General features: G+C 46.9%; 1 protein-coding gene and 2 long non-coding RNA genes across 8 annotated transcripts in view; 2 read left to right on the forward strand and 1 right to left on the reverse strand.

Annotated features, from left to right (window-relative positions):
* The first annotated feature begins 16,218 nt into the window (after positions 1-16,218).
* LOC129150704 (uncharacterized) lies at positions 16,219-34,965 on the forward strand. The gene is made up of 3 exons (XR_008557427.1): positions 16,219-16,282; positions 32,940-33,016; positions 34,916-34,965. It is a non-coding gene; the product is annotated as an uncharacterized LOC129150704 (long non-coding RNA).
* Positions 25,212-26,399, forward strand: LOC129150703 (uncharacterized). The gene is made up of 2 exons (XR_008557426.1): positions 25,212-25,354; positions 26,144-26,399. It is a non-coding gene; the product is annotated as an uncharacterized LOC129150703 (long non-coding RNA).
* Positions 34,966-68,739: 33,774 nt separating the features above from the next.
* OLA1 (Obg like ATPase 1) overlaps positions 68,740-69,175 on the reverse strand; it is a 153,413-nt gene continuing 152,977 nt past the window's right edge. For all 6 annotated transcript variants that reach the window (XM_054723051.1, XM_008138543.3, XM_028140940.2 and 3 more), the window contains one exon: positions 68,740-69,175. This exon is cut by the window's right edge and continues 76 nt beyond it. In XM_054723051.1, coding sequence (XP_054579026.1) covers positions 69,150-69,175 — 26 coding nt within the window. In that variant the 3' untranslated portion in view covers positions 68,740-69,149.

Consider the following 69,175-nt stretch of genomic DNA (forward strand, 5'->3'; position numbering starts at 1 on the left):
TGCTTCCACTCACTCTAAAAAAAAAAAAGAACAACTCAACTTTCAGGCAACAATCCCCAGGTCACATCCCTGATTCTAAAAGGCGCCAACCTAGCACTTACTCAATGAAGCTGTGTATAGAAATATTTTCTTGAACACTTGTAAACTACCTGCTTTATAGAGTTTCCTTATTGGTGACCTTATTTTGCCATCCAGCTTCAATATTAATTCAGCATGGAAGGGGGGTGGAGAGATGTCCCAGCCTGAGCCTAAGCTGGGCTCAGAGCCAGGATTCAGATTCGTCTGGGCATGTCTGATGGGCTTGCCAGGAGTCTCTCAGCACGAGGGATTCGGGAGGCACATAGGAAATAACATCCTAAGGCAGTGAGTGTCAGGGGACGCATCACAGATACCAGAATCTCAAGGGAAACTTAAAAAATATGTACACTATGTACAAATCTATCCCCCATCTGTGTGTGTGTGTGTGTGTGTGTGTGTGTGTGTGTGTGTGTGGTGCACACTACCAAGGAGCACTACTTTGGCACCAAAACTGGCCCTCAGAGTTATGCCTGCTCTGGGGACCCAGGGGACTCCAGACAGAGCACAGAGGGTGGCTTCTGTACGTGAGAGTCCCCAAGGCTCTGGCAGTGTGGCCCTGCTATGTAGTTCTGAACACCAGTGGCTTCTGCATTTCAGGGGCTGTTTGCATCAGGAATTCTTAAACTAAGTACCATTTGCCCTAGCTGGTTTGGCTCAATGGACAGAGCGTCGGCCTGTGAACTGAAGGGTCCCAGGTTCGATTCTGAGCCCACATGCCCAGGTTGTGGGCTCAATCCCTAGTGGGGGGCGGGTGGGAGGCAGCCGATCGGTGATTCTCTCTCATCATTGATGTTTCTATCTCTCTTTCCCTCTCCCTTCCTCTCTGAAATCAATAAAAAATATATTTAAAAAACAACAACTAGGTACCGTGAGTCCTGGGAGTCTAAGAATAGGCTACTCCTGAAAACTGCATGCGACTTACTTTGTGTGTATGTTTATTTTTCTGGAAATAGGTCCTATAAGTTTCTCAGATCCTGAAAAGAGGATGTGATCCTCAAAAGTTAAGAACTGGCAACTGCCAAAAATAATATTGGGGTGAGCAGATTTTGTAAGATTCTGAGAAAGCCACTATGGCAGACATGGGGCAAAGCCAGAAAAATACGACTGCTTTTTCCGTTAATGTGACATATTTACCTCATGCCACCAGTGGCCTGCTGAAACAATGGTTGTGTGAAAATATGAAATCCCACCTGTGCTTCAAGCCCACCTCAAATGCTCCCACCTCCTCCCCAGCCAAAAATGGTTGTTCCCTTGCCTAAGCCTTGTGTGTCTCTCGTAACACAACACCTTGTACCTTGTATTTTAGATATGTGTACACACAATCATGTCTCTTCTGCAAACTATGAGCTTGGAGAGGAGGAACCATGCCCTGCTTACGTTCTTTCTTACCGTGTCCAGCAGAGCATATTTACTTGGTTATCACTGGATGAAGGAATGAACAAATCATAAATCCATCCTATCTGCCAGGCCTTCTAACAGCAGCTAGCCCTATTTCTTTGCAAACTGTGTGTTTTAAATGTATTCCTTATAATTTGTGTTGTTGTGGTCAACTGATTTACTTCTTTATACATCACCCGATATTCACCTGTCTTATCTGTTTACTTGGTCGTAAACCACTTAGAGGGCAAAGATCACACAGAATCCAAACCCTGTAAACCTACATGCCTCTTGGGAGGAACAGACGGCGCTAACCAATGTGTTCAGTGCCCGGACCAGCACCCCCGGGAGGAACTCTGTCCTAAGAAGACACAGACCTGAATACACAGAGGTTGGTAGAAAAGAAAAAAGCAAAAGAAAACTATTAAAAAAAACAACTACTAGTATTAGCAGGAGTTAAGTAGAAGAGCAAACTCAACAGGTTCTGGAACTGAATTCTGAAGAGGAGATAACGCAGAGCGAGCAGCCTGAACCTGCCCGAAGGAGAGTGCAAACAAGAAACAGCCCGGCCGCCGAGAGGGTGGGGCTGGGCGCCCGTGCAGAACGCTGGTGTCGGGCTCCGGGCAGGTTTTGCAAGAGCTGCGAGGGTTTTTTCTAGCCCCAGTGCCCTATCTGGTTTGTTTCCTGTCTGTGTGAGGCTTTCCTCATGCCCAAAAAACCCTGACTGCACTGTTATATGTAAAATGATGTTCATGGAATCATTTTACTTAGTCTGCTTCTCACAGGCAAAGCAGAGTGTTTTTAAACAGATCTGAGCATATCCCTGGTTATCCCTGCACGGAGACCTGGCAGCTTTCTCCCCGTTTTCTTCGTTTCCTCTCAGTTTAATATTTACTTGCATATTCACTTACACATTAACACGCCCTTAGTTCTCCGCAATCAGAGTCTCTAGAGTCTAGAGGATTGCATTACCTTGCTGACCATTTCAGCTTAATGACTGAATGGTTACATTATGGTTATCCCGGGGATGGATGTTTATTAACAGATGACGTGCAGGGTCACAAATGTCAGACCAAACATCCATGGGCAAGGGTCAAACTAGGGAACGTGCATAGTAGGAGGAAAGGCCAAGCCAATGAGTGACTGGCTACATGGCTAATAGTTTAGCTAGTGATTCTAAACGAGCCCCTACTACCCTGAGGCTGGCCCTAGGACACAGGGGTAATTTGAGGGTGAATGCAGTTAGATAAATTGGATAACCTCACAGCGCTCATTTAGCTTATCACATGTTTAAAGTATTCACTGCTCATTCAACAGCATGTATCGAGTGCCGATATGAGGGACCCATTCCCAAACAGAATAAAAATCCCTGCCCTGGTGCAGTTTACATCCTAGCAATAAAGAGCCCCATCTGGGCATCATCTGTCAGTCCTTGTGGTAGTTTTGCACCTACTCTTGGTCTGAACTCCTGGAGGTCATTATCTTGCTTGCCTCAGTGACTTCCATCCCTGGGCCCCAGATGAGTTTGTTTTCAGCTCCCCAAGTCTTTGGAGAAGCTGGGTCTCTGCATTTCCAGGTCCTGTGTCCAATCTGAACTTCTCCCCTATGTGCACATGCACGGGTTAACCAGGGCATTTCCCCCACCACCTCAGCCTGTATCTTCTTAGGTTCTGGCCCTTGGGAGTCTGTGACTATAGAGAGAGACTTCTAGGACAGAGGTTGGGGAAAAGATGAGATCATCTGGTTTAATCCACTCACCTCCCAGACCGAGACTCAGAAAAGCAAAGCGCTTTGCCAGCGTCACACAGCGGGGCCTGGGCTTATCCCGGCCACTTCCTCCAGGCTAGTGCTCTTCCATCACAGCGTAAGTGACACACCCTGTGGGGTCTAACAGGCCCAAAGAGCTAGAAGTGGCTACAGAACGGAGGTGCCGCGGGACACATGGTCAGGGAGCTCACACTTGAAAATAATACCGGGGAGAACTGAGTATCTTGTTAGACCTGAAATCCACTCTAGGCGAGGTGTCTGAGCACGTTCTGTCACATCCTCTCGGTCACCCGAACAGGATAGGGCATAGGAACTGGAGCTGGCTGTCCCGAAAGCTACTGTGGCCATAGGCCAGGCTAAAGTTAGAATTTAAAAACCCATTTATATAGTTTTTTTTTTTAAATAATTGTTTTCTGTTTACCAGGATGAGCCAATTTTGAAAGGGTCCAATGTTGTCACAGCTGGGCTGGACTACGCTAAGAGGAAAACAGAATTTTTCTAGATCTTATTCAATATTGGGATTAGAAACACAAGTTTCCGAGCCAACAAGGCTGATGAATCTAGGACAGAGAGAGTGAAATCACAGAAAACTCAAGCGTGCTTTCCATCTTAAAGTACTCCCACAGCCCTGGCCAGTGTTGCTCAGTGGTTGGAGCATCAGCCTGTGCATTTGGGGGGTTTACATATTACAACATCAATCTTTTAAAATTCAAAGAAACAAAACAATGTGTTTCTCTCACATTAATGTTTTTCTCTCTCTCTCTCTCTCCCTTCCACTTTCTCTCTCTAAAAAAAAAAAAAAAAGCAATGGAAGAAAAATATGGGTGAGGATTAAAAAAAAAAAGAACTTCCACAACTTTAATAAGAAACCATATGATTCTTTAGTTTTCAACAATCCTTACCACCTCATCAATTACCAGTTAAGTAAGAGCATGGGTTTGGGGTCAGAAGACTTAGATTCTCCACATACCAGTTTCATGACTTGGAGTGAGAGCCTTAACTTTTTGAGCTTTGGCCTCTCCACTCATAAAATGGAGATAAAATCTGCCTCATCTTCCTCTCTACATTGTGAAAATTAAATGTGAACACTCTTTATAAACTACAAAGCACTGTAACATTTGAATTATCTTTATTAATAAACATTCAACTTGAAGACTTTCTTAATTAAACTCAATCTTAAATTTAGTAACAATATGAACCTGAAACTCTGCTTTGGGGGTTTTATATGTTGCAACATCCATCTCCTAAAATTCAAAGAAAGAAAACAAATTCCTACAGGTATAATCATATGTATAAACATACTTTTTCTTTTTTAAACAAAAAACAAATTTCTCTCCTTTATCAAGGAAAAGCTTAAAAAGAAAGAGCCACGGGGGTGAGGTTTTGAATACGCACTTCATGGAGCAGACGAACATAGTTTCCGCAACTGCTGAGTGCTGGGCCCAAGAATCAGCATTAGCCGCTCGCCCTTCACATGGGCCCACACTGTGGACTGCTGGGAAAACCTGTTCCTTCTGAGCCTCTGCTTTCATTTTCCACCGTGGGAATGCCTGTGACTTGGTCCCAAGATGCATGAAGACCTTCTTTGCTGAGATAAGCAAAGCTTTCCCACTTTTGTATCTTTGATCCCAAGCTGACTCTACAGATTTGGCCGGCCCCACAAGCTGACTGATGGGCAGACACTTATGAGTACGCACAGAACTGAGGGACGCTCTTACAATGTAGCAATTCTGAAGTCCACATCTGCTGACCTCCAGGGCATAATTATTTTGTTTTATTTTTAAAATGACACTGTGCTCAGCACAGCCCCTGGGTGCCTGTAGAGACAATGAGCACATTTGTAACAAATAAAATGTCACAGAACAACAACCAATAGCTTGAAGTAATTGGTTAAGAACCCATAAAATAGTCTATTGCTGGGTCCCTGGGGAGGAGCCAAGTCCTTTAACCACTAAGACAGGGACACCTTAGTAAGAAGAGACTTTTCCTCGACAGTGCGGTGGGAGCAGGAGCTGGTGGAGGAAGAGCTGGAGGGGAACAGCGGGCTTCATGAGTTGATTAGAAATGCATTTTTCCCAGCAGGCCCACAGACGGTCCCCGAGTTACGGGAACGGGCCAGTACTGTCCTGAGGACCAGCGATGACAGGGGCATGTTTGAGATGACCCTTTCCTGAGATGTCTGAGTCACTCACTGAAGTCTTCTCTGCCTCACTTTCCCATCAGACGTAGGCCTGTTGTCATCTGCCTTATTTCCCAAATAGGAAGAGTTCTGTATTACTCTAAAACCGAAAGGGTAGCCGTAACCGGTTTGGCTCAGCGGACAGAGCGTCGGCCTGTGGACTGAAAGATCCCAGGTTCAATTCCGGTCAAGGGCATGTAACCTTGGTTGCGGGCACATCCCCAGTAGGAGGTGTGCAGGAGGCAGCTGATCGATGTGTCTCTCATCAATGTTTCTAACTCTCTATTCCTCTCCCTTCTTCTCTGTAAAAAAATCAATAAAATATATTTAAATAAATAAATTAAATAAAATAAAACCGAAAGGATACTTACCTATTCCATATGTACTAATCCTAACACTAAGTAAAAATTTATAAATAAGCATACACATGCATGCACATACCCACAATGCACTCCGACATGTCTGTCTTTACAGGCCCTTCCACAGATGACGACACAGGATCATGTAATTAATCTACCAACCAAATACAAAGCCAGTCCACTAGGCATCCCTAAAGTAAAAGCGTACTTTAATTTTTCTTCAAGCCTCCGCAAAGTTTTGCATTGCTATCAAAATACTTTTGGAAATTCTGTGATGTTTCTGCTTTTCCCTTAGCTTCTCATTTCTGGCTAGGACTAAGCCCCAAAATATCTTTCCTCTGGGACAGTGAAATAACTGTCCCAAAGCAGCTGCCAGACCTACAGCTATTCACAGGTTGGGGATAGATTTCGGAGGGAGGCCACTTGCAGTCTGAGTTGTTTGAGTCAAAAGCCCCACCTTCTGAGATTCTCTCAGAACAGGTGTGCAGGAGGGGTTAATCTTCCTGGATTCTCTCATTTTCGTTCATGCCTCGATCTGCTGTTTCACTTCTGTTTCTTCCCTCCTTTTGTCTTGGCCCCACCCCTCCTCTGGGTTCTATTTTAGATGTAAAGAAAAAAAATCAACCAACCACCACCCCCCCATCCCCCCAGTGCTCTGAAGTTGCATTTCTCCTCTGCTGACTACAATGGTGCCCCAGAACTGGGATCCTTCTACCCAAGACCACCTCCCTCCGGTTCAGAACGGGTTGGAGGGTGAAGTTGGCGGAGAAGGAGAGGAGGAAAGAGGTCTCCAGCGCCGCTGGCTGACAGGCACAAGCTGAGCGGCTTCCTGCAGGCGGATGGAAATGAGGTGGGGACCCACGGTGTAGCCCAGACAGCCCACCTCTGCATCAGTCCTTCTCAACCCTGCTTGCCTCTCAGAATCTCCTGGGAATGGTTCCCCAAAATACATTTGTCACAAAACAAGAGGACTTTTGTCCAGGCCCATGGAACTGACTCTCAGGGCCTGGGCATCACAGTTTTTTTTACAGCTCTCAGATGATTCTGTTGTGCCGCGGGGTTCAGAAGCCCTGCTTTAGATTCTGCCTGTGGATGTTATCCAACCCTGAGCTTACTCCCTTCCTTCCAAGTGCTCCCCAGGAGATTCCTCTGCCTGTTCTCACACCAAAGATTCCTGGGAGCCAGGAAGTTGGGTACAGTGGCCTAGGGAATACAGTTTAGTTTTGGAAGGGAAGGCGGTTGAAAGGAGAGGCGGTGCCGAGGCATGCAGGAGGCTGGCCTTGCTGGTCACACCCCTTACCCTCCTCCCCCAGCCCCCCGGGGGTGATGGCACACAGCTTGTGGACAGGAGACCACTTCCACTCCCGAGGGCCTAGTCCTCCTAGGACTTGGTGGGTGAGATACTTTAAGCATCATGATGCCCAGTTTCTCTCTTGCTGGGATGGGAGAAGGGAAGGACTCGGTAGTGGAGGACACTAGAGACTTGGGAACTGTGATGCAGCCTCTGGGGAGATGCAGACGATTCGCAGCCAGCAAAGGACAATTTAAACGTTCAGTCACATCTCTGCTGAAGGGTTAGGCAACAGTAACAAGGATGACTGTACATGCAGATCGTGGTGGAGAGACTCACAGCGGCTGCCAAGGACTCCACTGGGGGGGAAGGGGGGAGGGGCTCCTGAAGCTGCAACCCTCCACAGTCCCGTCACACCCCCAGCTGCTAATCCCGCAGCTCGGAAAGAAGGGGGAGGCCCTTCCTTGGAGCCAGAGTTCTAGCCAACCCACAGGGGTTTCCAACACCCCCTGGTTGCTTAGGCAACTTGTGGTCACCACCTAACTCTTCTAGGCCCGTGACTGCGGGGAGAGGGGCCGGCCTGCTGCTCAGCTCTTGCTCAGAGGTTCTTGGCCGGCTGCCTGCCTCCCTCTGGCCCGCTGGCCGCTGCTGTTGAGCTCTTGGCTTATTTTCTGCAGGAAAGGCCTCCCTGCCTCCACCCATCTCCCTTCCAATCTCTCTCTCCCCAGATGTCTCCGAGTTCACGTGGGAAAGCATGTCCTGACAGACTATTAAAGAGGCTTTCAAAGCCCTGCCCTCCCAGGCAGCCTTCGGGGTCCCCTGTCTCCATGCGGTGTGTGAAGGGACGCAGAGGGAGCACGTGACTAGTTTGCATTCTCTGGGCAGAGCTGCTACCGTGTCTGGGTTCCCCGGCGCGGTTCCGACTGGTGAGCACGGGCCGGGCCGCAGGACTCATGCAGAGGAGCCGCCCCGGTGGGTGCCCGCTCCCGAGGAGCAAGGGTTTTACACTTTCTCTCGTTTAACGAACACCCTCCCTCTTCACTCAGCCTTCGTGCTTCCAACTTAGTGAAGTCCGCTTCCTTGGAATTTGGGATGTGTTTCTTTTTTTTATTTTCTCAAGAGAAGTTCAAGCAAAGACCCAATGAGAGTAAATGATCCGTCTTTCAGCTAATGATCCACCAGAGCCTCGGCTTGAGCTGTGCCCCCGCAACAAACCAGTACGAGTCAGCCACATGCAAGCCATCCAGCCAGACCCCAACTCCTCAGGGACCGGGGACAGTCCCTTCTTAAAGAGTCAGCATCGTGTTAATACATACATGTGCCTTCCAACTTCAAGAACGGTGTTTTAAATGAAATGAAAACCTCCGGTGACCTCCGGTATTTGCATTCTAACCCAGTAGTCAGGTCTGGACACTGAATGTGCTTCGTCTTTAAACCTTGTCAGAGTGATCACATACCACGGCGGGGAGATAGGAATGCCCAAAGGTAGATCCTCCAACAGCAGGCGACTGGCAGGGAACACCCTGCCTGAAACGGTCCTGCTGCAGGGGTTTCTCGCCCTGTTTCATCTTCAGGAACCAGAAAAACACGAAATGTAAAAAAAGGGCTCCAGTTCTCACCAACCCTCTCTACCGAGCTCCAGGCAAAACTAGAAAATGGGCCAGGCAGGCCAGGCCCCCTCTGCTCCTGTGAACGTTAAGGACCCCGTCAGGGACACCCCACTCCCCAGCCCAGGGTGGATGGGAGCAGCTCAGGGGTACATGCATCCTAGAAATTTCTGTGTAGGGGACAGAAGAGCAGGAAAATCAGAGACGTGTGTCAGGGAGTTACTATGATAATTATCACGATAATCATAAAAATAATTATGGCTACTAGGATTCTTATCCTAGTTCTGCGTAGAGGTTTTGTGGCCTTGGGCAAGTCATTTAGCCTCTCTTTCTTCACCTGTAAAGTGGTGATAATTATCTACCCTGCCCTTGTCCCAGGGTTGGCATCAGAACCAGAAGAGATTATGTTTTTTGGAAACTATAAAGTTGATTTTTAACCTGTTTAGATGGTTCATTCTTTTTAAGGCTACTTAATGTCTATAGACATTCAATACCAGATACCACACCTAAATATACCTAGTAAATAATATCTCAGTTATCTATGGATAGCTAAATATGCAAGATTTGATGGGCACATCTGCTATATTGTATGTTTCTTATAATATTCCAAACTGTTACTGGGGATATGTAAACAGCCTCACTGCATACAACCAGATTTCATGGCATTTGCTAAAGTGGCTTCCACCTAGTGGTGTGGTGTAGTTCCCAGGGTCCCAAGCGGGTGCTGTGCACAACTCTGAGTGGGTGGTGCAGGCCCTTAACTAGACCACGTAAAAATTATGTCTGCCCTCGTTGAATGCAGCTATCTCCATGATTTGTGAACAGGCTGCTCCATGAGTTCAAAAAAACATTTCCCTCCAGCTCCAGCTGGCAAGATGTCAAGATTGAAAAACACATTTCCCGGTTCTCCTCTTGCCCCAATTGGGATGGATGACCCTAATTCTCACCACCCCATTTCCTTAAGCCATTAGCAGTGATTGAATCTCTGCCCATCCCAATGAGCCCCACACAGACGACTTTAATGCACAGCAGCACCCGTAATAGAGAGAACTATGTTGTGAAACTTCAAATTTACTTTTAATTTCATCTCTGACAGACCAAATAGAAGCCATGGCTCATACTTTGCTATAGCCACTTAGCACGAGCTGGAAATCCAGGCATCGCCCAGCCTGTAGAAGCTGCCCCTTCTCATTAGCCCCTGGCCAGGCTGCCCGATCTCCCGTCCTATCGTGGTGGTTTTCAGTCCATAGGAAGGGTTCACCTTGACAGGAGTTGGTTTAGAAAGGACAGCTGGAGGCCTGCGTCCCGGAGGCACTGGGGATCCAATAGGAGAGAAACAATAAGACAGCCACGTATCCTCTTACTGCACATCCATCCTCTACACAGCTAAGTCATGCTGAGTGAGGAAGGAGTGTCATGAAACACACATAAGCGTTACAAGCAATATTCAACTTCTTAAGTGACCAGGCATCGTGGACCTGCTATACGGTTTCAGAGTAGGAAAAGATAATAACAGCAACATCACCATTGACTATTACCCCTCTTTATCCTCACAATAAACCCATGAGGTACCATAATCCCCATTTTATAGAAGAGGTAATAGGAGGCTTAGAAAGGCTGAGTAACTTGATTAACAATCCAGAGCAAAAATTTCAACCCAGATTCATCTGATCCCCAAGCCTTTGCTTTTTACCACCGTGCTCAGCTGCCTTCCATCGTCCTGGGAGTCAGCTGGGAAACCGTCAGGAAGGTGGGGTGGAACTGGCCCTTGTGGGCAGTGCATGGTTTGGACTGCCTTGGGCTGAGGGGGAAGGTGAGAGGGCATGTTCCAAATAACTGAGTTTATATCCCTCTGGCTTAAAACACCGCCTCGTGCAGTTGGCCCTTGAGCAACACAGATTCGAACTGCACAGGTCCACTTACATGCACATTTTTTTTCAATAAGCACATACAATACTGTCAATGTATTTTCTTTCCTTATGATTTTCTTAATAACATTTTCTTTTCTCTAGCTTACTTTATTATAAGAATACAGTATATAATACTTATAACATACTAAGTAAGTGTTCATCGACTGTTTATGTTATCAGTAAGGCTTCTTTCTGGTCAACAGTAAGCTATTAGTAGTTAAGTTGGGAGAGAGTCAAAAGTTACACATGGATTTTTTACTGCATGGAGCATTGGCATGTTTTTCAAGGGTCAACTGTATAGGACAGAAGCTCAATACCAACTTCATGAATGAATGAGAAACTGTACAAAGGCAAGGAGATGGGTATAAGGATGGAGAGCAAGAGCTGGGAAAGGGAAAATGAGAAAGGGGAAGAGGAAAGGAGAGCAAAGAGACCAGATCGGAGCACAGCGCTCATTGTGGCAAAGCGTAGGATATGAGCTTACCTCCACCAGATGGAACAACTTAATGGGGGGCTAACCTTCTAGGGTGAGGAATTCAGATTTAGTTCTATGCATTGTCATAAAATAAATCGCTAAAGAGGGGCCCGACAAGGTGAAAGCCATAATTTAGAAGGATTAATCTCACCTAGTGAGCAGGAGGGGCTGGAGGTGGAGGGACCAGAGACAGGGAGACCAGCAGATGACGGCTTCTGTCACGTGAGAACACTGGGGAACGCGCTGTGGAGGGGGTGAGTGTGAGCTAGAGGAAGAGCCAGGCACACACCTGTGTCTTAATTAAACAGACCAGAGAGTTAGGCATCCTATCATGACTGAACTGTTTACAAGTAGAAGACAGTAAGGAAACGTACAAACTCTCTTCATGCACAGCACACTCGGATGGGGAGGTATTTTGAAACTATCCAGCACAGCTTCCCTGCACAAAGAGTTACTTTTTAAAATCTTTGGTCACCAGGTCAAAGGAATTGGCTACTGGTCTGAGTAAGTGGTTGTAAGTGCTTTTAATGATCTTCATTGACTTGAGGTGTTGTTTTTGTTTTGTTTTGTTTTGTTTTAAATCAGTTCCTTTGTCAAACTTAGGTGGACCCTCTTGCTAATAAGAGTCATGAGTCATAGGTACCCATTGCTATCGAAACTTCCCCAGCCAAAGGGCCAACTTGTTGAGAACAAGGCCAGGTCTTCTCCTTTTGAGGGACCCTCACAGGAGGTTCAGCACTGGAGACACAGAAATGGAGGCTTCGCCAAGATGTGAGCCTTGACTTCCTAGGAACTGGGAGAGCTTTCCCTCTAAGTTCTGTACAGAGTTGGCACTTAGCTGCTCCTAAGAAATGCTCCAAGAGCTACTGAAGCTCCAGTGTGTGCCCAACCTCAGTTCTCTGACTATACTTTGATCACATACACCCATAGGGGTTTTGCCTTTAAGAAATGCACCTGAGTGTTGGGAAAATTGAACAGAAACATGCCAAAAAAAGAAACTAGACCACCAACTTACACCATACACAAAAATAAACTCAAAATTGAAAAAGGACTTAAACATAAGACGGGAAACCATAAAAATACTAGAGGAATCCACAGGCAGCAAAATCTCAGACATATACCGAAGGAACTCCTTCACTGATACTGCTCCTAGGGCAATGGAAAATAAAGAGAAAAATAAATAAATGGGACTACATCAAAATAAAAAGCTTATGCACAGCAAAAGAAACCATCAACAAAACTACAAGAAAGACCACTACATGGGAGAACATATTTGCCAATGTTATCACTGATAAGGGTTTAATCTCCAACATTTACAGGGAACTCATACAACTTAACAAAAGGAAGATAAATAATCCAATCAAGAAATGGGCAACGGACCTAAATAGAAACTTTTCGAAAGAAGACAGAAGGAAGGCCAAGAGACATATGAAAACGTGATCAAAGTCACTAATTATCCGAGAGATGCAAATCAAAATGACAGTGCGGTACCATCTCACACCTGTCAGAATGGCTATCATCAACAAATCAACAAACGACAAATGTTGGCGAGGATGCAGAGAAAAAGGAACCCTCGTGCACTGCTGGTGGGAATGCAGACTGGTGCAGCCACTGTGGAGAACAGTATGGAGTTTCCTCAAAAAACTGAAAATGGAACTCCCATTTGACCCAGTAATACCACTTCTAGGAATATATCCCAAGAAGCTAGAAACATCAATCAGAAAGGATATATGCACCCCTATGTTCATAGCAGCACAATTCACCATAGCTAAGATTTGGAAACAGCCTAAGTGCCCATCAGCAGATGAGTGGATTAAAAAACTGTGGTACATCTATACAATGGAATACTACGCTGCACTAAAAAAGAAGGAATTCCTACCATTTACAACAACATGGATGGAGAGCATTATGCTAAGTGAAATAAGCCAGTCAGAGAAAGATAAATACCACATGATCTCACTCATCTATAGGAAATAATGAACAACAGATCCAAAGACAGGGAAGCATCGGTCAGACTGTCAAACATCAGAGGGAAGGTAGGGGAGGGTGGGGGTAAGGGGGAGAGATCAACCAAAGGACTTGTATGCATGCATATAAGCCTAACCGGTGGACACAGACAACAGGGGGGTGAGGGCAGCAGTGGGGGTGGGGGTGGGAAGGTAACGGGGGGATGGGGACAAACATGTAATACCTTAACCAATAAAGAAATTAAAATAAAATAAAATAAAAAGAAATGCACCTGAGGGCTCTTAGATATTGGTAGTACTCTGGGAACAGAAAAGGATTTGGAAGTGCAGATCTACGGATGCCCATTCAATCATTCAACAAGGTATTTGCTGTCTACTGTATACCGGGCCCTGTTTATGCCACTAAAAACGTATCTGTGAACAATACAGGCAATCCTGCCTTCGTGAAGGTTACCTTCTAATAGAAGGAGGCAGATAACAAACAACAAATAGAGCAAATAACTACAATAGTAGGTTGGAAAGTGGTAAGTGTTATGGAGAAAATAAGGAGTGTGGGGAGGGGGAGCAGTATCACAATTTTAATTAAGCTAGAGTAGGCCTCACTGAGATTGTGGCTTTGATCAGAGACCGGCAGGACATCTGTCTGTGTTGTCCCTTAATTAGAATACTTAAATTTAAAGTCTGCCTTAGAACACCAAACTTAAGGTAAACATAAAGCATCAGCCTCTCTCAGGTATAAGCCAATTTGGAGACAGGTCCTCTCCTTATGAAGCTAATCAGACACATGTTTTCTACACTTCCATTTTCACAACAAAAGCAATCAGAAAACTTCATTTTCTGAGGCAGAACGTGTTAAAATACCATCTCCATAGCCCTGTTTGTGTAAAAAAGCTCCCCTTGTTAAAAATCTGGTCTTCCCCGGCAGTGCCATTCTTTCTCTGAAAACTACAATAACATCTACCCCCTTATCAAGACTCAAAACAGAAACCAAAATCTGCAGGAGATAATTAACTAGCCAACAGCAAGTCTTAGCATTAATTCGGTGGTGTGTGAAGTTAGGGAAATTCCCTCTGCCGGAGAAACCATCAGCTGTCTCCCCGCTCACCCACCCACCTTTACTGCCCACTTCGTACCACACTCTGGCTTTTAGGGGGCAAGAAGAGAGAGGCAGGGAATGATGTGTTCTATAAATTTGGTATCTGTCCAACCAAAGATCACAAATCATGTTTAAGTGCATGTTGTTAAAATGTAACCTCTCTTCCAGATTGAAAGCAATTGTAATGCGGATGCTTATTTTCAAGACTTTCGAATTCCAAATGGCTCCCAAATCTAGGGATTTGGTCTTGAACAGAACCAACTTAGAGAAAGTTCCCGTGGGAAGCGTTCACGATTCCTGAAACACAATGCGTGCCCGAGAAATTAGAAAGTCCATAACGTGAGTGTGTGTTACATGTTTGAACTGAGTTTGTGAGTGGTGGTCATGGCTACTAAGGGGCTCTGTTCACGGATTCATCCGTCAGAGCCAATACCGCCACCTCCACATGTCTCCCTCCTGCCCGCCTTCCTCTGGCAGCTCGTATATCTCACTTCTGACTTTGCTCCCCACAGCTCAGGCCTTCCCCAATTCTGAGCTGCCAACACAGAGCGCTTGGCTGGGGCACTTTTAAATATTCATGTGAAAGGAAGGAACTCAACTTCTGCTTTTGGGTCATTTAGTAACAGTTGGCTCTATTTCTTTTTCTTCTATTAAGCAATCTATTTGCACAGAAAAATATAACCACCAAGTGATTTTTTTAAACCAAGTATTAAAAGTAATGATAATAAATTAAAATATGCCAGGCATTTACATAACCTGCCATGCTCACTGGGCACATCTAGCAATGTGTTGTGAGCCCTTTCAGAGGGGAAATAACAAAGAACTTAAATGACCAAAATTTTTTTTATCAAATAAAGAAAAAAAAAGAGGAGGAGGAGGAATAGGGGGGAGGAAGGGAGGGAGGGGAGGAGGAAGAGGAGGGAGGGGGAGAAGGAGGAGGGAGAGGGGAGGAGGAGGAGAAAAGCATGGCTTAATTGTGATTTGACCTGAGAAGGAACACTTCCTGCTCGAAGCAAAACTACTTCAGACCATTGGGCACATCGTCAGGTTGATGTTGACAATGTGCCCTGTTTATTTTCTCCATCTTTGCCAGACACTCAATTGCAAGGCTTGATGTGGAACCAATAAATATATCTGTGAAAGCACGGGAAGAAAATGGATGTTTTCTTCCTCAGGGAGGCTCAATATATAAACATTTTCCCTTTGATCTATCCATTCTCCAGGCTCCACTCAGGACTTTCCACATCCACAGGGCAAACTTGATCTCACTATAACCTCACCCACCCCCAACTGTGGGAAGGAGTTAACTATGAGGAGATGAAGCAATACGCCCAGGATCCAAGCGCAGTGACCGAGCCAGCATTGGAGCTCAGGTCTGCTGACGCCGGAACAGGCCAGCGCTCTTTGCCCAAGGCTATGCATGTAACTAGCAGAAGGTAAAACCAGTCCCTGCTTTCTAGCTTCCAGCAACACCCAGCTTCCCGCCCTCTCCCACTCCCCTCAACACATCTCCCTTCTGTAAACAGGCCATTGTATCCAGTGTCTCTTCTAAGTCTTCTTGGTTGAGTGCTGCCTGTCTTAGCTGCAGGGCTGATATTCAAAATATTTAACAACTGGTATGACCCAAGCACTGACCAGTCAGAAGGAGCACTGGCCTACTGAAGGGTCAGGGACCTGGGGGCCCCCTCGCTGCAGTGGGCCACTGTAGCCCGAGGGGGGGCGGGTGGACTCAGAGGGATCCCAGGAAAGCTCTGCGTTAGGGCAGCTTCGGAAGGGAAACTTGTAAGGGAGGATCCAGTCTTCTGTCGTTTGTATACCGTGTGTACAGTGCTTTTATCATTCATTCAACAAATATTAAATCCCTACAATGTGCAGGATCTCATGGGGAAAACAAAGGCAGTCAGACATGCCCTCACGGCTTAGCTTATTTCCGGATAGACTACATGAGAAATGTACCTCAGTAGCTGCACTAGATACCAGAAAGCGGCCTGTGTTTTAAGATAGGTCCAGGGAAATGGGTGTGGCAGACAAAAAAAGGAGGGATCTGTCTGCTTGTTGATCAGAGAAGGCTTTCCGGAGCGCTCATTTCAGCTGCGGCGTTTAAAGGGTGGGGAAGATTTCGTGAGGAAGAGCTAAAAGGGACAGGCTTCGGGAAGAAGAGAAGCAGCACACGCAGGTAAGAAATGGTAAAGAAGGGAGGGAGGGAGGGAGGGAGGGAGGAAGGGAAGGAAAAGGAAGGAAGGAAGGAAGGAAGGAAGGAAGGAAGGAAGGAAGGAAGGAAGGAAGGAAGGAAGGAGGAAATGGTCAGGTAAGTAAAGGCAACAAACAGCTGTAGTCAGCACTCAGTGGAGGTGGCAGACAGGTAAGGGGGGTGGGAGTGGTCCCTGGAGTTCAAGGCAAGTTCCCTGGGAGCCCTCTCATTTCTAAATTGGCCAGGCACTGCCTCCCTCAGTTCTTACCAAACTAAAGAGCAAGCCGGCATCTGCCAAGTGGCCTGAGGAAATTCACACTCCTGCCCGCTCTGAGGAGGCAGGGAGCGTTGGCCATTGAATGCTGCCCCTGGAACCGCTGCCTGGGAACAGGATGCATTCTCCCAGCAGCTTGGAGGCAGCCCAGCGCTCTAACCCCATCTGGTCCTGAAGCCAGAAGGGGGTGCTTGGCCCTGGGCGGTGGGTGCTCCCTAGTTCCTAGCACAAACTCAATGTAGGCGGGAGGTGGGGAAGGGGAGGGCTGGTAAAAGACGGACCTGAAGTAGGAGTAGGCAGAGAACCCGGGAGAGGGCATTTGAGAAGGATGGCTGATTCTCAGAGTCGGATGCAGACACCATTGGGAGAGATTAGAAAGTTGTTTCACCATCCTCTAGGGTAGATGAGTCCCTCATAATTTCAGTTGAATGACAGAAACTAGTAACGTACTAAATGTAAGAGCATGGGCTCCAGGGTCCCACCAGTCTGGTCCAGTCCTTTCCTTGTCAGGAGAGCACAGTTCCTATTGCCCTAGAGTGATGCATTGGCAGCGAGGGCATGGATGCAAGGTGAAGTTAGGAAAAGGGAAATCAGTGAGTAAGTTTGTCAGTGCTTCTCCACCATAATGCAGGAAGACGGTGCTCTGTTCTCCAGGACCGTAGAGTCCTAACCAGAAATACCTTAGAGCCGTGGTCGGCAAACTGCGGCTCTCGAGCCACATGCGGCTCTTTGGCCCCTTGAGTGTGGCTCTTCCACAAAATATCACGGCCTGGGCGAGTCTATTTTGAAGAAGTGGCGTTAGAAGAAGTTTAAGTTTAAAAAATTTGGCTCTCAAAAGAAATTTCAGTCGTTGTACTGTTGATATTTGGCTCTGTTGACTGATGAGTTTGCCGACCACTGCTAGAGCAAATGCACCTGGGATAACTGGCTACCCTGCCTGAGGGCTGTGCTCCCTGAGAACAGCCCACGCCCTCTGCCCTTCATCTGCCTTCTGACCTGCAGCCCAGTCTCCCGAGGGGACTTGTGTTAGAGCCTCCTGTATACATAGCCAGCACAGTTTTCTCCTGTTGCCTTGTTTTTCAGATTGGAGTCTTTAATCACATTCACAGAGGTCCATGAATTCTTTAGAATAACTTTAAATTTAGTGTTTTCATTTTCAACATAAATAAAAATTTCAACATAAGCATTACCTGGATCGACACCTTTTTTATAGAGTAACGCCATGTAATAGCAATGCCCAGTCTGGATTTGCCGTTATGGCTGTCTTTAAAGTCTCATAATGTAAGTGTGAATTTAATGTTACCCAAACTGGGATATAGTCAAGAGTCTGCAAGTTTTCAATTTTGAGAAAGAGTCGCTATTATAAAGAATCTAGCAGGCTGGTTTATGCATCCGTCTCATAAGTTTGGCTATGATGACTCGGTCCTTTCCAGCTTACTCACTCAGAGGGAAGAGGCCCAGAAGTTACTGACTCTGTAAAGGTGAGGATCAGATCTGTCGTATTTGTACCAATATATTGCCAATCAGTAAAGCAGCCAGATGGCCTCCGGAAAAGCTCTGCTCTCTTTAGTGGGACAGATGGATTGGGATTGGTTAATCGGAGAAACCAATCGTAGATTTGAAATAAAAGACTTTTGGTCCTAAATCCCTTAATCGCTGCTCTGAAACTTAGGCAATAAAATATAGGCAATACTACTACTACTGCTACTACCATCACTGCCCCACAGGGATGCTGTGCTAATAATTTCTGGCTTTCTGTCACGCTGGGTCTGTGTAGCCCCACTCCTGACACAGCACTCTAGAGCCTTACAATTTGATGAGATGAGAACAGAGAGGCATGGGGAAGAACAGTGTTTGGGAGAGTCATCCCTGAAGTCTGGAGACTAGCTCAGGTGGAGCTAGCCAAGTTTCTTTAGGCAAATAGTGCATCTGGGGGTTGCAATAAACACTTGGGGTGCAAGTTACAAAGTAACGGAGGGGACTCATTGGCTCCTATAACTAGGAGTGCAGGGTGGGTCAGGCTTCAGGGGTGGAGGCCGAGGCTCTGCACTGCCCTCAGGACAATCTGCCCCTCTGCCCTGCCAAACACAGCATTTGCCCCTCCCTCAGGCTGGCTCTCCTCAGGGGCGCAGGATGGCTGTGGGCAATGTGCAGGCTACATGCTTCTTCATCTGGGGTTGCTGCTTAGGCTCAGCTTTCCAAGCAAGAATTCCAAGATGTACCCTGAGTAGAGTCCTCCTTGACATCTCTCTTCTCCAACGTTCCCCATCCAATCTATCCGAAAATTGTTGGGTCTGCCTTCAAAATATATCTAGCATCCAACCAGCCCTCACCACTGCCGCTGTTACCAGCCTGTTGCCAGCCATTGGCATGTCACCTGGATTATCGGAGTCAGTTCCTAACTGGCCTCCCTGCTTCTGCTCCTGTCCTCAGTACAGCAGCCCGAGTGGTACTTTACAAATGCAAGTCAGACCATGTCACTGCCCAGAATCCTCCTATGGCTTCCCACCTCACCAAGTGAAAGCCAACAACCTGTAAGGGCGTGATCTGGCTCCCCAGTAACCTTTCTGACCTCAGGGCCTGCCACCCGCCCTCCCCCCGCCCCCACTCCACTCCGGCCACACTGACCTCTTGTTTCTATTAACATGCCAGGTGCGCTCAGCTAATGACTGGGGACTCTATCGGCTGTCCCCTCTGCAGGGGGGGCTCTTCTTCCAGAGAGCCACAGGGCCCACTTTCAAGTCACGTTGTCAGTGACACCTACCCAAGCACCCATTGAAAATCGCCAGGCCCACAGACCCCCTGCACTCAGGATCCCCGCCCTTAATTATCTTTTCCCACAGTACTGCGCACCTAGTATATTTATTGCTTTTTTGACCATTTCCTCCCAGCTAGGATGGAAGGTATTCTTGTCTATTTGTTTTACTGATGTTTCCTCAGACCCCAGACTAGTATTTAGTTGATAGCAGGTGGTAAAAAATTTTTGTGAAATGAACAAATGCATTGGACTGACCTGGACACCCAGTCTACTTCTGAAGTCTTGGGCAGGAAGGTGACTAAATCCTTAAAGCTGGGAATAGGACCTACCAAATTGGACTAAACTGGGTGTCACCAGAGCTTAGAGTTTAGATTATGCTCCAAGAAAGAAACTGGTAAGAATCGACAGACAATGAGGTTAACAGCACCTGTAGTGTTTATATTGAATATAATTATTCCTGGGTCAAATCGCAAAACTACAAATCAAAATTTTGAGGGGCAGGGTAATCAATCTGCTTTTGAAAATATTGCTTTCTTTCTTGTTCTTTTTTATTTTTATCTTTTTAATCAGCAGCCCTGGATGATTCTTCTAATCACTAAAACTGAGAATAGTTTGCAGAATGTGTAAATGCTTGGCAGGCTCAACACAGGTGTACTATGAAACACGACTATGCTACGACAAAGAGAACTGAGATATAATGAGTGGTATTAAGCGAACAGAAGAGAGAATGTGTAGATAGAAGAGGAAAGACGTTCTTGCATTTAGAAAAAGGAAACACAAAGACCAACATTTGGGGGGTGTTTTTCCACCACTGGCCAAGGGACGAAGACTAGGCCTCGGGATGACAGATAAGCTGGCCCCTCGCCAGGGTTGTGAGGTAATTTGTCAAGCTCTGCAATGTGAAATGGTCTACAATACTATTGGTATTCGTTTGTTAGGGCTGCCATAAAAAGCTAAACCAACCAGCTGGTTTAAACTTATTGTCTCAAAGTGCTGGAGTTAGATGTCTGAGATCGAGGTACTGGTAGGATTGATTCCTTCTGGGTGCGGGCTGTGAGGGGGAATTCATTCTGTGTTCCTCTTCTGGCTTCTGGTGGGTTGCTGGCAATCTTTGGGGTTCCTTGGCTTATAGATGCATCATGCCGATCTCTGCCTTCATCCTCACATGACGTCCTCCCTCTATGTGTGCATCTGTGTACACATTTTCCCTTTTTTACAAGGACACCAGTCATATTGGATCAGGAGCCACTCTACTCTTCATCTAACAAATTACATCTGCAATGAATCTGTTTCCAAATAGGTCACATCCTGAGGTATTAGGAGTTAGGACTTCTACATGTGAATTGGGAGGGGACACAATTCAACCCATAACACCATCCCTTTCTCTGTTGTGATTATGAGATCTCACCAAACAACTTTCTGGTTACTAGGAGTGTTCCCAGGTGCCCAGGATTGAGCAGTGAGGGTCCTGGAGAACATATTGGTCACTGGAGAGGAATGTCCCCATTGTGAGTGGTCATTCTGTTCACTTCAGAGTCTTCCGTGAGTCTGGCTAGCATGAATTAGTTCCTGAGAGCCTGGTCACTGTAGTTGCACTGACAATGTGAGTTTTGGGGACTACACAGCTGTCAAACCCAATCTATAAAAAATGATGGATGTCATTACGAAGGGGATAGATACCTGAGTCGAAGGCGGGGATTCCCAGATATTCGGCCACAGACAGTCCATCCTTTCACTGGTCCATCTTCCCCGAACAACAGGCATTTTGAAAAGTGGTAAACGTCTGAGAGCTCGTCCTAGGACCAGAGTAAATAAAGCTGTCAGCCCAGGAAAATGCCCACCTGCCTTTACTAAGCTCTCTGACAAGACGGCCAAGTACCTTTTGTATCTGGGAGCCTCCGCCAAGGAGAAGAAAGGTCTTGATTTCAACTTCAATATTCTTGCTTGTCAGTATCCTTTTCTGGCTTCATCAACTGTCTTTCAGGTCTCGTGTCCCTAAAAAGAATACAGGGCTAATCTGTGTGGGGAGTATGGGAAGAGACTGGACAAAAATCATACACCTATGGATAAGGACAGCGGGGGGGGGGGGGAAGGTAAGGGCAGGGGGGGTGGAAACTGGGTGGTGGGGAGATATGGGGGGAAAAAGGAGAAACAGTTGTAATCTGAACAATAAAGATTCATTAAAATAAAAAAAATAAAAAATAAAAAATAAAAAAATAAAATAAAAGAAACAAATAAAAGAATACAGGGCTAAGACTTAGTGGAAGATCTCAGAAGGCCCAGACATTGTCATAATCTAGGAAAAATGTTCTCTTCGATTAGCTTAGACATTTTATCAATTAATCTCCTTATCTATCCATAGAAAAGGACATAATCAAATGGCCTTTAAATGGCCTTTATGGTTGGTTACATATGTAACATGAACTCTCTGGGCCATTAACACTAATTCTAAGCTGGAGAGTTTTAGATCCAGGCTAGGTTTTTATTTAAAACTCAGATTACAACAGCCAAAACTTGAGTACAATTAGATTTCCAAACCCTAGTCGTTGACCCAGAATTTCATCCAATGAAATTTTAATACAGTTAGAAGCCCTCTTAACAGAACACTGCTTAACCAACTCACTGGCTTAACCGTCACTCTCTATCCCTCTCAAACCCCCACTGACGCCAGGTGTACTGAATGCTAGGAGGCTACTGTTTAACACAGTATTTTCCAAACTGTCAGTCTTCATATCAACTTACTGGGTTGAAATAAATTCACTGGGCCCTAACCGGTTTGGCTCAGTGGATAGAGCATTAGCCTGTGGACTGAAGGGTCCCAGGTTCGATTCCAGTCAAGGGCATGTACCTTGGCTGCGGGCACATCCCCAGTAGGTGGTGTGCAGGAGGCAGCTGATCAATGTTTCTCTCTCATCTATGTTTCTAACTCTCTATCCCTCTCCCTTCCTCTCTGTTAAAAAAATCAATAAAATATATTTTTTAAAAAGAAATAAATTCACTGGGTTATGACTAGCATTTTAAAAATGAAACAGAATGGTTGAATAGTATGCTTAAAATCACTTATTTCTTCTAAAACGTGTTTACTGCCTCATAAAACAGTGAAATATAAGTGGGGAAAAACCCCAAACAAATAAAAAGAGACATGAAAAATGATATAAAAATAAAGTTGAATGCTTTAAAAAGACTCTATAAAGGCAGGTCACTTAAAAATAAGTAATAAAAACTGATGTTAAATTAGTTTTGAGCTAGAAAACTGTAAGAGATGAGGAAGAAATTGTAAAGCCTAAAAGAACTCCACATGGATACTGTGCTATGTGTCCTTAGCTCTTTCCCCACGGTAGAGAAACAAAGGCTAGAAGTCCTAAACCCAATCTATCAAGAGTGGGGTTAACGCAAGGAAGAAAATGAGTAATTTCAATCAGATCACCCACACAGTGAGCCCAACACCTAAAGACTGGGGAATAAGTGTACAATTAGGTACTTTAAGTACCGGTAAAAATAAAAAGTTTAAAGTTCAATAGTTTTGTAATTTCAATGACACCTGGTAAAAGGACATACATATATTTTTAAATTTGGGCCAGATCTTAAAATATGATGTAATAGGATTTGAATGCTATAAACTCATTGCACCTATCAATGAAGATAGAAATCACAAAGCAACTACCTTGGCCAGTGTGTTCAGTGGTTAGAGCCTCACCCCTCAAGCTGAAGGGTCTCCTGTTAAGAGTCCCGGTCAAGGGCATGCAGATTTGATCCCCAGCCCTGGTCCCCTGGTCCCCTGGTCCCCTGGTCCCCTGGTCCGGGCGCATGCAAGAAGCAACCAATCGATGTGTCTCTCTCACATCAATGTCCCCCCCCCCTCCCTCTCCCTTCCTACCTTCCTCTTTCTCTAAAAAATCAATGGAAAAAAATATCCTTGGGTGAGGGTTAACAACAAAAGGAAATCACAAAGCAACCCCTTAATGTGTCAAAGAATGACATGATTAGGGCAAAGGAAAGGGAAAAAAACAAAACAAAACAAAAACAAACAAAAAAACAGTTTCACACCAGGAAGGACTACTCACTTACAAGCTAAAGATTCATGACCAGCCCAGATAACTAATTTTCTGCAAATCTTTTCCTTTCTCCTTGGCACTGTCCTCTTGCCCCACTAGAATTGGCCGCTCCTTCGTGTCCCACTGGCTGCTGTAAGTCTGTCTACTGAGGGACCTACCAGAGCCCCTGAAATAATTCTCTGTACCTCACTGTTTATATATGCATGCCCATCAGTCAGACCCAAAGCTCCTGAAAGATAAGGACCAGGTCTTGCCTGGTATCCTTAGCACCAGCCTGGGGCCTGGCACGTGGTAGGTGCTTACTAAATATTCGTTAAATGAATGACTCTGTGCAAAGATAAAGTATTGTCCTAATTTTCAACAAAATGGAACGTGACTGAAGTAATTTGGAAAAAAATTTAAAGTGTTTAGTAATAAAGGCGGGAGGCACTGGAGTGGCACAGAAAGATCAACGTGCACTGGACTGTCACAGCTCGGGTGAAATAACCATCGAGACCATTCCCCTCACTTTGCCTTCACTGTGGACTGACTATGGAGCCTTCTGTGATTTTGTTTCGCTGCCTGGGATCTTGAAACTGCAAAAGTAGGCCCCTAAGTAAGAAAGACAAAAGGAGATGTCTTTCCACTTCAATCTGATGAGTTGATTTTCTAGCACAAGTCAGGAAAGGTGGGCTGGTCTGGGAAAAATAAACAGCAAAACTACTGCTTTATCCTCAGGATTTTCTCCCCTCTATCTCTAACTATCCAAAATATGATCATTTCTATCAGCTAAATCATATTCACAGTATTTTTCCTGAGTTACAGAGTAATGCACACTAACTGTGAAAGGAGTTGGAGAGAACTAATAATTATAAAGCAGCAGGAGGGAACCCGCTCATAACCCAACGACACCAGGGCATCAGCTCGAACCCCTGGCGTCTGGCATGTTCACATGGAACCTGGGCCTGCGAGCAGAGAACCCCAGGCAAGAGGGAGAACAGATGCAATATGGTCACGAGCAGGACAGGGCCCTATTTGAGATTCTCAGAGTTTGGGGTCATAGTGGAAGCCGGGGCTCCCCTGGGCACCTCCAGCCCTTTGGGGCTGGGGCAAGTTGCTTGGCCTCCAGGGAACCCTAACCTTTCTCCCCACCACTTGCTAGGGGTTTGGGGAGGGTGGTTGCTGGAACGCAGGCCCTCATCCTTCAGGGACGCTCGCTGCTGCTCACATCCCTCCCACCGTCATACCCCTTCCGCCTGGAAGGGACTGCCACCCGGGCCCCTGCAGGTTTCCAACGCGGGGCACCCGGCATCGGCCTCGTTTCCAGAACCAGAGCCCTGGGCGGGGCTGGCTGTGGGCTGGGGCGTGAGAGGCACTGCCGCCCCGACACCCAGACCCGAGCCCCAGGAGCCAGGCACCCGCGGCCGGCCGGCGGGGCGGCGGGAGCAGGGTCCGCGCGGGAAGCGGGCGGCCACGCTCCCTTCGACGTTAGGCTGCCGCCTCCTCCCAGGACGTGGGGGGCCCGGCCCCTGCGGGCGGCGCGCCAGCTGGACCACGACCCACGGCCCCCCGCGGCCTCGGCCCCGCAATCTCCGCGGGCTTCTCCGCCCCCCTCCACCCCCCTCCCTCTCCTCCGCCCCCTTCCTGTCTCCCATCCCCCTCTCTGCCGCCTAACCTCTTCCCGCCCTTCTCCTCCCGCTCCCTTCTTCCCCTCCCCTCCCCGCTCCGCCCCGTGCCGGGTCCCTATCGCCTCCCTCCTCCCTCCCCGCCTCCCTCCGGCTCGGGTGCGCCCGCAGAGCAGAGGGCGGCGGGCCGAGGCGGAGACCCCTCCCCTCCCCTCCCCGCCCCGCCCCGGGGAGCTGGAAGCTGAGAACTTCAGCCCCGCCGCCCGGTCCCGGCGCGCCCGGACCCAGGTCTGCAGACGCCGAGCCAACGACAGCCAAGCGGGTTAAGGGCGCGCACGTGGGCTTCCCGGGAGGCTCTTCAGGCCAGTGAGGCTTTTCGCACACACGGCCCCTTCCTTTGGGCAGGGGAATAAGAGGCAAGATTGCAGCTCCGCGGAGGAAGCGTCTGGACGCCGCTGGGGCCCCCAGGCGCGGTGGGGAGTGGGGAAGGGTTCAGGTCCCGCAGCCGAAGGCCCGGGGCAGGCCCAGCTCGCTGGAGCCCGGGGCCTCCTCCGGGGGCTCCGCGTCCCTCCTGTGCGCCCTCGAGCTGCGAGAACCCTGGGGAGCGCCTTCCCCTGGTGTCCTGGGGCTTCGTGGGAGACCAGAGAGCCAGTGTTCTAGGTTAGGGGAGGGCGGTACAGCCCTGAGCCTGAGGCATTTAGAGCCAACATGATGAGCTGGCCGAAAAGCAAAACCATGTGCTCCAGGGAAAAAATCGGTTTAGGACTGTGGTCGGCAAACTGCAGCTCACGAGCCACCTGAGGCTCTTTGGCCCCTTGAATGTGGCTCTTCCACAAAATACCACGGCCTGGGCGAGTCTATTTTGAAGAAGCGGCGTTAGGAGAAGTTTAAGCTTAAAAAATTTGGCTCTCCAAAGAAATTTCAGTCGTTGTACTGTTGATATTTGGCTCTGCTGACTAACGAGTTTCCAGAGTAAAAAGATTCGCTTACATCTCGGCACTGCCTCTGGCTAGATGTAGGGCTTCCATCAGTCACTGAAGCTTTCTGAGACCATTTCTTCATCCATCAAATGGAACCGTGACCCCTGCCCTGGGGTGGTGGGGAGGAGAAACTGTGAGGACGCGTGTGATACTGTACACGCTTCTGTCTTCGCAGATTCATGACCGGGTCCATCTAAGGAGAAGAACAGAGTAGCTTAACCCTGCCTTCCAAGGAGACCACAGTGGAAGCCCTATTTCCCAACACTGTGAGCAATGGCTTGAAGGAAACCCCAGGGGCCTGTGTGGCTATTACAAAACTCTTGCACAATCGTCTTAACCAGGGTAGTCGTATTTCACCATCGTTAAAAAATGGCTGGTTATGTAGTGCATCTGAGAGGAGGGAATGTTATGAATTAAAGATTCTATCAAAATAGTGAGAAGATGGATGGAGATTACGAAGCGTTCAGTTAAACCAAATGGAACAGTTTGTGGTGTTCCCACAGAATTCCTCAGAGCCCTCGGTAAGTGTACGGTGACTCGGAGAGCCTCCCGGGAGTCGGCATGTCAGGGCTGACGGCTCTGTCAAGAAACGCACTTGAACACCAAGCCTAGCCTTCCTCACAGCCTCACAGGCAGGTTGTCCTAATCTCACACTTGAATTTCTAAGCTTTCGGACTTGAGACCAAGTCGTGGGCATTTCTCCTTCCTCATCTGTAGCCAAAGGCTTGCAAAGAATTAAACCTCTCAGGTTCTTACGTCAACTTATTGCATGCCTCTGTGCCAGACATGGCATGGGGCTACAGGTACAGAAGCATATAGAACAAGCAATACTCCAGGTCTCAGGAGAAGACAAACACAAATATTGACAATGACACTGAGATCGGCTTCTCGCTTTGAGCAGCTGTCAGTGGGCTTAGGGCAGGGTCTGGTCTCAAACTCCGATGCCTACCAGGGAAGAGAGGGGAAGTGTATGGGTGGGAGGCTGGACCTGCAGGACCAGGAAGAAGGGGAGTCACCATGGAGCATGTCACTGACATCCAGGCCAGGCTACTACTGATCTTTCAAGAGAAGCCAGATGTCTGAGTTTTTTAAAATATATTTTTAATTGATTTCTTACAGAGAGGGATAGAGAGTTAGAAACATCGATGAGAGAGAAACATCGATCAGCTGCCTCCTGCACACCTCCCACTGGGGATGTGCCCGCAACCAAGGTACATGCCCTTGACTGGAATCGAACCTGGGACCTTTCAGTCCGCAGGCCGACGCTCTATCCACTGAGCCAAACCGGTTAGGGCTGAATTTTTATGTGAAATCACCTGATTTCTAAATGTCAGCAGTTCACACGTTTCCTAGTAGAAGAACACGTGCTGGACCTCAAAACTCTTTCTGTGGGCCTGCAACGAACTACTCATGTCACCAAAAACTACTCAGAAGTATGATGATAATGCAAGAAGGTTGAGAAACATTGCTTTATAGCTACAAAAGTGTAAGTGCCAGGTAAATAATATTTAATCTTCCTAAGTATCCAGAAATAGTTATTATGGGCACCATATGTGCCAGGCCTTATTGTTTTGACTGTAATAACCTATGTGAATAAGTCATCAGGCTACTGTACTTCAGTTTATCCATTAAAAAACAAAAACAAAAAAACTTGGCTCTGCCTGAGTAGCAAACACAAACACACACACAACACACACACACACAACAAAAACCTAAATTTTCCCAAGCAAAGCAAATGAGGGGAACTGACATAACTGTGGAATTCAAAATATTATTTTATGATCCCATCCCCTTTAGGTTCTCAGAATACTTGAGTTTGGGGAGGAATCCCAGTGTACACACATAGTATATTTGTGCAATTGCCAATTGTGTTTTAAAACTGCTGCCCAATACAGTTTGCATTCATTTTGCCAGACATGTCACCCAACTGTAGTTTTTTTGTTTGCTTTTTTAAGGGATGGAGTTTTGATAAAGATGCTCTAGGGTCCCTGAAGAGGGGCCCAAATACCACCCAGCCAGTTTACTTCAAGGAGAAATAAACAGGCAGATGATTAATTTGGTCAAGAGCAAAAATTAACTTATTTTAATTTTCTAATTGTTGGGAGGGGTGCTAGATTGGTGAGGCACACACAAAAAAAAAAATGTAAGAAAAGGAAGGAGAGTGAGAACTAACAGCCCTTACTATGTGCAGGCTGTGAGGAAGTGTTACCAGTTTCACAGACACAAGAGAGTAAAATAGGCATGAGATTTACCCCACCCCTATCTCTCAGCAGATAACCGAGCTCTCTGCCCACTTCAGGGACAAAGTGCATGCGAAGTCAGCTTTTGCCTTTACCTTGCCTTCATTACAAAAGTAGAGCCTTCCTACCCCGAGCCACATCTCCCATTCGTGGTCCAGCTCCGCCTCGCCTCTCTATAGAAAGAGCTCCTATTAAAGTCACCAATACCTTTTCTTTGGCCAGACCCTCAATGATTAATTTTCAGTATTTTTCTGAAGCGTTTGACACTGCCTCTCCATGCTTCCTTTTCTGAAACCATCCTGTCTTCAGTTTTGTGTGTTTCTCCTCTATTTCTCTGGCTACCCTTTCTCCGGCTCCTCCGTGGGCGCCTCGCTCTCCTTCCTTGTATCATTAAATGTTCACTCTTTTCCTTCTGCTCTTCCTGGATGAGTTATCCATGCCCACCGTTTCTATTATCACATGAACACCAGGACCCAGATCTGTTTCTCAAGCCCATCCCTCTGTCCTGATTCTAGGTCAGCGTGTCCACAATATGTCCTAAGACAAGACATATCTCCAAAAGGGATCCTGCAGATTCCTCACACTCAACCTGTGAATAACTGAGTGCATCCCCTTTACCCCAAATCCTGCTTGTCCTCGCCTATTTCTGCCCTTGGTTATGATGGTTGTTACCTACACGAGAAACCCAGGGGTCATCATCATAAGCTCCTCTTCTTCCTCCACCCCCCCCCACCCCAAGCGGGTCAGCCATCAAGTTGGATCTCAGTAGTTTATCTCCTCTTCACTTCACATAGCTTTGGTTTAGTTCGTCTCTCATCTGGACCAGGCATTCAGTAGTAGCATCACTTACCATCCTAACATTGCTTACTCCGCCTCCGGTCTTCTGACGGCTGCAACAGTATCACCAGAATGACTGGAGACACACAACCGTTCACATCACTGTCTGCTTAAACTCCTATAGGGCCTCCCACCATCATTAGGATCAAGTCGAAACTACTAACTACTTCGCCTTGCAAGCAAGGTCCTCTCCAGCCTTACTTCTCACTGCCTCGCTCTCTGCACGTTATGCCCCCGCAAGAACTAGGACTGTGTACTCATGTGGTGGCATCTAAATGTTTGCAGCTCAGCATCTTTGTCCGCATTAAGCCTTATCTAGAAAGACTCCTATCTTCCTCACGCTCAGGGGCCCCTCCTGGTATAGTGAGCTGCCTGTACCACAGTATCCGTGAGATGGCTTTGCAGGTCCCACTGCCTGCCTCCACCCTGCAGACTCTTGATCATTTAACAGCCTCCCCCTCACTGTTGCCAGCCACCTTGCCTTTCATCCTCTTGGGCCCCGGGGAACCCTGATGTTTGTCAATAGTGAACAGGCGTGTGTCAGTGTCGGAAGGGCTTGCAGCCAGTGCCATCTTATTTTGGAGAAAACTGCCTTCGTGAAGAGAGCCTGGTTTCTCTTACAGGCCCTTGTCCTTTCTGCTTCGGTTCCCAGCCAGGCTGCAGTGGATTTTTCCGCATAGAGAGGGCAGACCCCACCTAGCCATCCGCTGAGATCGAATGACCTCGCCATCATCAGAGCCCTGTGGCTCCACGGATATTGTTGGTGAGGATGAAGCTAGCTTGAGCCTCCATGTTTCTCAAACGGGAGCTTATCAGAAGAAAAACATTAGCCCTGACAGAGTGGCTCAGTTGGTTGAGTGCTGTCTGTGCACCAAAAGGTTGCCAGTTCAATTCCCAGTCGGAGAACATACCAGGGTTTCAGATTTGATCCCCAATTGGGGAGCATATGGAAGGCAACTGATCGATGTTTCTTTCTCTCTCTCTCTCTCTCTCTCTCTCTCTCTCTCTCTCCCTCTCTCCACACACACACACACATACTTCTTTCTAAGCACATCCTCCGATGAGAGTTAAAAAATAAAAATAAAATATTAAAGAAATGATCACTCATATGGTTTGTGGATAAGGCAAAATCATGAAGGCTGTTCACAAATGTCTGTAGTTGGGAAACATCTGTGCAGTGAATAACGTAGGCCTGCATCAAGGAGTGCACTGAGCCGGGGTCTGAGATGAGTGAGAGAAAGGGGAAGGGGACCCTGGAGGACTGGCCTGAGCCAGGTGGGCCTTCCCTCACGTCACCACACCCCCACACTCTTCCCGGAGTGTAGCTTTGGCTGCACTGTAACACAATAGTAAGAAAGCCCTAACATTCTGGACAAGAAGACTCACTGGAGTTTTCAGTGGGAGGGAAGGAGTTTCATGACACACTGTCCTACAGTGAAGACAGGGCAGGCATTGCTTTGGATGCGTGACCCCGTGCGCATGGAGGAGAGGGGCACAACTCTCACTCTGCAGCAATAAATTGCCAATTTAATTATCTAGTGATGTCCTGCAAACTGAGTTATTTGATATTTTCTGCAAGAAAACATCCCTAAATTGTCAGCAGTCTCCCCTGCGTCCTAATTATTGTGTCACTAACTGTGTTGGTTCCACTTTTTTTCCCCTACAAAATGGGTGCCTCGGCATGGGCTGATCATAGTTATCACTTTTTAATGGCCAAATCTGATGGTTTATTGAGAGTTTCCCCAGCGCTGCCGGCCATCGGGGCCTCATGCATCAGTGCCAGACAAATGTGAGTTGAGGAATCCTGTCCCAACTATTTGTCAACACCTCAGAAAAGAAAATGTCAGGAGCACATGACAGTGGTCAAACTAGTTACGAATTTGAATTTAGCTGTTCTCCTTCTAAGGATTTTAACTATATGATGTTAACCATCTATTCTCTTTAAATTTCATATTAACAAGACTAGATAGTTTAATTTTTCTCCCATAATTCTTGCTCTACCAACCATGGGTAGGTTAACACCAAAGGAACCTGAGATTGAGTCTACAACAATCCTAGCTAATAAAAAGGTAATATGCAAATTGACCATCACTCCAACACACAAGATGGCCACCCCATGTGGACACAAGATGGCTGCCACAAGATGGCCTGCAGGGGAGGGCAGTTGTGGGCGACCAGGCTGGCAAGGGAGGGCAGTTAGGGGTGACTGGGCCAGCAGGGGAGGGCAGTTAGGGACAATCGGGCTGGCAGGGAGCAGTTAGGCGTCGATCAGGCTGGCAGGGGAGTGGTTAGGGGGTGATCAGGTTGGCAGGCAGAAGCGGTTAGGGGCAGTCAGGCAGGCAGGCAGGCGAATGGTTGGGAGCCAGGAGTCCTGGATTGTGAGAGGGATGTCCGACTGCCCACCAGGATCGGGCCTAAACGGGCAGTTGGACATCCCTCAAGGGGTCCCAGATAGGAGAGGGTGCAGGCTGGGCTGAGGGACAACCCCCCCTCCCGTGCACGAATTTTGTGCACCAGGCCTCTAGTAATTACATAAACAATAATAGCTAACAGTTAACAAATGCTCCTACATACTAAGCCCTATTCTGAGTGCTTTGTGTGTATTGACTCATTAAATCCAACAAAAACTCTGTAAGACAGTTGGTGTTATTATTCCCATTTTACAGATGAGACATTGAGGCACTTTATGAAGGTTACGTAGCCAGGCAGTCTGCCTTGAACCCACACCCTTAAGACCACTTGCCCCCTCCAACAGAAGCAGCAGCATTTCACGATCATCAAAAACTATTTATTGAATACGTACGGCAGGCATGCGAACTGTTCACAGTCATCCTCACATACCCCAGGAGGAAGTGTGATTAGTCCCATTTTACGGAAGAGAACACTGAGTGACATGACTGGTAAGTGCCAGGGCAGGGACGACGGGTCTGTCAGACTCTGCCACTGTGGAAGGTGCCTGTAAGGAAAGGATCCTGATCCTGGCAGAGCAGCAGGCCCTAAACAAAGTCGTCAGCGGGGAAATTTAAAGTGCCCTGGAAGGCCCACTGGGGAAATGGCAGATTCTAGGACGGGGGCAGCTGAGGTTGAACATACAAGGTGAGCTTGGGGCATTCCATGGTGACAGTAAAGTGGTGCCCCAACAAAGCAAAACACAAACAGGATGGACACGTCGAACGGAAACGGGCGCTCCCCGAAAGAGCTCCCAGTGTCCAAACTGGAACCATCAGAGCAACCAAACGAATAATCATGTGCGATTATTACTCGAAGAAGAACTAAAGAGCCACGACTCCATATTGGTATAAATAAATGTTTGAATACATAGATAAATAAGCAGAAGAACAAACTGTGCTTACAGAAGGGTTCCAGATTGTAAATGTAGAAGGAACGAGGTAAGCAGACAATCATTCCAGCCTCACAGTAATAACTGCTGCAAGCGAGATCCACTGAGGAATGCGAAAAGTAGTGGGTGAAACGTTAAGGAGAAGCAGGATCTTAGTATTGCCTCAAAGCATCTACCCCAAAATATTAATTAATTACACTGGTGGTTTTAACATATACCCCCAAATTCTTTGATGCTCCTTCCTCCAGAGAAGGAGCTTAATCCCTTATCCTCTGAGTGTGGGCTGAACACAGTGACTTGCTGGTAACAAACAGAGTATGGAAAAAGAAAGTGAGCGCCCGGCCAGTGTTGCTCAGTGGTTGAGCGTCGACCTATGAACCAGGAGGTCACAGTTCAGTTCTGATCGGGGCACACGCCTGGGTTGTGGGCTCGATCCCCAGTGGGGGGGCGTGTGGGAGGTGGCCTATCCGTGATTCTCTCTCATCATTAATGTTTCTATGTCTCTCTCCCTCTCCCTTCCTCTTTGAAATCAATAAAAATAATTTTTTTTTTAGAAAAAGAAGAAGAAAAGAAAGGTAGCAACTCTACAGTGGCGAAACCTGGCAGATACCACCTCAACCAAGTGGTTAAGGTTAGCATCATTTGGAAAGTCATGCTCATATGTGAACCCCTGATACGATGCCATGAGAAAGGCACTTCCCCTCTGGGGTATTTTCCCCCAAACCCCAGTCCAGCCATGAGAAAACATCAGGCCCAAACCCAACTTGAGGGGCATTCTACAAAATACATGACCAATGCTCTTCACAAGTGTCAAGGTCAGGAAAGAAGGCAAGCCTGAGAAACTGGCACAGATCGGAGAAGACGATGGAGACATGACAAGTAAGGCCCACGTGGAGTCCTGGCCTGGATTCTAGAACAGAAAAAGGACATCGGTCGGGAAATCTGAAGGAAGTCTGAAGTTGAGTTAATAGCCTCGTGTCCATGTTGGTTTCTCAGTTTGGTAACTGGGCCATGGCATGGTATTCCCAGTAGGGGCAGCTGGAGGAAGGGTCTGAGGGAACGCTAGCGATGGCTTTGAAGAGGGGAGTGGTAAGAAGTTGAGGGGCTGGGCAGGAGGCTGTGGTTAATATCTTCAATGCGTGGACTGCTTTGTACCCAGTGCTTCTGTGTGCTCTCACCAAAACTCGTCTTATGTTTGATGGTTTTTCTCTACTAGTTTTTGAAAGCCTGGAAGGGGATTTGGGAAAAATAGGTAGCCGGATTTGGGAGTGGCAGAGTGGGCATGGAGACACCTCCAGTGGACGGAAAAACTGAGAGAATCAGAATACAACAATAATATATCATTGTTGGCTCATTAACTGTAACAAGCATACCATGCTAGTCAGGAAGCTGAGTGGGAAGTATATGGAAACTCTCTGTGCTACTTTCTTTTTTTTTCTTCTTTTTTAAAATATATTTTATTGATTTTTTACAGAGAGGAAGGAAGAGGGACAGAGAGTTAGAAACATCGATGAGAGAGAAACATCGATCAGCTGCCTCCTGCACACCCCCCACTGGGGATGTGCCCGCAACCAAGGTACATGCCCTTGACCGGAATCGAACCCGGGACCCTTCAGTCCGCAGGCCGATGCTCTATCCACTGAGCCAAACCGGTTTCGGCTCTGTGCTACTTTCTCAACTTTTCTGTAAAATTAAAACTATTCTAAAAAAAAATAAAGTCTATTTAAAATTTGAAATAAACCATCGCCCCGCCAGGCTCCGGAAGTAAGCCGAGCACAGAGACTTACCGAAGGTCCGGCAGAGCCACCCTGGTTTGGCTCCCAGGGACTTGGGAGGCTGCCCAGTGGGACAAGTGGCAGGAGCAGGGAGACGATGGCAGGGCCCGGAGGAGAGGGCACAATTAGCCACCAGAGCACAGGAAAAGGAGGGAGGTGGGGAGCAAACGGAGGCCAGCACGGCAGGCCATTTGTTTTACGTGGCTGCCTGCCCCACCTCCATCCCTCCCACCTGCTCCTCTTCCTCCTGCGCCTCTTGCCTTCTAACAGACCAGATGCTGGGTATCCTGTCTGTCCTGCGGATTCCTCCTCCACTCTTTTCCACCCTGCCCTGGGCCCCCAGGGACTTCCCGCCGTTGGCTTCCCTGGGACCGGCCCGTGGGAGGCATGCGCAGTGCTCCGAGAAGGGAGGAGAGCGGGGCTGGCATCCTTCGGCTCCTTGCCCGCCTGTGTGCCTCACCTGGCCGGGTCCCTCTCGCCGAGGCCACAGGTCCCCTCGCTGGGTGCCGGTGACTGCCCCTCCGCCTGGCCCGTCAGGCCTGGGCGTGGGTGGTGGTTCCACAGTGGATAATTCTTGGGTGCTACGCCATTCCTTGTCGGCTTCCCTGAAGTCTGCCCAGGTCTTGGTAAACCCTCCGTCATTCAGCTCCTCTCCATGACCCGCTGGAATGCGCCATCCCTTTCCTGCGGGGACCACAACTGACAGAAAAAGTGACTCATTATGTTTATCGTCTATGGCTTGTCTTTCCTTTCAGAACATCAACTCCATGAGGGCAGAGATTGTGTATGCTTCCTTCACTGCCGTGGCACCTAGCACATATGTGCTGAGTAGAGAAGTGAATGCGCATTTGATCCGGACTCTCTCATGTGGTGCATGTGGCTGAGGCTGCAGGGCCGTCTAAGACAGTGGTCGGCACACTCATCAGTCAACAGAGCCAAATATCAACAGTACAACGACTGAAATTTCTTTTGAGAGTCAAATTTTTTAAACTTAAACTTCTTCTAACGCCACTTCTTCAACATAGACTCGCCCAGGCCGTGGTATTTTGTGGAAGAGCCACACTCAAGGGGCCCAAGAGCCGCATGTGGCTCGCGAGCCGCGGTTTGCCGACCACTGGTCTAAGAGATTCCCGAGTGCCAGGCGCATTCTCGAGCTACTGAAGCCCACTCTGCCCCAGTAAGAGCAACTCCATGGCCCCGGCTGCTTCCCTTGTCCTGGGGAATTAATTGCACGGCGGGGCTTTCTGGCATTCTCTCTCTTGCACACAAACTTGGCCATGTGTGCCTTGCTTTTATACATGTACATGTTCATGTCCCTGCAAACTTTCTGTCTCTGGGATCAGAGAGTTACAGTGTTCCCACCAGGCCCTTACAAACCTGCCGTTTACAAAAGAGCTCTGGCCCTGAGCCGGGGAGCCTCCAGCTGCGGGCTGACCCCGCCTGCAAAGTCAACTTGCAAGATGCGCCAATGTCCTAATCCTCTTCCAAACCACGCTAAGTAGGTTTTATCCGGTGACCTGTAAAACCAAATTAGTAAAGGGACACTTCATTCCAGCTCGCTGGAGAGCTTCTAAAACCTCCGAGAAAGCCAACACAGCACATTTCTGTGCTGGGGGGCCGAGAAACACATCCCATTTTCCAAAGCAAAATGTCCTTCCTTTGTCCTGGCTTGTCTCACATCATTCGGCACACGGGAGGTATTTCCCGAGGCCTTCACAGGGATCCCCAGCGAAGGTGGGATGCAGTTCTTGAGAGGGAGAAAAATACGGTGGCCAGGGAGGTCAAGTGATTTTCCCTACGTCCTGCCAAGTCCAGTCCCAGCTCTGGTCTCCTGACTCCAGCACCGGGAACATTTGCTCTGTTATTATTACCCCAGGAGCTGGCTGATTGCACAATATCAGGAAATAGTCCATATGAAATCCTGGCCCACAGAGCGTACATGTTCTGCTTTTTATTCTGCAGCTTTTTAATAAAGTGTGTTTTCCTTTCCCATAATGTCATCTGGAAGCAATCCCTCCCAACAGCTGGATCTGCTTTCACAATTGGTAAACACGTGAAAGGGAAGGCAGGGAAGATGCCGAGTGTCACCAGAGAGCCTCTGCCCCACCCGCTTGGCTCACGTTCTGAGGCTGATCTGGGGTCTCTGCACAAGCCTCATCAAAACCGAGGCTGTCTTCAAACAAGCGGCCCACACGGCCATCCCTCCTCCAGAGGGTCAGCGTGTTCCCTGGGGGAGAAGTTTTCCGAGTGCTTCGCAGATAAGATTGATCAGATGCAGACCAGACTGCCAGCTGCCAAGCTCTCCGGGCCGCCCGTGGAGGCCAGCCAGCGCGCCTCCCCGCTTCCCACCGCCCGGTGCGGGCCGGGCTCCTGCGGGTCCCCCGGGGAGCCTCTCTGAGAGCAAAGCCTGCCCTGCCCGTGTCGCTGCCACCGACGCCAATAGAGAGACAAGAGCCCGAGGAGCACTCGCTGGGTCACCAGCGGGGATGAAGGTCCCCCGGGGGGGCGTGCTCCTGGGGCAGTCCTCACACAGACCCGATGGAAAAGCGCCCCGCTCGGAAGGGCGGGCCCAGGCCCAGCGCACAGCTGTCTCTGGGTGTTGGCTCACACCCGCTCCGCTCTGTCCACCAACGCGCTGAGCTCTGGGCCAGGAGGCCCAGGGCCCAGTTTCAGCTGGAATCGGTACGAGGGGACAACGCTCAGGCTGCAGGCGCTCCCCGCTCCCATGTGAAAAATGCTGTCCTTTCGGTCCAAGTTTCAAATTTGGGGGAAATCGGCGGCTGAACGCTCAGAGGGAGCACCAGAGCATGCCAGTGACCAGGCAGCCCTCGGAAGAGGCAGGAGAGGGCCCGTGTCACCGGCCCAGCGGTGTGGAGGGCCTCGGCAGGTGCTGGCCAGGTTAGGGGGGAGGTAGAGGCTGGGCAGGGCTCCCTTCCAAGCAGAGTCTCCAGGTAGCCAGGGCCGCACTCCGCACGAAGGGGCGTCCCCGTGCTGTGGGCCTCTGACTGCCGAGTTCTCCCAGCAGAAACGGGCGGCCGGCCGGCCCTCTGCTCAGACGGAAGGGCCTGCCAGGGCTGTGCTCTCCAGGCGAGGAGCGGCGGCCCAGCTCCTCAGCACAAGCCACAGAGGAGCCGCTTGGCTGAGGCCAAGGGTGTGCGGAGGGCTCTCCCTCTCAGTTCTGCTTCCACCCTGGGACTCTGCTCTCTCCCTCCTCCAGGTGCAAAAAGTATCCTGTGCGGAGTCAGAGGTCAGAAACTGCAGAAACTGCATCGTTTTATCACAGAAACTCACAGAGAGGAACCAAACCCACCTGTTTACCCACCTTGATGGTGACTGAATTCTGTACTGAGGTAGCGAGGTTCTTGTTTTTTTTTTTTTAATCCTCACTCGGGGACATGTTCATTGATTTTAGAGAGAGAGAGAGAGAGAGAGAGAGAGAGAGAGAAACATCAATGCCAGAGATGCTCCAACCAACTGAGCCACACTGGCCCATACAGAGGCTCTTTTTCTAAAATATATTTTTATTGATTTCAGAGAGGAAGGGAGAGGGGGAGAGAGAGAAACATCAATGATGAGAGAGAATCATTGATCAGCTGCCTCCTGCACGTCCCCTACTGGGGATTGAGCCCGAAACCCGGCCATGTGCCCTGACTGGAAATCAACCATGACTTTCTGGTTCATGGTTCGATGCTCAACCACTGAGCCACACCAGCCAGGCTGTACAGAGGTTCTTAATCCTGATGTTTAGACATGGGAGTCATCTCTCCAGTACAATAAGGAAGTGATGAGAGAGGGAGGGGCAAAGATAGCTCCTATAAGCTTTGACCAGGGGTTACAGTACCACCCTCAGCTCCTCTGCCCGACAAGAAGCGGGAAGGAGCCTCTGGGCCAGAGCAGACGCAGCCATCCTCTCCCCGCGCTCCCTGGCCGGCAGGGCTGTGGTTTCCTCCTGTGCGCGCCACCCACGTGGCTGCATGAGCAGTTCAGGGGCCTGTGTGACACAGACCGTATGCCACTGAGTAACTACCACGCAGAGTTCCTGTTATTACAGCTTCCGGTTGCTCTTGCTGCCCTCACCCCCCAACATGCGACCCTGCCCCGTTGGCGTGCTGGCTGACACGCTGTCCTGACTCTCACAGGCTTGCTCCAGGAATAATGCTATGCCAGGCACCTTGCGAGGCTCGGGGCGGGGTCAAGACTGTCTTCAGAGACCATGGAGGAGGCCTCTCATCAGAAAAGGCAGGGCAGGCCAGACACTTACTCTCTTCTTGGGGCTGGCCCTCGGCCCTCCCATTCTAGGTCAGTCTACAGTCTTGAGCCTGAGCCTTAACTAATCTGGAGAAGGAGGATTCTTTGCTGTTTTCTTATCACCTCTTTGTGGCTGAAACAAAGGCTTTTCCAGAAAACCATTCCCCGCCCCCCACCCCCTCTGCTTTGAATTAGGCTGGGTAGCCCAGTTGGGTAGCTCAGATGCTTAGAGCATTGTCCCAGTACACTGAGGTTGCAGGTTCGATCCCCAGTCAGGGCATATACAAGAAACAATCCACGAATGCATAGTAAGTGGAACAAAAATCAATGTTTCTCTCTCAAATCAATAAATTAAAATTAAAATAAAAAAGAAAGAAATACACTGGTTATTCTATTACTGGTGCTGGGCTGGGCCCCCCAGCTCCCAACCCACTAGCGTGGAAAAAGGCTGTTGCTGAACAGCCTGCCTGAGCTATTGCCAGCCCATGTTATAAGAAAGACCACTCTCACAGAAACAAGAAATCAATTTTTAAAATCCTAACTATACTTTATCAAGCTCAATATTTGATACCTTTCTACAGCATTTTAAATAGCTTCTCTTGTTTCCTTCCTAATGGTTTCCATCTTTGTCTCAATTATAAGTTAATGAGAACTACAAGGCTGACCAATGGCATATAAAGTTTTGTTTTTTTAAATTTCTGCTCATTTTTAGTGACCAATTAGAGCATCAGCCATGAAGGAACTGAGCTGGAGTTCTGCTGGTGTGACGTGGCGCGATAGTTCAGACGTGCCACTTGTCCATGGGTACGTGGAAATCCAAATTCCGTCTACAAAAGGCGATCGGAGGAGGTCAATGTAAAGAATTTGAAAGTGGGTTGCTGAAAAGCCAAATATACAAAGTTGAAAATGTCTCCCAGCCTCAACTAGAATGTAAGTGCCTTGCAGGCAGGAATGTTACCCATTTGTACGTAGCCGCACCCCAGGGCCTAGAACAGGGTCGGGCACACGGCAGGTGCTTAACACATGAGCTGCCTGTGCTTTGGGGCGCTTGCTGCCACTCCTCACATTCCACCAGGTGTTACCATTACTGCATTTTACTTCGAGACTGGAAGTTTCTTGAAAGCAGAAGTAAACTTTTGTCTCTGATGACACCTACATCATCGTGATTGGGGTTCAATACGTACACTAGTATATTGAGCATATTGAACTAACCAGGGATTCAATAGTTTTAAAACAAAATCCCACAGAGCTCCTGGGAAAAACCATGGCCCATTGCCGGAAACAAATCAGTTTCACTAAAAGAGAGATGTTGACAAGAAGCCAGGAAGGCTGGTCAACAACCTTAATTGCTCTAACCACTCACCCTTTAGTTGAGACATTGTCAGCTGAAGCAGCCTCCACCTTTGTTTTTCCCATGTAAGTTTCTGTTTATCCTGGCTAAGATGTTTTCCCCAAAGCCTCAATAAAAGGGATGGCAGGGCCAGAGCAGTGGGTAGTTCTCCCACTAGAGGTGGACTACCGCCTGGCCCCCCATATCGCCAAATTAAATTTCTTCAAGTCTCCTTTCATTTGTGTGCGGCCCTTCTCCAGAACTCGAACCCTGAACCGGAACCCTGGACCACGCGGGACGTGGAAAGGGATTCCTACAGCCCAGGCTATGGAAAGGGAGCCCCCAGAAGTTTCTGAAGTCCCGTGTGGCAGAGAAGTAGATTTCCTGCCCCAGAAATCTGGCGAAAGAATCCATTTGAGGATTTCAGTCTCAGGAGAAAAAAAAAAAACACAAGGAAGGAGGCAGAGAAGGGGAGGCCTGCCCCACGGCCTAGAGATGAAGGGTATGTGGATGCCACTTAAGGACCAGGTGCCCGCCGGGTGTGTGCTTCCGTTTAACCACGGTCCCTGGGAGACTTGTTTTGGGAAAGATCAGAAGCTCTGACGATCATTACTGAAGAGGATTCAGAGAAATTATCGCCTACTCCGGGCTGAAGAGAGAACGAGTCCCGGTCTCCTTTTGGTGCCAACCTCTACTGAAATGTGCTGTTGTCAAATCAAAAAGGGGACAGAGCTGGAATGTCACAACTCTGATGCAAGTGAAATAAAAGGAAACCTGTATCATCCTAATCAAAGCATGTGCCACCTGAGTCGGCGCCCTGTCTCGGCCCTTGGCCTTGGTGGCTCTTGTGAGCGGGAGGTTAAGGGTTTGTTAAAGGAGACGGGTTTTGATTAAGTGTCGCATTTAGTGCGGTGTGACATGCTCTTTGTCATTGCAAGGGAAGATTGGGGACCAGGGGGAGCGTTAGAGCCAGTTCCCAATATAAATTAGGAGTCTTGGGGAATGAGTGCTTTGCAGTCAGCCTTGATCTTGCCCAGCGCCCGAGGAATGCGTGTAGGTGAGAGTGTGCACACGTGTACTAGTATGTGTGCGTGTATTTGGAGAGATGGCAAAAAAGTCAGTTTCCAGGTGCCTGCGCTAATGGGCTGGTTACCCCTCTTCGAGTTTGACTAGCAATTGTAACACAAGGCTCTAGTTCTAAATTCGTCCCCGTTCTTGATGCGCCGGGCAAAGGTCTCCGCGCCTTTTACTCCTTTGGAATTTCAGTGTTGCTTAGGGAAATCTCAAAGCACCCATTCCTCCCTCTTGGGGACCACGGCATGAGTTTGAAGATGCGGAAGCAGGAGCGAGCTTCGTGCCATTTCTAAGCGGAGGCCGTGGTAACGCCTCCCCTGACATCACCCAGAGAAAGGAGAAGGGGCAGAGCTGAAGCCGCCTCCCTCCAAATCTCAGATGTGCAGCACACCTGCAGCTTCTGACCCTGGCTTAGCTTGGCGCCGAGAGCACAGAGGTGACAGGCACAGGGAAGTCCGACTCCCTGGCGTGCTCACGAGGAAAGGGAGACAGGGCGGGGGTCGAGGGAAACCTCTGGAAGGGACCACTCCCACCCCAAACAGGTTCATCTTCCCAAAATGTCCCTGGCATCAAGAGGCCCTTCCCTGCTCAAAGCCCTTCCGTAACCCAGTCCTTCACTCCTATTGTCTGCGAAAGAAGAGCCACACCCTTTATGCTGGCATTGCTGCCACAGGTTCTAGGCACCGCCAAATCCGCCTCCTCACGGCTTCCCACGTGACTTCCTTGCTCCTGTCTTCCAGCGTGTGCTCCTGTGGCGCCCCCAGCCCATTGCCTTCCCGTGTCTCTCCCATGGAAAGGCTACCCATCTTCCAAGGGCGGGCTACAGCCAAAGGAGTCACCGGCCTCAGGATAACTTTTTTTAAAAAATCCAAATATATGAAAGGAGAGCCTACTGAGGGCCCAGAATAGCTCTAGGCACCTGGGGGAGGTCAGAGAACAGAACATATAGATGACTGCCTTCAAGGAGCTTGTACTATAGTAGTGTGTGTGTGTGTGTGTGTGTGTGTGTGTGTGTGTGTGTGTGTGCAGTAAACACTAAAGATAAGGAATAAATAGTACTACTTAGTAGCTGACCTTAGAGAGAGAGAGAGAGAGCAGGGAAGGGGAAAAGAGAAGCCCGAGTTTGGGGCCAGGGGCCAGCAGTGTCACAGGACGGTCAGGGCAGGGGTCCTTGAGGTGCTGGAAGAGTGGAGGGAGGCGAGGAAGCTAGCTGGGCAGACTCCTGAGGGAAGGGTGCTCTAGGCAAAGGCAGCGTCTAGGCAAAGGCCTCCAGGCGGAGCTGCCCAGTGTTCAGGGGGAATGGAGTGCCCCTCCTCAGGCCTCACTTTCCCAGGTGGCTCTGCACGCAGCATAGCTCTGGAAGAGTGTCTGTGGACAAAGAAGACGTTAGAAAAATGCATAATGTTGAATAATGAACAGAAGGGCCTCCACTGTCCGTTACAGCCGGTTCTGCGTTAAGGACGAAGTTAGTCAGGTAATGGAGCAGTGCTTGGGTTTTCATTGCTATATTCACAGGTAATTTTTTAAATCAGAAAAATGATTTATTTCTGTTCCTTTCATAGGTCTTACTGCTCAGGAAACAACCCTAAGTGTGTATCTGAGTACTGTACTGTCACACACTCCGTTTCAAAGCAAAACACGACAGGAAAAACTGACCCGCCATTCAGAGTTCTCCGCCTAAGGGATCTTGCTTTCTGACCTTACATTAATTTCTGAAAATAAAAATGTCAACTCCGAACACTGCGAAGGGGGTTGTAAAAAAAAGTATTTACTTTCGTTCGAGAAATGGGGTACTTTTTCTTGAAGAAATGACAAACTGAGAAAACACCACTTGACATCATTGGTGTCAGTCAGTGCAGGCGGACAGGAAAACACACTGTGCTAAGCTTTCTCTTTGATTTCCAGGAGACATTCTAGCCCAAGCTTTAATGTGCTTCCCATCTTCCCACAGAGGCTTCTCTTCCTGCTGCTTTCCATCCTTCCCCACGTTTTATAGTGGGCACAGCCTTGACAACTTCATTCACAGGAGCGCAGCCATTATCCTCTGATTTCTCCCCAAAAGGCTCTCTGACCACCCAGCTGGCCTGGCAGGTTTCATTCTCACCAATACGCCAGCCATGGAAAAACTCCACGGGACACAAATCCACCGGGTAGAAGACACCCATTGATTTTGGACTGCTGGGTGCAGGATTATGAAACCTTACCCTCCCGTTGTCAACAGGAAGCTGGATGTGAGTCCTTGCACAACAGGGCAAAAGTAGGCTTACAGCAGTATTGTTTACTAATTACCGCATTACCGTATGCACAGGCGAGTGTGACCCTGCACTTGCCTCGCCTGGGTCGTGTCCTTTACGCCCGCCGTGGGCCAGGAAAGCGACCGGCCCCTTCATCGGTCAGAGAACCACCACTGGCAGGTGGGCAGGGACACAGCGTCCGCGTCCTGCGGCGAGGAAGTGCCGCACCCACCAGAGCCAGCTGCTCGGCTTCCGGGGGGGCGAGGGGGGGGGACGCCGGGGCACCAAGAACCGGACTTGGGACCAAGTCTTCACGTCGGTGGCGCGAGGGCGGCGCTCGGCCTCAAGCCCCACGTGCCACGCAGAAACAGCGAAGGCAGTTTTTGTAAGACAGTCCAGTTATAAAAGGATGACCTGGCAATTGCCCTTTAACATGGGGAAAACGACAAATGCACTTGTGAAGGTGCAAACATCCCTTTGCTTCATGCAATAGTGCCTGCCCGTCCCCCTTCCCCACCTCTCCCGGACTCACCGGTTCCGGCCTCATCGCTGACACGTGGCGGGAGCTTCCCAACAATCGTCTGTCTCCCAGGGACACCCCTCCCGGCGCCTGCGCAGCTGGAACCATCCAGCCTTGGGGAGGGGAGGCCCCGCGTGTCTTTGGGCGAGTTACTCAGTTCAGTCGTCTATGAAATGGGGTTTACCTTTGCATTGCTCTGCAGTGGGACATTGACGTTGGTTTCAGTGCTTTGCTATTATAAGTTTTTGTTTTTTCTAAATGTTATGCAATGCATATGTGCACATAAGCCTTTTTTGACCTTTAGGATTATTTCTTAAGACAGAGTCTCAGAAGTGGCGTTATCGAGTTAATAAATATGAACGCTTCAAATACTTTAAAATGGATATTGCCAAGTTCCTCCTGAAAGAGGGTTGTATAGTGTTCGCTGCAATAGGCAACATGCAAAAATTCCAGCCTCCCTCCGGCCGGGTGGTCCAGAGGCACCCGGTTCGGTCCCGGGGCGCATGCAGGGGTCAGCCAAGGGGTGCACGAATGGATGGGCGGGTGGGTTGATGCGTTTCTCTCCCCCTCCTCTGTCTGTAAGACCAATGACAAATAAAAAATGAAAAATTCCAGCTTCATATGGCTTCAACTGCACTGAAAATTATTACTCAAAAAAAAAAATTTTTTTTGCTGACTTAATAGGTAGAAAGTGATTTTGTTTTCTTCTTCTTTTTAAAAATGTTTTTATTGATTTCAGAGAGGGGGAGGGAGCGGGAGAAGAGGATAGAAACATCAACGATGGCATGTGCCCTGACTCGGGAACCGACCGTGATCTCCTGGTTCTTGGGTCGATGCTCAACCACTGAGCCACTCCAGCCGGGCGATTTTCTTAGGTAAACTTTATACGAGGTCTATCAGAGAGGGACACCAGTCATAAGTGAATGTCCACTGAGTAAGTGACCAGCACCCCAGTCAAGAAGCTGAACATGACCAGAACCCCAGAAACCCTGCCACGCCCCCTTCACCCTTCTCACCCCACCCAAGGGCATCGCCATCCTGACTTTACCCCGTAGATTAGTTTGGGAAAGTGGCATTGTACATTTCAATTTCCTTGATTACTAGAGGAGCTCACTATTTTTCCATGTATTAGTCGATGAACTGTAGCTCTTCTGTGAACTGTCTTGTCAAGTTCCTCGTTCAGGAAATGGTTGGTTCTGAAGCAATCTCCTAATGTCGCGTTTGGCTAAAGTTGGACCACAGTCATCATGACATTGTTCAAAAATGGAGAAGTGTGTGTGTGTGTCTGTGTGTGTGTGTGTGTGTGTTGATGCTCGTGACCTCACTCTGACAACTCCACCCCCACTTATTTATGCCTCTTCACTGCAGAGCAAGATGGTGGCTCTCTAGGCAACACCTGGCAGGGGTAACTTTTCGGTGACAGAGCTGAGCCTAAATAGACGGCTGTTCTTTCGGTGTCTGCGAGAATTGCAGAAATAGGTCACTGAACCTTTTTAAAAATAGAACTGACACATTTGGAGAAAGCAGTTTTTCTGCTGAGGTAGTCCAAGATGAAGTGATCGTTAGAGGGCAGATGAATTTTAGACATTTGGTATCAAAAATAGGTATTCTTAATTGTAAGGACTCACAGGGAATACACTGCTTTTCAGGAGAAAAGTCTTTAAACATTGTTACCTGAACAGCCCATGTAGCGCTGTCCCACTCAGTTCTCATGTAGGTCCTTCTGAGGTACCAGCAGGAGCTCGCTAACCCCTGGCAACAGCGATTGACGGGAAGAGGAGGGTCCCATTATCCGCTGTGGTCAGTGTTGTTCCCTCAGCAAAGCCAAGGCCTCCTGTCTCATTGGGTGTGCCCCCCTGCCCCCCTGTTATTACACAGTCCCCCTGCTCACTCGGGGACGGATCCTCAGGGGTGAGTTATCGCCCCTGCAGCCCTTCCGCCTGGCTGACTGTGGCAGCCCAGCCCAGCATCCTTGCCCACAGGTGCCCCACGAGCTGTCGAGGGTCCCTAGCTCGGCAGTCCTTCTTACGTTAGTCTGTTTTCTCATTAAGGCTGTGTTGCTTCTGCAAGAGAGAGGGTACACGGAAAAATCACCGTGTAGACAGCAAATTAGTATATAAATACAAGTTCTTAGGATTATCATACCTTCTAGAGATATATCCCTACGTGGCAAAATGTTACCGTAATGAGAGTACAAACACATTGCACAGCGTGTTTTACATTGTACAGATGTGTCCACTTACATTATCCCATTGGCATCTTGGCGCCTGGGGAGGGAAGGCATTGCTGTCCCATTTTAGAGATGGGGGCACCGAGGACGGGATTTGGGACAGGAACCAAGGTGTTGTCACTCCCGGGCCAGGGCGGTGGCGTCTTGACTTCTCTTTGATTCTCTCCCCACCGCCTCCCCGGGGCCTGGAGACACTGCAAAGGCCAGCTCTGTGCACACACACACGTGGCGCACACCGTGTGCCTTCCTGGGAACAGAGCCGTGGAGGGAGGGATATATTCTAATGCGGGGAAAGGAGCACCACGCCAGCCTTTAAAAGTCAAGGTTGTGTGGCAGGAAGGGCACTTCCCACTAGGGCTTCCTCTTGGCCCATTAAACTGACAAGTCATTTCCTTTTTCTTCTGAAGACACACTGCGTTTCCTCCTACAGGCGCGCAGAAAGGAATCTAAAGCAACGCCACCTAGTGGCCCAAACCTTAAGGTTCGTCGCTTATTTCCCCACACTACCCCCCCTCCACCAGGCCACCCAGCCCTTTGGAAAATTGGACCCAAACCTCTTACCTCTCATCAGGCTAAATGCCGAATGGATCAGAACTCTGTGAAAAATGAAACCACCACACAGGTATCAGAAGAAAGCATGGGTGGGTGTATGTGCACCCTGGGGGTGGGAAAAGTCTTTCTATGACTCAAACCCCCTGCAAGCCTGTGCCTCCCGCTGAGGCAGAAGCTAGGGGGCAGCTTTCTCTCCCAGGTGGCAGCCGCCCTGCCCACGCGAGCTGGTGACTGTCCCCGCCAGGGTCCCCTGGGGCAAGGGGAGGGTGTGGAACTGCTGAGAGAGGAAGAGATTAAACACCAACCAGACTGGCTCAGTTCAGCGCCCCCAACTCCTCCTTGGCGGAAGGAAAAAGAGGTCTCACTATTGAGCCTCACAAAAAGGAGACCCAGTCCAAGCCCAGCAACTCCCAAAGAAGTGCTTTCTAATGAAAAAGAAGATGTCCAGATGCAATAAAAGAGAATTAATAAATTTAACAACAATTTAAAAAATCCAGCTTCGTGGCAAAGAAAAAAAGAGCAAACAGATAAAAGTTTTTGTAATATTTATCCTAGACACAAGCTAATCTGTAATATTAGGAATATAAGGAACATTTAAATAGTAAGGGAAAAAGGCCAAAATTGGATAGAAAATTGGGCAAAATCATCAACAGTTCACACACACACACACACACACACACACACACACACACACACACCATATGTAGATGGACCTCAAAATATATGAAAAGATGCTCAGCTTCACTCCGAATGTTAGAGATTCGACCTAGAACTGCCCAGTCTTCACTGCAGTCTCATAATCCTTGGTGGGAGTGCAAAGTGGTAGAATCTGTGTGGGAGGAATTTGGAATATCTAGCCAGACTACACATGCTTTTATTCTAATTCCAGAAATTCACCCTGAAAGTACAGTTCCACAAATATAAAACAATATATTTATAAGGTTATTCACTAAGACAACATTTACAATAACAAAATATTAGAAAAAGCTTATATGTTTACCCAGTAGGATACTCACTGATTAAACTATGATGAATTCACACAGTGGATTACCATAAAGCTGAAAAGATGGAGGAATACATCTATTGACATGTGGTGATTTTGAAGATATACTAAGTGAAAAAAGCAAGGTGCTAAAGAGTGGATGTAGTGTGCTCCTTTTTGTCTAAGAGAAAGAAACAGAGGAAGAATAAACCGGACACTCAGCGCCTCTGGTGGATGGATAGGAATGGAATGGAAGGAGCAGGGATGGGGCTAAGACTTCTGAGTATAATTTTTAATAGATAGTTTTGACTTTTGAACCATTAAAAGTTTTATATATTTAAAACATTAATTAAATTTTGTAAGATTTGAGAAAAGCAAACCTTAAAACTAAGTGCAAATAGAAACAAAGAAACCCAACTACATAACAAATTGATAATGGAAACACATACACCGCTAATTTCAATGATTTGTGAATACTGTACTCTGTATACATTTAGTGGGATACATTCTAAGAACAAATAGAACTGCAAAGTGTTGGATTTTTCTTCGAAGGCTTCTCATTGGAAATGGTAGTAATTCTGAAACTATTTTGTGTGTGTTGTCGGATAGAGCAAATGATCCTATCCTATATAATAAAAGGCTAATATGCAAATCGACTGAACGGCAGAATGACCGGTCGCTATGATGCGCACTGACCACCAGGGGCCAGATGCTCAATGCAGGAGCTGCCCCCTGGTGGTCAGTGCGCTCCCACAGGGGGAGCGCTGTTCAGCCAGAAGCTGGGCTCATGGCTGGCGAGCGCAGCGGCGGTGGCAGGAGCCTCTCCCGCCTCCGGAGCAGTGCTAAGCTGTCAGTCAGACATCCCTGAGGGCTCCCGGACTGCGAGAGGGCATAGGCCGGGCTGAGGGACCCCGCCCCCTCCCGCCCTAGTGCATGAATCTCATGCACCAGTCCTCTACTTGAATATATTGATGTTGTTGGGAATCGGGGTTCTCACTGTGGAGGAAGAGAGATACCAACATGGGATTGGGAAGCGGAAGAAAAACTCCATGGAGTTGAATTTGAATGGAAGGAAACTTCTTTTTAAAAACTGATTAAAAGAAAACCAAAACAAAAAGAACATTTCCTAGCTCTGTCCACTGAAAGGGCCTATAAGCACCGATATCCCAGGAGCAAACCTAGTGACCACAGCGTGGTTCTGAATGCCGTTCTCCACGGGAGAAACCTTGGAGCTGGCCGAGTGCAGGCCTGGGGTAGGGAAGATTCAAGGTGAGCCAGGAGCATGAACGTGCCCCGGGCTGAGGGAAACCTCAAAAGGATCCCGACCTCAGCTTGAAGGAACTTCTTCTGGCCAAACTCGGGACTATGTGACTATCAGAAATACGCTATTACCGTCGCTTGGATTACTCAGGTGGCTGTTGGCAGAAGGTTCACCTCCACGCTCACGCCTGGTGGCCTCTCTACGTGGCTGCCTCACAGTAGGGCAGCTGGCTTCCCCAGGGCAAGATGCAACTGAGAGAGAGAGAGAGAGAGAGAGAGAGAGAGAGAGACAGAGACAGAGAGCTCCCCAAAGAAAACCACAGTCTTTCAATAACCCAGTTTCAGAACTGGCATTTTAGATCTTCTGTCATGTTCTAGTCTTTGAAGTGAGCCCTCACTCAAAGGAAGGGGACACACAGGATGTGAGCACAGAAGGTGGGGGCCATTAGGGCCCCCTTACAGGCTGCCTGCCACACCAAGTACTCTGACGCAGTAACATCACCAATGGGACACGCCGACCCGTGCCTCCTGGTATAATGCGGTGGGATACACGCAATGTCGCCTGCGTATGAGGGAACAGAGACAGCCAGGACCCGGGACACTTTACAAGAAAACTAGTCTGGACTCAAAAATGTCAGTATCATGAAAAAGAAAAAAAAAAGTCAAAAGTGTTGGAGGTTACAGGAGACTAGAGAGAAAAGTTAATGCAATTAGTCATTCTTAATTGGATCCTGGATCAAAAAACAAAAATAACTATAAGAACCAATGAGAAAATTTTAATTCAGGCCCTGTGTTAACTAGTAAGTATGTGTTAAATTTGTTGCGCATGACAATGTATTGTGATTATAGATGAGAATCTTTCTCCTTCACGGAGGCATCCTGAAATATTTAGGAGTTAGGTGTCATGATACCTCCAAGTTACTTTCAAATAGTTTAGCAAAAAAGTAAAAACAAAACCAAAAAACCCCACACCTCTAACATATAAGTACATACATGTTTGTGTATACGCTCGCAAATATGAGGGATATGCTCGTGTTCGTTGTTCTGCTCTCTCAGCTCTCCTCTAGGTTATGTTTTTCTAAATAAAAGGTTAGGAAGGTGGGAGGTGCGTGGTTGTCGGGAACTCAGGGCAGATAGACCTCCATGAGGGAGACCCTTGGCATTGGTTAGGCCGTCCCGAAGATTCCAAGGACACAGAACACATAAGTGCCAGAAAGCTCTCTCAGTGGTGTCCCGGGTACAAGTTGGGGATGCTTTGAGTCACTCCCTTGTGAAGGGTAAAGCGGTGGTTTGGGAAATCAGACAGACTTGGATTCTAACCCTTGCTCTGTCCCTCCTGGCTGTGTGCCTTGGGGTAAGTCACTAAACATCTCTGACCCTCAGTTTCTTCATTTGTAGAAAGAGAGATCATGCCTATCCGGCAGGGCTGTCGTAATGTGCTCTATGAATCATAACTCCCAGGCCCACCTCCCACTGCCACATTGTTCAATCAATAACCACTTACGATTCCCTGCAAAAGGGAAGAAACACAAATCTTAATCCAGGGACTCCAGGGGGCAGCACACTTGGGTAAATGCTCTGAGGTCAGTGCCGCGTGTCCTGGGAGCACGGGGGTGGGGTGGGGCGAGCGGAAGCCCCAGAAGACCTCGTGCAGGCTGTGCAGTCTGGAATGTGAGCCTGGTGGTGATGAAGGGGAGTGACCTGCACCGAGGGGCCTCAGGGGCATGGGCAGAGAGTGGGCAGGGCCAGGTCAGGAAATGGGTAAGGGCCCTGGTCTAGGGTGAAAGGGTGTCCCTAAAGGGTGCATTTCCAATGATCACTTATTACTGGCCAGGCCTTGGTGTTTGGTTCGGAACACAGTCATCGGAGCTCAGCTACATTTTACTGGTTTATGAAACACTTGAACTGACAAATATGCTGTCACTCTCCTCCCAACGCTCTTCCCAAAAGGAGAGGAAAAAGCCAGACCTGGCAATGGGGCTGGCTTCGGAGAAGAGAGATGGTGAAGCTTGTCTGTCACCTGTGGCCACCATCTCCTCATCCAGTCTCTGTCCCCAAGCACCTAGCTCTATTAGGTCCTCCCATCAGCCCAGGCTGCAGGGATTTCCGATTTCTGGGTCACACATATCTGTATTGCATTACTGTTCCCACTCCAGCACCCCTGTCCCTGAGGGCTGAGCATGCCTGCTTCCCTGCCCCAGTGGGGGCCGGGGGCCCCGCTGCTGGCCTCGCAGGGCCGTGTGGGCCCGGAGCGCGCAGCCCCCCGCCGGGGCGACTCGCAGAAGGAAGCTTCTTGCCTAATTCCAAATCATTTTTCTAAGAACAAAAACGATGTACAAATGAATATTTCCATCTTTATTTCAAATTCTAGGTTTCAACTGCAATATTAATGCTACTCCACAGTGTAATTTACTTGTAATAATATATCATTATTTCCATTTTACAGTTCTCCTCTTAAAGTAGTAAAGCAAATGTTTAAAACAGCACAAATCCGCAGCCCCACAATTCTCCATTCAGGCTCGGAATTGGTGCTCTCCTTTCAGAATTGCACATAATTGAAAACAATGAAAGCCCCCAATGTGTTAAATGCTCTAGTCATTAAAGCATTTTTTTTTTTTTACTTTGGAATAAAAGACTGTTCTTGTGGTTGTGCTTATTACTTATTTATTTATTTAATTTCAGAAGCCCCACACAAGCTGCTTCCTGTTCCCAGACTGACATCTGCTGGGGATGTCAGGCTGACCTGCTTCCCAGGCAGGCCCGCAGCCGGCTGCCAGTCCCCCCACCCCAGGGGGTTGGGGGGAGGTGGGGGCAGGGGGCCGACCCTGGGGAGCCAGGGCCCTACCAGCAGACCAGGCCCAGGGCGGCCTCTGCTCAGGGCTGCCCTCCCCTCAGCCCGGATCCAGGTTGAGCCACTGGGCCTGGGACCCTAGTTTCTCTCTTGTTCCCAGCTGCTGGGTTAAACCCCAGAATGGCACAGGCCTGGCACCGAAACTCTGGTGTTGGTGGCTCAGGCGAGGGCCTGCTGGGCTGGAGAGAATGTGGGGGCAAAATAGGCATGTGGGCAGGATGATGCCCTCTGTGTGCCAACAGGCCCGCAGACTCTCGAGGGGCAGGTCCTGTGTCTATGCTTTCACCAGCATGTCTCCATGCCATCTTCCTTTGTGTGTGTGTGTGTGTGTGTGTGTGTGTGTGTGTGTGTGTTGGTCCCTGTGCCTTTGTTAGAACAGCTCCCCTAAAAGCAGCCTTGGCATGGGTCCTCTAGGGGAGGGTCTCCATCCTTCACCACCTCCATCCCGGTCCCACAGGCTTCACAGTTAACACCCAGGAATCAAGCTTCCTTTCCCGCCTGCCTACTTCCCAGTTTGTAGAAAGTCTGGGTCTCCTCCCTCCTCCCCACTTCAGAGCTCAGTGGGTGGGGGTGGGGGTGGGGTGGGGGTGGGAGATGCATGGGGATGGGGGACAGAAGTGCTCTTTTCTCTCACCTGGAGGTGTCCTCCAGCTCCAGGGCCCTACTATGATCTCCAAACCTGCGTCTCTGGCTCAGAGTTCTGGCCTCCAGCCAGTGAGGGGCATTTTCCATAAGGTGCCCTCGGCCCCCTCAAAGTCAGCATCCTGCCCCAGCCAGCCCCCTAACACACTCTGCTACGTACCCCAGCCCTGCCTGAGCACCTCCTGGATCCCTGCTGCTTTGAATGCTGTGGTCCACCCGCATCTGTCCCACATCTGTCCCTTTATGACCATCAACCTATCCCTCCCCCAACCCCACCCACTTTCTTCTGCTCCTGCCAAACTGTTCACTCCTATCCCCAGATAAAACTCTCAAAGGCACTCCCCAAATCCACTTGAAACATCTTTATTGAAACCTCATTGTCCACAGAAAAAGCCCAAGCTGTTGGCCTGGCGTTCAGAGCCCGGAGCCTGCCCTGGGGGTGGAGGGGGTGCAGGGGATGTTTTAGGTGGGATGGGGAGGAGGCAACACAAAGATGGAATGACTGAATGAGAAAGTGATTCTGCTTTTTTCTCTCTTTCACTTCTCCATGCAAAGGAGAAAGTTTGGTTTTGTGCCAGTCAACTTTTTTTTTTTTTAATAAAGTTTTTACTTTAGAATAGACTTAGATTTACAGAAAAGTTACAAGAATATCCCATAGAGTTTCTGTGTGCCCTGCACCGAGTTCCCATGGGGAACATTGCCAGAGGGGCTGTGAGCACCTCGCTTGCTATTCTCCTCTTCAGCAGAGCCCTTGGGCAGCCTCAGCAGGTGGTGGGCTGGCCCTCAGTCCCATTGCTTCTTTGGCAGTGAACGTATTTTCTAGTACCTTCTGTTTCAAGCAAGTGATACTACTCTTCCATATTCTAAAATCCCAAAAGCTCTGAAAAATGAAAGTGTTTTTTTTGTTGTTGTTGTAATTTTGGAGCCAGAGCTGATTTGAGGCAAGCTATAGATAGTCTTTATCCTACTTTGTATAAACATTCATACATTTCTCTTCAGAAATATTCATTGATTCTCTTGATCTCTACGGTTGTCAACTAATGTTGGGTGTAAGCACTCTATTACCTTTCAAAATCAGAAAAAAATCAGAATTCCTAAACACATGTGGCACCGTGAGCTCATCATTTATGGTTGTGATATAAAATTTCTTTTAAAAATGAATTTACATAAAAAGAGCAAGTTACTTAAAAAGAAACAGCAAGTAAATTGTAATTTCAGATGACCTACATTTTTGTGGGTTTCTCCCCACTTTTTCCAGCCCTTCACATAAACACATAACTAGCACCAAAAACAGAACAAAGAACCTGCAAGGCCTCAGGACCCAGCCCAGACTTCTCAGCTGGTATTCACCTGTCTTGGGCCCCACTCACTCCTCCACCCCCAAGCCATACCTCAGCCCCCCGACACACCAGATTGGTTTATGTCTCCAGAGTCACACAATCTGCTCTGTCACCTTGAAATGCATGTGCCCCCCCCCCACCCCCCCCACACACACTTCTTTCCCTGGCAAACTCCTGGCCCTTCTTCCAAACTCAGCCCAGATGCCACCACCTCCAGGAAGCCTTTTTTGGTTGTGTGGTGGGCAGCAGACAGGCATGAGCAGAGCAAGGAGTGATAGGCCAGTAGAGAAGGTCGCCAGGGAGGGAAGTCCTGGGTGTTAGCAACAGACAATTGTAAGGCGGGACCTCACCGGCAGGCTCCTCCCCTAGCATATGGCTAATCATGAGGCAGACCCCGGGAGAGGAGGAACAAGAGGGGCAGAGACAAGCCTCACACTACTCCCTTACCAGCCCTTGCATGACCACTCCCTTAAGCGTCACGCCCTCAGGACAATGAGGTTCTGACTGGCGTCAAATAATCGTAGGAATAAAGTCTGGGGTCTGGGTCCATGGACCACAGAGAGAGGTTTGGTCAAACTACAGACAACATCTAGGCCTCAGTTGTGTTTCAGGTCCGGGCCCAGAGAAGCGGCAAGGCGAGGCCGAGTGGCGCCATGGCTGACATCAGGACCAGCTTCCATGACTAATGACCCTGCCCCGGTACTGACCAAGCAGTGGAGACCACGACCCTCAGGGGACACACCTGGAAAGCTGACGAATATTCCATTGAGATCTTCCCCTGAAATCCCCGCCTTTGGGAAGCCGATAAAAGCCTTCAAGACTAAGAGACAAATGTGCAGCTTGCTCCCTCTCTCTCTGGAACACGCCTGAGCCTTTCCCCCTCTCCTTCCCTCTGGGCACTTCCATCTTCCCTTTCTTCCTCCTAAGTTCCAAGGGCCGTTCTTTTGCTTCTGAAACTTGTTTCCCGAGCCCATGCGGCGCAGTTGGCTCACTTCTTCCACAACTCACTTCTAATGCCATGACTTTTTTTTTTTTTTTTTTAATCCTCATCCAAGGATATTTTTCCATTGACTTTTAGGGAGAGTGGAAGAGAGAGGGAAAGACAGAGAGAAGCATCGATGCGAGAGAAACACATCGATTGGTTGCCTCCTGCTTGAGCCTGGAGGACCTGGGCTGGGGAGGAGACTGCAATTAAGGTCCATGCCCTTGACTGGAATCAAACCGAGTCCCTTTGGTCCGCAGGCCGATGCTCTATCCACTGAGCCAAACCGGCTAGGGCTAACTCCTTGACTTTCTAAATAAACTTTTGCTTGTATTTGAGTCTTGGCTCAGAATTCTTTCTAAGCCAGAACTCAAGTACTGAGGTTGCTGAACAGAAGTCCAATCGCCAGTGACACTCTGGTGCGGTTTTGCTGGTAACAGCTGCACCAGTGTGGATCAGGGTGCATCCTGTGGGGCACTGTATACAGTATTGCAGGTAAGGAAGGGGGTTGACCCCTAGCTCTGCTCCTTTTAGCTGGGAGATTCGGGTCACTTAATAATACTCATTAAACTTCATCAGCAGGATTGCCACTATTTCTTGAACTCACCCTCTATTCTAAGTCTATATTGATTGCTACTATAATCAAATATATATTTACATGTATACATTCATTTCATCCTCTTAACAAGCCCGAGAAATAGAAGATGTTTTGGTCTCCATTTAACAGAAGGGAAAAACCTGAGACCCAGAGAGGTTAAGCTCCTTCCCCAAGGTCACAGTGGGCAGGGGCAGCTGGGATTTTTCCTCCTCCGTCCCTCTTGCTCCCCACATCTCAGGGTTACTGGGAGAATAAAATGGGGTAACCTCAGTCAAGTGCTGCGCCTCACCTTTGCGGGCTACCCCCGGCCAGGCCTGCACTCAGCACCCCAGCCTGGCAGGCACTTCCTTGTTTCTGAGGAGAGCTCCCAGGAGGGCAAGGCCTGCAAGCCACTGCTCTCTGCTGCTCCTCTTTGCTTTATCGTCTCCTGGCCGGAATCTTCCTTTCTAAGGCCAAGCAGGGTGGGGCCTGCCCACAGCTTCTGACTGTGATCGCTCCATATTTACAATTCCGGCCTCTCCCTCTGAGCTAAGCAGAAAGAAATGTGCTGGACTCACTTTTGTCTTTTATCTCCCACCCTGCACCGGGTCTGAACCAAAAAAAGTTTGGTAAACATGAGAGTAATCAATGATGAAGTGAATGTATGCCTGGATAAATACGTGGATGGGTGGATGGATGAACGGATGGATGGAATAACAAGGAACAAGCACATTTTTGTTCTGAGGATTTCGAACGTGTTTGACATACTATGACTCAAGCAGAGTGAAAAATAACATTAACCAGATAACTCTTCCAACCAGATGTTCAGAGGCTGAAGAAGAACGGGAAGAAAACAACCCTTCACCGTGCATTGCGCGCTGTCTGCATTTGGAGTCATGCGTTGGTGATCTCCAACTCTACGTTTCCCTTGACCTGGGAAGCTGAGAAGGAAACAACTGACATTCCTGATGAAGTGAAGACCTATTGCCGGCATGGACCACTATTTACACATACATAGTAAGCGGATGGTATAATAACGCGAACAAGTGAATCGGAGGCAGGGTCCTAAATGACAACGAGCAGCTGTGGAGTGCGAGCAGCCACTGAAAGGGACCAGATGCGATGCCCACCACACTTCAGCGCTGGGACAGTAGCTCCTTCGGGAACACGACGTAGAGGACCATATACGCTCCAAGACAGACAGTCTATGTGTCATGGCAACATAAGGAGAAAATGTCATTGACACTCAATTTATTAGATTACTGACCCCTTATCTTTTTTCTTCTCTTCTAAATTTGGCAATGGAATGATAATATTCATTAATGAGTGCATTTTTTTTTTTTAAAGTAAAGGTGTCTAATTATGGGATAAGAAGGAATTATTTTGCTGGAGAGTATAGAACAGCCTTGAGTCTGGGAATGGCACCCTCAGACACTGCTGTTTAATTTATAAGCTATTTATCTCCTCCCTTACACCTGGCAGAAACAATTAGCATTTGGTAATTTGTTGATCTTATCGGGCCTTAGGATTTGTTATCTTAGTTGCCGCCAATATAAAGGCTATGTAAAATAAACAATTTAGAAGGAGCCTGCTATTAAACCAGGCTTATTTAACTGGGTTTGAATTTATTTTAGTCTTTGCATTTTGGTGTCACTTCTAAATCAATATATTAATCTTCCAGGGGATTTGACATGCTCCCAGAGCCTTCTGCTCTCACAGTGCGGATCAGGGTCCTTTTCAAAAGTGCCCCCGGCCCTTCAGAAAGCAGTACCTGTGGAAGCAGCGCAGTGGCACAGGTGCAATCCGGTAAGAAATCTTCGAAAAGCCGTGGAGAGCAGCGACCTCCCCCCACGCGCCCCCAGCGGCCTGGTTACTCCAGGCAACTGGGATTCCCTCAGCTCCCCTCCCCCCACGTTGGCAACTTCGCCCCAGAAAGGCAGATGAGTCTGCAGGTGGACTCTCACCAGACCTGAGCCCGACACCTCCTTGGCACCCAGCAGGCTCCTCCACGGGCATCGTGGGAAGCCACCTCCGGAGTGGCCCTGAACTGTGCCCTACAACACTGTCCCAGGTTCAAACAGGTGTGATGGAGTGAAAGGTGTTTTTAGCCATGAGCTTGTTCACCCATCTCTCCCAGCTTCACACTTTCTTCCCCTGTAAGCTGATGGAGGGTGCTGCTCTCACTGCCTTAAGGGGAGGCTTCTTTTAGGACAGAAAACAGAACCGCCAATAACCGGCTTTTGTTATTCAAACCTAAATCCTTAGGAGAATTCGGCAGGTTCTCTAGCAAAGTCTGGATGATCAGAGGGATTTAGCCCAGCAGGGAAAGGTTCTGAGGTGGGGGGAGGAGTGGAGTGGAAGGCAGGAGGGATGGAGAGCAGGAGGTGGGGGGGAGCGGGAGGAGGAGGAGGAACTGGGAAGGGAAGGAGAAGATCTGGCAGAGAAGGGGAGGAAGGGAGGGAGCCGTGTCTATGGGGTTGTGCGGAGCCCAAGGAGGAGGCAAAGGAAACTGTCCAAGGCTGCCCCGACCAGGGTTTCAATTCAGAAGCGTTCAGGAGCCGGCAGACTGGGTGCAACAGCCTGAGAGTCCACAGGAAGTGATGCGGACAGAGGCGCTGGAGACAGGTGCATCCATGCACCAAAAGGTTGTTGGTTGGACTCCCGGTCACATGACCGGTTTATGGGCTTGATCCCCAGTAGAGTCCGAGCAAGAAGCAGCCAATCGATGTTTCTCTCTTTCCTTCTCACTTCCTCTCTCTCTCTCTCTCTCTCAAAAAATAAATAAATAAATAAATAAATAAATAAATAAATAAATAAATAAATAAAATAAAATAAATAAAAAAACATAAACAAACAAACAAACAAAAACAAGACAGGGGCCTCATGGCAGCCAGCCTCCAGGACAGCTGCACTTGATTCCGGTACTCACACCCTTGTGCAGGGCTGACCAATAGGAAGTTGGGGGATAGATGTGTGACTTCTGAGGCTAGGTCATAAAACACACTGTGGCTTTCACCTTGCCCTTTTTTGGATCACTCACACTGGGCTAAGCCAGATGGCGTCATGAAGATTCTTGAGGAGGTCTGTGGAGAAGTCCACGTGGTGAGAAACTCCAGTATCAATTTGCCAGCCAAGAAAGGGTCCAATCTTTAAGGCATGTTCTCCAGCTCCACCCAAGCCTTTACTTAGGTGACTGCAGCCCAGCTCAGCTGCTCCCAAATTTCTGGCCTGTAGAAACTGTGGTAGATAACAAATGTTCATTGTTATCTTAAGCTGTTAAATTTAGGAGTAAGTTGTTATAACTAACAGAGCACCTAATCTCTAAGAGTTTTATAACTTAGCAGGGAAACAAAGAGGGATATAGGTACATGCAGATATGTGAAATAAGCCAGTATGTGCATGTCAGATGCTGACTGTTACAAGTTCTGAGAAATGGGAAGGAAGGAAGAGGTTGTACAATTGAAAAACAAGAGGCCCTATTTGGGACCCTTTCCAGGGGTCAGTTTTGAAAGAAAAAGGGATTTGAAGAAAGGCAGGAGCATGTTTTAAAATCTCTCCTTTTTGGAGAAATCAAATTTCTGAGAAGTTTATGCAAGTGTTATTTGCAAAATGTGAAATTCACTTGAAAATCAAGAATATATCCTTTACAAAATTTTAAATTTAATTTATTGAGCTGGCATTGGACAATAAAATTATATAGGTTTCCGGTGTACAGTTCCCCAACACATCACCTGTATATTGTATAGTGTGTTCACCACCCCAAGTCAAGTCTCCTTCCCTCGCCACTTATCCCCCTTTCCCTCGTCTACCTCCCAGCCTCCTTCCCCTCCTTTCCCTCTGGTAATCACCATACTGTTGTTTGTAAGGGTCTATCTTTAGAACAACAAATGAGTCAACTTGCTTTTAGTAAAGTAACACAAAAACTTACTGATACACACAAAAGTTGTTACCAGTTTGCTATCAGTATGAGAAATGACAGAATATTTACTTGTAAGATTGGGTTTAAATTAAAGAATAAAAGGATTCTGTTCTTGATGAGCTGGTTTCCATACTGGAGAAATAAATGCATATAAACTGAAATAAAGGGAATGATTTCTATTTAGTTGAAAGGAATAAAGAAACAAATAAGAGCCCTTCAATCAACCAGAGAAAATTAGTGCCTCTTCCCAGCCTATTGTTTTCATTTTGCTTTGCTTTATTTATTTATTTAATTTTACTTTTAAGGAAGTTTAAAACCATAGTGGAAGTCATGATGGTGTGAAATGATGGCTGGGAAAATCACGCTGGTATCTTTTCATTTTGCCTGATTCTCATTCAAGACATCAGTTTCAAATGGCATAAGAAGTTTGCTTAAATCAAATAGAAAATCAAAGCACATGAATTAAGCAGCTGGGAGAAAAAGTACTATACATATAAATGAATAAGTATATTAAAAAGATACTTGTCCTCACAATAATTAAATAAATGCAAACTAAACTACAAGGAGATACCATTTAAAAAACCCCTATCCAATTGGCAAAGACTAAAAAGATTGATAATGCTCAGTAATAGGGAGTAAGGGGAGTCAGGAATATCACATGTGAGGGGGAGGAATATAAATTGGTACAATAATTTTAAAAAGCAATTTGACAACACCTAGCAAAATGTTAAATGTACAAACCCTTTGACATAGTAGTTCCATTCCTAACAATATTTTTTTAAAATTTTATTTATTGATTTGAGAGAGAGAGAGAGAGAGAGAGAGAGAGAGAGAGAGAAACGTTGTTGTTCCACTAATTTATGCATGCATTGGTTGCTTCTTGTATGTGCCATAACTGGAGATTGAAGTGTTAACCTTGATGTATCAGGATGACACTTTAACCAAATGAGCTACCCAGCCAGGGCCCTAAGGATTTATCTATCCTACAAGTGAATGTATAAGTACAAGTTCAAGGATATTCATTGCACCTTGCTAGAAATAACAAAATAAATTAGAAATAGCAATGTACACAATAGAGGGCTGACTAAATAAACAAGTACATGATAAACATAGAGTGCTTGCTAATTTTGTGTCAGCACTGTTCTAAGAGCTCTATGTATGTGAAATCACGTGATCTGACATGAACCCTGAGACTTCATATGATGCTACAGCCATCCAAAAGCACAAGGGTGGATCCAGGTGTGCTGACACAGACTACTCCAAAAATACAAGGGATAAAAGGAATTTTCAGAACTGGCTATAGAGCACATTCTCATTTATGATAAAAAAAAAAATAGTAAAGAAAATGTCTAGAATGATAACCCAGAAAGAAACAGTTAACAGTGGGATCCTCTAAATTACTGGGACGGGTGAAGCCAGAGAAGGGATGAGACCTTTTCATATTTTACTTAATACCTTCTTTACTTTAAATTTCATCTATGGCCCTCGCTGGTTTGGCTCAGCGGATTGAGCCTGGGCCTGAGGACTGAAGGGTCCCAGGTTCGATTCCGCTCAAGGGCACATGCCTAGGTTCTGGGCCAGATCCCCAGTAGCGGGTGATCAGCTGCCTCCTGAACTCAATGATTCTCTCTCATCACTGATGTTTCTCTCTCTCTCTCCCTTCCTCTCTGAAATCAATAAAAATATATTTAAAAATTTTCATCTATGTATGTATTTATCGATCTATTTACCTACCTATCTACCTACAATGCATGTGTATATATTTTTGCCTGAAGTTAGACAAATGCAAAGGTTCAGGTCCCAGTTCCCAAGAATGTCTTTACTTCCAACACCAGCTGTATGTGTGGGGGTGTCCCCCAAATCACCACCAGGTATGATAAATTCTCTAGGGCTCACAGAACCCACGGAGAGCTTTCATATTCATGGTTACAAGTTACTACAGGGAAAGGATATAGATGAAAACCAGCCAAAGGAAGAGAAACACGGGTGGGAGGGCTCCAGGCGTGAGGCTCCCCGGGGCCTTCCTGTGGAGTTGGGATGCATCACCCTCCTGGCATCTCTGTGTGACAGTGGGTGTGGAGGACTGCCAACCTGGGAAACTCACCTGAGCACCAGTGTCCAGAGTTGTTAACGGGGTTTCATGACGTGGGCATGATTCACTAATTGCCCACATGGTTGAGGCCTGAAAGCTGCCTGATACTACATGACCAAAAGCCCCACCCTAAATTACACTGGTCTTTCTGGAGAGACCAGTCCCTACCCTAAGAGCCAGTGTGGCCATCCTGTGCCCTAGCAAAGACAGTCCTATCAGGTGTGACAGATTAATCCCAGAAGCCAGACCAGACCGCTCTTCAAGCAAGGCCAAGTTCTTTACTACACATTTTTATAATTAAAACCTGGAATAGGAATAGCTAAGTGGTTGGTTTTCCATGTGTTCGTTGGTAAGTAGTTATAGTTTCTAAGTTGTGTTTTTATGTAAGAGGATGGATTGGCACTCAGATGGCCTGATGATGTGGCTTTTTGTTCTGTGTTTTCTTAGATTCTATATTTGTCTATTTGACATCCATTAATCACAGGGCCAAACTAATGGTCAAAGTTGTTTAACATCTCCTCTGTGAGCCAGCTTTTGTGGGTATATGAAAATACTATTACAGACCCTCCAACCAATCATGAGTCCATTCCCCCACCCACCTCCTTTGTCTAATGCTTACCTGCCAAGCCAATATTCCTCCACACACAACCAGCGACCACCCCTGTAGCTCAGAGCCTGCCTGCATGATTCAAACCAGCCCAACCTAAGCTGTTCCCCTGCCTTGCTTGCCTGTCGTGTGGAAAACAGGGGAGGTTCTGGGCCATGCTTTCCCCTCACTACTTCTGCCTGCGAATCAACCTGGGGTTTCCCCATGTGGCCCTGCGCCCTTCTCTTGGGAAAATGCAAATAGTTACAATATTCCCTCACTGGCACTAGCCTCTTTGCGTTATCACTTAGTCACCTGCATAAATTAAAATCCAGTGGGTTTAATTCAGAAAACTTTGAGACGCCTCCTCCACAGGCCTAGGTTTCAAGGGGGCTAGAGTCCTCACTGGTTGGCACAGGCCTGGCTCGGGCATGCTTGCTAAGTTTCATAAACAAGTTTCACACTAGTGGTTGTGCTCCACTGGTGCAGGAGGTAAATTAACTCATCTCGCCTGGTGCAATCGGGAATTTGAAAACAAGTTCGATAGCCCACTTGTGGAACTGCTCTTTGGCCTACAAATTCTGCGCAGACCGGAAGTACTTATTTCTAGCTTGGTCACTGTTCTTTTGTCACTCTTTCCGCTTCTCTCTCCCACCGCCCCACCCAACCCCAGTTCACGTAGTTAGCAAATGAGCTTGTATCCACCTTGGCCAACTTAAAAACTAAAACTCATGATGAAGAGAAAGTTGTGCTTATTCCACTTAGGCTGGTTGCATGGTTTATTTTAGATTCTGAGCAAATGTTCGTTTGTGACTGTTTTTGCTTATTACGAGACGTCAGGGACTTCCTGGAGCTGGTTTTAACTCAAACACCTTCATTGTTCTCTCAGGCAAAGATATGAAAAACAGAAAACCTGGTAAGCTGAAGGTGGACATTTGGTAGTTCTGTCAATGACAGTGTTGTCATCTGCCAATTTGACTCAGCAGTCCCCAAAATGAGGTTTAGCCATATTCTTAAATTTTCAGGGACACAAAGTATAAATATATGAATGGGTTGGGAAGGAGAAAAACTGATAAATGCACTAAAAAAAGCCCAAATAAGTTTAAGCTTTTAGTAATAAAAATGGATAACATGCTGAAATTATAGACAAGTAAGGTTAAGCAATGCCAAGCCATAAAGAATGAAGAATCTTTGGGGTTTTACTAATGCGGGTGAGCTTTTAGAGCAATTAAACAACAACAACATAGTGACTGCTGGGTCGATAGCAGAGGCTGTCTATCATTGGTTTCCAATGACTCCCCAAGGCTGCCCCAATTAAGAACTCAAATTCTGAGCCAAAAAGGTTGAAAAACAATTTAAAGAAGAAAACTCTAAAATGGCTATTTGGGAATACTGTCATTCTCTTTTCTACAGATTATTTACGGGAAAATCATTTTATTCCTATTATTTCACTTCACAGGGTGCTAGAAAACAAAAAGAATTAAAAGATTTTGCTTTTACAATACTCTTGGATCTTCAACTATATTTCACAGACTGTTAAGGAGCCATGGCTTAGCAGCCAAGCAGAAAGTGAGGAATTGTTCATGTAGAGCCGGGATCGAGTGTCAACGATAAATGCTCTTGAGCACAGTAAGTTCTGTGTATCACACGTGTCTGGAGGCTTTTGGCTGCAAGTAACAGAAGACTTAACTAAAAGTGGCTTAAACCATGAGGGCATTTAGTTCTTGCACACAAGTCTGGAGGGAGGCTGCTCCAGGTTTGGCTAACAACAAGGATGCTTCTTTGCCCTTTTCCATAACTCCAAATAGTTATTAAATCTATTTTCAAATAAAAAAGAAATGATGTCCAGGGAGCCCTGGAATTCACCGTAAGTTTTCACAGCAGGAAGAAAAAGAGAGTGGCTATCTCTTCTTGCCCCCTCTTTGTAGTCAGGGAGGAGTCTTTCCCCCAAAGCTCTGCCAAGCCCCCTCCCCAGACCTCTTCACATTCCACAGGTCAGAGCTGGGTCACTTGCCTATCCCTGTGCCTGGAAGAAGAGAAGAGAGATTACATGATGAGTTCAAACCAATAATGATTCATTTCCTGGAGCTGGGCACACTAACTCTCTGTGGAACCAAATTTTGTTAGCAAGGAAAAGGGGGTGAGCTGGGTATGTGAGATGGCTATGGGTAAACAGTGAGCAGTGTTTGTGATATTTGGAAGCCTTAGCAGGTGAAAGATAAGACATCATTTCCCGCCGTAACCGGTTTGGCTCAGTGGATAGAGCGTTGGCCTGCTGACTGAAGGATCCCAGGTTCGATTCTGGTCAAGGGCATGTACCTTGGTTGCAGGCACATCCCCAGTAGGGGGTGTGCAGGAGGCAGCTGATCGATGTTTCTCTCTCATGGATGTTTCTCTCTATCCCTCTCCCTTCCTCTCTATAAAAAAATCAATAAAATATATTAAAAAAAAAAAAAAGACATCATTTCCCAATGCCTGACCTAGTCATTACTATTCAAAGGATGCAGAAAAAAAAAAAAGGAAATTCTTTCATTTGTTATATTGTTTAAATTGGGTAAATACTACAAACCAGATATCTTATGTAGCATTGTGGAAGTTAAGACACAGGACAGGCTCTTTCCTTAGAAATAAAACTTGGCCAAATCTAGCAGTTTTTCATTAAATCTATTTTCAAGTAAAAAAGAAATGTCTTGAGGTCCCTTGTATTCACCCCAAAATGACAGATACAGTGAGCCAAACGGCTGAAATCACTGTCTGCCTTATTTCACTTAGCACAATACCCTTAAGGTCCATCCATGCTGTTGGAAGAGGTAAGATTTCATCCCTTTTTAAGGCCAACTAATATTCCATTGTATAAGCGTATCAGCACTTTTTTATCCACTTGTCTACTGATGGGCACATAGGTTGCTTCCATAACTTGGCTGCAATGAACATGGGGGTGTTCATTAGTGTTTTGCATTTCTTCACATATATTCCAAGCATAGGAATCATTCCTAATTCCTCCCTTCCCTCCTCTCATCCAATCCATCAGTGTGTCTTCCTCCAGCAAGCAGATCAAATCAAGTTGCATCTCTCCATTTGTAGTCTAAGTTAAGAGTCAGTCTTATAGGTACTACTATAACTGCTCTCTCCTTGCCATCCTAGGCAATAAGCCCTACACTTTTTTTTTTTCTTAAAAACAAACCGGAAATGAGGATTTAGCATACACTTTTGACATTCAGCTTTAAATGAAAACACAGCCAGTCTGAGCAAAGTGAGTTTTTAATGAGATTTGTTGGAATCAGATGGGAATGAGATTTCAGTCCAACTTCTTAGGAGGAAAGGTAAACCCCTAGATCCACACTGTCTACTACAGTAGCCACTAAGCCACATGTGGCTATTGAGTGGTGGGAATGTGGCTAGTTTGAAGTGAGATGTATTATAGGTATAAAATACACTGCTGATTTTGAAGACAGTATGAAAGAAAAATATCTAAAATGGCTTAATAATTTTTAAGTTGAATGCATGTTAAAATATTAAAACTTGGATTTGAGTTAAAAATACATTAAGATGAATTGTTTCTTTTTAAAAAATGAGGCTGCTAGAAAAATTTATATGCATACCTGGCTCACATTATATTTCTATGGACAGTGCTGCCCTGGACAATGAGGCGTGTCCGGTGCACTTCTCTGGCCTGACATCCCCGTGTGCTGCTCCTAGGCTCTCTGCTCCGTCTGCCCTCTGTGCACTTTGCTTTTTCCTTACAGCTGGCTCTCACAACGTGGGGGTGGGGGTGGGGGAGAGGCTGGGTAAGATGGCAGAGGAGTCAAGATTCTAGGCGATCCTTAAAGATGTAAATAAGATCATATACCTCTCGCTTAAAACCCTCTAGTGGCTATCCATTTAAGTTAGAATAAAATCCCAGCACTACATAGTACATGCAAAGCCCTGCATAACTGAGAATCTTGTACTCATTACACTTTAGCCACCCCAGCCTCCTGTCTGCTCCTCAAAACACCAGGCTCTTTCCTGCCTCACGGCCTCTGCATTGCCGTTCCTTCTGCCTGAGACGCTCCTACCCTACTTCCTTTGAGGGCTGGATCCTTTTCACTCCTGAGTATGGGCCTTAACCACCATTTAATTATATACCGGGAACACCTTCTTCTGTAAATGGAAGGACTTGCATTCAAGTTTACAAATTAGGCCCTTTTAAGTTTGGGAACTGTTCCACACAGCACCAGCTGAACTGAAAAAAAGTCACGTCCCTAGATCTGCAAGGACCAGATCGGATGTGTGGTTTCAGAACTCTGAAGTGCTACCTGCCAGGTCAAGTGAGGCCTCTCGTTTTTATATTTCCTGATTGCAACATAGGGCTTTTCAGTGAGACACTAATTATAAGTGGTTCCGGATATTCAGAGAATAAAGGCGATTCAAGAACTGTCAGTTTTTATAAGGGGCCCCATATCAGTTAGGAGACAAAAAAGTCACTCAAAAGTCTAATCCAGCTTTTAGTCTACTAGCAGAGTATTTTTACTAGCTTAAATAGATGAGACCCATTTTCCCAGTTAAAGCAGTTTGCCATTAAACAATGAACATTTCTGAAGTATCTGGCAAAATAAGAAAGAGCATGAGTGTATTTAAGTAGACTACTCAGAAAAATGTAAGATAGGAAAAGAAGGAATTTTCTGTCTCTGACTCTTCGAGGGGAGGAGCTTTGAGAATACAATACAGAGACAACCAGGAATAAATATCAACTTGGATTTTAATGCCATAAAGTTGATTAATCACGAGTAAGAAAACTCACTTCCCAAATGGACCTGGCAAATTACACGTAAACATAAGCTTCACACAAAACTATGTTAATGATGAATAGTATCTGCGTTCCTTTTTTGGTGGGAGGGGGTTCTGGTTCTGGTAAGCCACACCGAAATGCAAGTTACGGGGTTAACATGATAAAACTAAACTCAACGATATCACACACCTTTTCCTAAGCTTTGGGCAAAAAGAAAATCTTTTTAATTAAAGATATGATTAAAATGGAGCTAGATAGGTGAAAAAATATTCAATTATAATCCTAAAAATACAGATAATTATCACCAGTATTAAACATGAAGATATAGGCATACTCTCAGTTATTTGTATGTAAAAGTTCTTGGAAATCTCAACTTTTGTAGGAAATACAATTTTGTACACATATTTAGAATGTTGCAGAATCTCTAACCAAATTAAACATTTTAAGCATTTAACTTCAGCCCCTAATAAATGCAGTTACCCAAAAATACTTCTTTCTCTTAATGGTTCTGTTCTGAAATGTGCAATTATCACATTAGAAGTTAGCAAAAGTAAAATTACACAATTGTAAAGACCTTTAAATAAGATTTCAAATGTATGTAAGAAGTCTATGCAATTTACTTTGGAGAAGACTCAAAAGCAAAATATTTTATTTCTTCTTATACTAGTAAAATCCCTAGCAATCTACTCATCTATACATTCCTCCAATACAGAAGTACATGAATTTTCACAGCAAACTTGGTCAACTGCACCTGTACCTGAGTTTCACTTAGGTTTTACTTAGTTCTTAAAAAAACAAAACAAAAAAAAACATCAAATAAACTTTCCACTTAGTTTTATTATTTCTCTGCTGCAGTTTATGAATTTTTATGTTTGCAAAAGAATATCTTGCTCTAGTTCCTCCTTATACATGGTTTCGCTTTCTGCAGTTTCAGTTACCTGTGGTCAACTGAAGTCCAAAAATATTAAATGAAAAATTCCAGTTTTAACAATGAAGTTTTAAATTACATGCTGTTCTGAGTAGCATGATGAAATCTTATGCTGTCTCGCTCTGTCTGGTCCAAGACATGAATCATCCCTCATCCAGTGTATCCACACTGCATATGCTACCTGCCCATTAGTTACTTAGTAACTGTCTCAGTTATCAGATCGGTTATGAGAGACCATATTTACATAACTTTTATTATATTATAAATGTTCTATTTTACTATTGTTAATATCTTACTGTGCATAATTTATTAAATTTTTTTCATAGGTAAGTGTATATAGGGAAAAATATAGCATAAGTTGGGTACTATCCTCAGTTTCAGGCATCCACCAGAGTTCTTAGAACATATCCCCTGAGGATAAGGGGGGACTACTGCATTTGATTCTCAAGAAGAGCATACTCACTTAAGAGCTCCTATTACATTCATTACTCAACTAAATCCTCTTTAAACATCCTTTCTTCTGTATAGCCAAAGCTCCTTTAAAATCACTTATTTTCTTGCCTTTTGTGCTATGTTGTTTCAATGTTAAGTTTAAGTGTGTTTTCATATTTCCTCATCTTTAATGTGACAAAGTAATACAGTAGAATAAAGGGCTAACCTAGGTATGACTGCATTCCACTGAAATGATCCTATAATCACAGAGGAGAACAAAAGGGCATGGATGGGGACCAGGGAGGTCTTGCAGGAGTGTTACTGTGGGAGAAAAGGGAGGGTTCAGGGATGAGAGACTCTAAGACGATCCTCATTAGAGAAGAAGGCCAAGTGCCAATTGGTCTCCAAAGAATTCATCATTATTTTCTTTCAGAATTTTCTACTATAATTTTAGAAGGGCTTAACTTATACATACTAAAATTTCAACTGGTCTAAAATATTTTGATAGCAAGTATGAAAACAGGTTCTTTTTATTTTCAAGGTCTGATCTTTTTAGTAATAAACTTTTACACTCACACTGAAATTAAAAAAAAAAAATACAACCCACCAAAGACATGAATGAGTTGTTCGCACAATAATTTCATCATTTCAAAGTAAAGATTAAAAATAAACATTCTCTTCAACATGGTCAGAACAATAACAACAAAAAAATCCCTTACTTTTGAAGTAGATTTTTTTCCAGCATTATTTTCTTTTTGGTCACAGTCACCTATGTTATATCCTTTGTAGCATCATTGCTATCATCCTTCAATAAATGTCCATCTACAAATTAATTAACTTTCGTTAGACAAATCCTTGGTATACTATTCTTCTGATTCCCATGAAAGACTCACTTTTAAGATACAATTGCAGCTGCCCCACACTGCCAGTTACTGTGTCGCACACACAGTAATCAGCAACCACCAGGTGCCGTATCGCATTCAGCACACCACAGTCAGTCAATACAGACATCCCCAAACACACCAAGGCTGGTTTTGTCAAATGTTTTATTGAGTGTAGACATCTGGAGTACTGTAAAACATGCATTATCTGTAGATTCAAAAAGGAGCAAGCCACATTGTCCTCACTGTCAAATGTGTCAGGCTTGGCATACATGATGGAGATTAATGAAGTATCATGAGAGTAATATGGTTCCTGAAAAGCTTCCACAATTTGGAGAAGGGTCTTAATCACGTGAAAAGCAAAGCTGTTCACATTAGGGAACTTGCATTTCATTGGAGGTACACAGTATTTTAATTTTAAAACAAATAAAAATAATTCTGTTTGTAGAAGATTCCCATCCACCAACTTTGTGTGTCCCTTCAGTTTTCAGAAATTTTAATTTAAAAAAATCATATGCTTTTTGGAAATCATATGTTTATCTGAGCAATAACTAAAATTTATTTTTTCTTCGGTTGCTGAGGTG

The sequence above is a fragment of the Eptesicus fuscus genome, chromosome 11, assembly GCF_027574615.1.
Source record: "Eptesicus fuscus isolate TK198812 chromosome 11, DD_ASM_mEF_20220401, whole genome shotgun sequence".
Lineage (NCBI taxonomy): Eukaryota > Metazoa > Chordata > Mammalia > Chiroptera > Vespertilionidae > Eptesicus > Eptesicus fuscus.